This window comes from Triticum aestivum, chromosome 1A (assembly GCF_018294505.1).
Source record: "Triticum aestivum cultivar Chinese Spring chromosome 1A, IWGSC CS RefSeq v2.1, whole genome shotgun sequence".
Classification (NCBI taxonomy): domain Eukaryota; kingdom Viridiplantae; phylum Streptophyta; class Magnoliopsida; order Poales; family Poaceae; genus Triticum; species Triticum aestivum.
This window is the reverse complement of record NC_057794.1, coordinates 106,175,790-106,247,878: the sequence shown is the minus strand read 5'-3', so window position 1 is coordinate 106,247,878 and position 72,089 is coordinate 106,175,790. Positions and strand designations below refer to the sequence as shown.

General features: G+C 44.7%; 2 protein-coding genes across 2 annotated transcripts; one reads left to right on the top strand and one right to left on the bottom strand.

Annotated features, from left to right (window-relative positions):
* Positions 1-30,323: 30,323 nt before the first annotated feature.
* Positions 30,324-33,661, top strand: LOC123039039 (DNA-directed RNA polymerase V subunit 7). Its single transcript, XM_044462356.1, has 2 exons — positions 30,324-30,517; positions 32,872-33,661. Exon 2 carries the CDS (start codon positions 32,882-32,884, stop codon positions 33,407-33,409), a length of 528 nt encoding a protein of 175 aa, XP_044318291.1. The 5' UTR covers positions 30,324-30,517; positions 32,872-32,881; the 3' UTR covers positions 33,410-33,661.
* Positions 33,662-33,805: 144 nt separating this feature from the next.
* Positions 33,806-35,863, bottom strand: LOC778414 (universal stress protein PHOS34). Its single transcript, XM_044462354.1, has 4 exons — positions 35,543-35,863; positions 34,480-34,589; positions 34,272-34,390; positions 33,806-34,169 (listed from the first exon to the last, which is right to left on the bottom strand). The coding sequence occupies exons 1-4, from the start codon at positions 35,724-35,726 to the stop codon at positions 34,082-34,084; spliced, it is 501 nt and encodes a 166-aa protein (XP_044318289.1). The 5' UTR covers positions 35,727-35,863; the 3' UTR covers positions 33,806-34,081.
* Between the last annotated feature and the right edge of the window lie 36,226 nt (positions 35,864-72,089).

The window sequence follows — 72,089 nt, the reverse complement described above, 5'->3', positions numbered from 1 at the left end:
CGCTGTGGTGTTCCAGGTGGCGTGAGTTGCGAAACTATTCCGCATTGTTTCAAATGTACACCAAACTCGTAACTGAAATATTCTCCTCCACAATCAGATCATAGGAATTTTATTTTCTTGTTACAATGGTTTTCAACTTCACTCTGAAATTCTTTGAACTTTTCAAATGTTTCAGACTTATGTTTCATTAAGTAGATATACCCATATCTGCTTAAGTCATCTGTGAAGGTGAGAAAATAACGATATCCACCACGAGCCTCAATATTCATCGGACCACATACATCTATATGTATGATTTCCAACAAATCTGGTGCTCTCTCCATAGTACCGGAGAACGGTGTTTTGGTCATCTTGCCCATAAGGCACGGTTCACAAGTACCAAGTGACTCATAATCAAGTGGTTCCAAAAGTCCATCAGTATGGAGTTTCTTCATGCGCTTTATACCGATATGACCTAAACGGCAGTGCCACAAATAAGTTGCACTATCATTATTAACTCTGCATTTTTTGGTTTCAACATTATGAATATGTGTGTCACTACTATCGAGATTTAATAAGAATAGACCACTCATCAAGTGTGCATGACCATAAAAGATATTACTCATATAAATAGAACAACCATTATTCTCTGATTTAAATGAATAACCGTCTCGCATTAAACAAGATCCAGATATAATGTTCATGCTCAACGCTGGCACCAAATAACAATTATTTAGGTCTAATACTAATCCCAAAGGTAGATGTAGAGGTAGCGTGCCGACCGCGATCACATCGACTTTGGAACCATTTCCCACGCGCATCGTCACCTCGTCCTTAGCCAATCTTCGCTTAATCCGTAGTCCCTGTTTCGAGTTGCAAATATTAGCAACAGAACCAGTATCAAATACCCAGGTGCTACTGCGAGCATTAGTAAGGTACACATCAATAACATGTATATCACATATACCTTTGTTCACCTTGTCATCCTTCTTATCCGCCAAATACTTGGGGTAGTTCCGCTTCCAGTGACCAGTCTGCTTGCAGTAGAAGCACTCAGTTTCAGGCTTAGGTCCAGATTTGGGTTTCTTCTCCTGAGTAGCAACTTGCTTGCTATTCTTCTTGAAGTTCCCCTTCTTCTTCCCTTTGCCCTTTTTTCTTGAAACTAGTGGTCTTGTTGACCATCAACACTTGATGCTCCTTTTTGATTTCTACCTCCGCAGCTTTCAACATTGTGAAGAGCTTGAGAATTGTCTTATTCATCCCTTGCATATTATAGTTCATCACGAAGCTCTTGTAGCTAGGTGGAAGTGATTGGAGAATTCTGTCAATGACGCAATCATCTGGAATATTAACTCCCAATTGAATCAAGTGATTATTATACCCAGACATTTTGAGTATATGCTCACTGACAGAACTGTTCTCCTCCATCTTGCAGCTATAGAACTAATTGGAGACTTCATATCTCTCAATTCGGGCATTTGCTTGAAATATTAACTTCAACTCCTGGAACATCTCATATGCTCCATGACGTTCAAAACGTCGTTGAAGTCCCGATTCTAAGCCGTAAAGCATGGCACACTGAACTATCGAGTAGTCATCAGCTTTGCTCTGCCAGATGTTCATAACATCTGGTGTTGCTCCAGCAGCAGGCCTGGCACCCAGTGGTGCTTCCAGGATGTAATTCTTCTGTGCAGCAATGAGGATAATCCTCAAGTTACGGACCCAGTCCGTGTAATTGCTACCATCATCTTTCAACTTTGCTTTCTCAAGGAACGCATTAAAATTCAACGGAACAACAGCATGGGCCATCTATCTACAATCAAACATAAACAAGCAAGATACTATCAGGTACTAAGTTCATGATAAATTTAAGTTCAATTAATCATATTACTAAAGAACTCCCACTTAGATAGACATCCCTCTAATCCTCTAAGTGATCACGTGATCCAAATCAACTAAACCATGTCCGACCATCACGTGAGATGGAGTAGTTTCATTGGTGAACATCACTATGTTGATCATATCTACTATATGATTCACGCTCGACCTTTCGGTCTCCGTGTTCCGAGGCCATATCTGTATATGCTTGGCTCGTCAAGTATAACCTGAGTATTCCGCGTGTGCAACTGTTTTGCACCCGTTGTATTTGAACGTAGAGCCTATCACACCCGATCATCACGTGGTGTCTCAGCACGAAGAACTTTCGCAACGGTGCATACTCAAGGAGAACACTTCTTGATAATTTAGTGAGAGATCATCTTAAAATGCTACCGTCAATCAAAGCAAGATAAGATGCATAAAAGATAAACATTACATGAAATCAATATAAGTGATATGATATGGCCATCATCATCTTGTGCTTGCGATCTCCATCTTTGAAGCACCGTCATGATCACCATCGTCACCGACGCGACACTTTGATCACCATCGTAGCATCGTTGTCGTCTCGCCAATCTTATGCTTCCACGACTATCACTACCGCTTAGTGATAAAGTAAAGCATTACAACGCAATTGCATTGCATACAATAAAGAGACAACCATATGGCTCCTGCCAGTTGCCGATAACTCGGTTACAAAACATGATCATCTCATACAATAAAATTTAGTATCATGTCTTGACCCTATCACATCACAACATGCCCTGCAAAAACAAGTTAGGCGTCCTCTACTTTGTTTGTTGCAAGTTTTACGTGGCTGCTACGGGTTTAAGCAAGAACCAATCTTACCTACGCATCAAAACCACAACGATAGTTTGTCAAGTTGGTGCTGTTTTAACCTTCGCAAGGACCGGGCGTAGCCACACTCGGTTCAACTAAAGTTGGAGAAACTGACACCCGCTAGTCACCTGTGTGCAAAGCACGTCGGTAGAACCAGTCTCGCGTAAGCGTACGTATAATGTCGGTCCGGGCCGCTTCATCCAACAATACCGCCGAACCAAAGTATGACATGCTGGTAAGAAGTATGACTTATATCGCCCACAACTCACTTGTGTTCTACTCGTGCATATAACATCAACACATAAAACCTAGGCTCGGATGCCACTATTTGGGGAACGTAGCGATTTCAAAAAAATTCCTACGCACACACAAGATCATGGTGATGCACAGCAACGAGAGGGGAGAGTGTTGTCTATGTACCCTCGTAGACCGACAGCGGAAGCGTTATGACAACGCGGTTGATGTAGTCGTACGTCTTCACGGCCCGATCGATCAAGCACCAAAACTACGGCACCTCCGAGTTTTAGCACACGTTCAGCTCGATGATGATCCCCGGACTCCGATCCAGCAAAGTGTCGGGGAAGAGTTCCGTCAGCACGACGGCGTGGTGAAGATCTTGATGTTCTACCATCGCAGGGCTTCGCCTAAGCACCGCTACAATATTATCGAGGAGTATGGTGGAAGGGGGCACCGCACACGGCTAAGAAAACGATCACGCGGATCAAAGGGGGGGTGCGGCCGACCCTAAGAGGAGGCGCGCCGGAGGAGTCCTACTCCTACCAGGAGTAGGACTCCCCGCCTTTCCCTAGTTGGATTAGGACTTGGGGGGAAGGAGGAGAGGGAAGAAAGGAAACGGGGGGCGCCGCCCCCCTCCTTGTCCAATTCGGACTTGGGGGGGAGGGGCGCGCGGCAGCCCCTAGGCCTCCTCTCCTCCTCCTCCACTAGGCCCATTAAGGCCCATTAGGTTACCGAGGGGTTCCGGTAACCTCCCAGTACTCCGGTAAAATGCCGATTTCACCCGAAACACTTCCGATGTCCAAACATAGGCTTTCGATATATAAATCTTTATGTCTCAACCATTTCGAGACTCCTCGTCATGTCCGTGATCACAGCCGGGACTTCGAACAAACTTCGGTTCATCAAAATATATAAACTCATAATGAAACTGTCATCGTAACGTTAAGCGTGCGGACCCTACGGGTTCGAGAACAATGTAGACATGACCGAGACATGTCTCCGGTCAATAACCAATAGCGGAACCTGGATGCTCATATTGGTCCCACATATTCTACGAAGATCTCTATCGGTCAGACCGCATAACAACATACTTTGTTCCCTTTGTCAGCGGTATGTTACTTGCCCGAGATTCGATCGTCGGTATCTCAATACCTAGTTCAATCTCGTTACCGGCAAGTCTCTTTACTCGTTTCGTAATACATCATCTTGCAACTAACTCATTAGTTGCAATTCTTGCAAGGCTTATGTGATGTGTATTACCGAGAGGGCCCAGAGATACCTCTCCGACAATCGGAGTGACAAATCCTAATCTCGAAATACGCCAACCCAACATGTACCTTTGGAGACACCTGTAGAGCTCCTTTATAATCACCCAGTTACGTTGTGACGTTTGGTAGCACACAAAGTGTTCCTCCGGTAAACGGGAGTTGCATAATCTCATACTCATAGGAACATGTATAAGTTATGAAGAAAGCAATAGCAACATACTAAACGATCGGGTGCTAAGCTAATGGAATGGGTCATGTCAATCACATCATTCTCCTAATGATGTGATCCCGTTAATAAAATGACAACACATGTCTATGGTTAGGAAACATAACCATCTTTGATTAACGAGCTAGTCAAGTAGAGGCACACTAGTGACGTTTAGTTTGTCTATGTATTCACACAAGTATTATGTTTCCGGATAATACAATTCTAGCATGAATAATAAACATTTATCATGATATAAGGAAATAAAATAATAACTTTATTATTGCCTCTAGGGCATATTTCCTTCAGAAGATGTACCAGGACCTCAAGCAGGCTTATTGGTGGACTCGAATGAAGCGCGAGATTGCTCAGTTCGTGAATGAATGTGATGTCTGCAGAAGAGTGAAGGCAGAACACAAACGACCAGCTGGTCTCCTCCAACCTCTTGCCATTCCAGAATGGAAGTTTGACCACATTGAGATGGACTTCGTGACGGGGTTTCCAAAGTCCAAGTGTGGCAATGATGCTATATTCGTTGTCATCGACAAACTCACTAAAGTGGCTCACTTTCTGCCTATCAAAGAGTCTATCACTGCAGCTCAATTGGCGGAGCTTTATACCTCTCGGATTGTCTCTCTGCACAGCATTTCACAGTTGATCTCTTCAGACCATGGCAGCATCTTTACCTCCAAGTTTTGGGATTCTTTTCAGAAGGCCATGGGCACCAACATCCGTTTCAGCACAGCTTTTCATCCTCAAACTAGAGGTCAAGTCGAGCGTGTCAATCAGATTCTTGAAGATATGCTCAGGGCTTGCGTTATCTCCTTCGGTATGAAGTGGGAAGATTGTCTTCCATATGCCGAGTTCTCCTACAACAACAGCTTTCAAGCGACTTCGGGCAAGGCCCCATTTGAAATTCTCTATGGCAGGAAGTGCCGTACTCCTCTTAACTGGTCAAAGACCGGTGAATGTCAACTTCTCGGAAATGACTTGATCTCAGAGGCAGAGGAAATGTGCAAAGTCATTCGAGATAACCTCAAAGCAGCGCAATCGCGCTAGAAGAGCTACTATGATAGTAAGCATCATGATTTGGCTTTTGAGATCGGAGACCATGTGTACCTCCGCGTCTCTCCAATGAAAGGTACTCATCGCTTCGGTATCAAAGGGAAGCTTGCCCCTAGATACGTGGGTCCTTTCAAGATCGCCAGCAAGAGAGGCGATCTCGCCTATCAACTCGAGCTTCCTTCAAACTTTGCAAATGTGCACGACGTGTTCCATGTTTCTCAGCTCCACAAGTGCTTCAAGACCCCTGACTGCACCGTCAACTTCAAAGACATTGATCTCCAAGAAGACCTCTCTTATCGTGAGCACCCAGTTGCTATTCTTGAAGAGACTGAGCGCAAGACTCGCAATAAATCAATCAAATTCCTCAAAGTCAAGTGGTCACACCATTCCGACCGTGAAGCCACCTGGGAACGCGAGGATCACCTCCTTTCTGAGTACCCGGCGTTTTTCCAGTCCTAGATCTCGGGACGAGATCCTTTCGTAGTGGTTGAGTGCTATAACACCCCGGATGTAACTTACCTTATATGTATCCCAACTCTTGCCGTTTCCGGCGCTAAGTTATTTTATTTCCCCGGGTTTGGGTTTTTGTCTCCGTGTGTTGTTGCCTTTGTCATGCATCTCATATCATGTCATCATGTGCATTGCATTTGCATACGTGTTCGTCTCATGCATCCGAGCATTTTCCCCGTTGTCCGTTTTGCATTCCGGTGCTCCTATCTCCTCCGGTGCCCCTTTCTACCTCTTTTCATGTGTGGGAGTTAAACATTTCCGGATTGGACCGAGACTTGCCAAGCGGTCTTGGTTTACTACCGGTAGACCGCCTGTCAAGTTTCATGCCATTTGGACTTCGTTTGATACTCCAACGGTTAACCGAGGGACCGAGAAGGCCTCGTTTGTGTTGCAGCCCAACACCCTTCCAATTTGGCCCAAAACCCACCAAAGACCCTTCCATCATATAGAGCTTTCGATCACGATTGCGTGGCCGCAAACCACACTCCATTTGGAGCTTCCTAGCTCCCTCTATGCCTATATATAGATCCCCTCTCGAAAATTCCGGATCCCCTCTCTTCCTACCCTAACCTAGCTCCCCGCCTCTCTGCACGCCGGACAACGTCCGGGCCGTGCCGGACATTCCCGCCGCTGCCAACCACAGGCCGCCACGTGGCGTGCCGCCACCCGCAGCCACGCGGCCCTCTCGGCCCGCGGTGAGCCCCCGCGGCCCGCCTCCGCCGCCACTCGCCCCGGACGAGGCGCCCCTCACCGCGCCGCCCCGTCTCCTTTCCCGCGCCGGCGAGCCTCCACCCAGCGCCGCCGCCCGCCATCGACGTTTCAGGCCGCTCCGGCCGCCGCACCACCACCGCCTCTTCGCCGAACCACCGCCGCCTCTTCGCCGCACCACCACCGCGGCCGCGCCGCCCCTCGCCGCTCCGGCGACCCGCTCCGGCCATCCCCTCGCGCCGGCGAGCGTCTCCAAGTAGGACGACCTCGGACTCCAACTCCGGCGATCATCGTTTTTCCGCGCCGCTACAGTGCCCGATCCGGATCCAGATCTGGAACCCTAACCTCGATTGACTTTTTGCCCTAACCCTAGTTTTTATGCATATTTCATCGCATCATATCTCCGCAACTGTGGCTCCGATTTGCATGTGTAGCATATCAAAATGTGTGTCTCAGAGAGTACGTCATTTCATCTCATTGCTCATTTTATTTTGAGCTCATCTTGATGCCCGAAATGCTGTTGGAAGAGGGCTATGTGGTTAAATTGGCATATCTGTTTCATCAAATAGCTATTTGTCATTTTTGCCATGATTAATGTGTGCATGATATGCTCCTGAGTTCTACATGAGTTTTGTTATATGCCATGCCATATATACAGAGGTTCTTACCATGTATTTTTGTGATATGTGTGGTGACTAGCACAAGCTTGCAAAGTAGTGCAATCGGTAATGCTGATTTCAGGGACTTAGAATTTCTCTAAGTCCTTGTCCTGATTTTATCGGTATGCCATATGTTCATGTTGTTTCCTAGTGATCCGTGCCTCATTTGAGGATGATCAGTAAGGATGATTTGTTAAAATTGTGGTGCTCTATCCATCCATGTCTTTTTTTTCATTTATGGAGCACACTAGCTTGAGTCAATCGAGCTCTACTTTTGCTATTTCGTGTATCCTGGCAGATTGTTGACTTGTTAGCGATTTTGCCGAGGATGTTGCTATTGATCCGTGCATGATATGTTGTTGTTGTTGACATGTCTAGCTCCTATGCCATGTATTATTGATGGGTGTATGCTTAGTTTGTCATACCATGCTCTGTAGTGAGTGCACCGAGCTCGTAAACATGCCTACTCGTTAACAGATTTGCATGCTCCAGTTTTTCACTAAGTCTGTAATCTGATTATGTTTTTGCCTTGTTCACATGCTTGCAATTCTATTTTTTGATCCCTTTTGGCTCAAGGTCACTAAGGGACTTTTCTTAAGTGCTTTGAGTAGCTCCATGTCATGCCTTTCTTGGCCATGTTAAGTTCCTGTAGCATATAGTTTTCATGCTCTAAAGTGTGCTACCTGAGATTAAATTCCAGACTTCTGTTAATTTCACAAAGTCTGAAACCCGTTATCGTTTGCATTTTTGCCATGCTTGTTTGAACCTGTTAGTACATGAATTAGCCGTAGCTCAGTGTTCATCTTTTGTCAAGCATCATGAGTGGATCCCTGCCATGTATTTTTTTGTCATGTTTGAGTGTTGTAGCATAATTATCTTGATGCATTTAGATGGATACTTGCTGATTATCGCAGACCGGTGCCATATTTGTTTCCTTGCCTTTTCCAAACCGTGCATCCGATTCCGGTGATCTTTATATCGATTTCAACCGAAATCACCTCACCTTTCTAGTGGCACTCTTGGATTTCCAAGTTGAGGCCAGGTTCAATCATTTCTTGTCAAATCTTGCATATGCATCACATATCGCATCCCGCATAGCATACCATGTTTGCATCATGTTGTTCGAGCATTGCACATGGTTGATTGTCTTTCTTTTGCTTGTTTGTCTTGTTTGGGTAGAGCCGGGAGACGAGTTCGCTAATGAGGAGCCCGTTGAGTTTGCTTACGAGGATCAAGTCAACTCTGACAACTTTGCAGGCAAGATGATCATACCCTCGAAATCACTTCTATCTTTGCTTGCTAGATGCTCGCTCTTTTGCTATGCCTATGCTACGATACCTACCACTTGCTTATCATGCCTCCCAAATTGCCATGTCAAACCTCCAACCCACCATGTCCTAGCAAACCGTTGATTGGCTATGTTACCGCTTTGCTCAGCCCCTCTTATAGCGTTGCTAGTTGCAGGTGAAGATTGGAGATCGTTCCTTGGTGGAACATTGTTTATTGTTGGGATATCACCATATTATATTGTTATCTTAATGCAACTATATACTTTGTAAAGGGTGGAAGGCTCGGCTTTTTGCCTAGTGTTTTGTTCCACTCTTGCCGACCTAGTTTCCGTCATATCGGTGTTATGTTTCCGGATTTTTTGCGTTCCTTACGCGGTTGGGTGATAATGGGAACCCCTTGACAGTTCGCCTTGAATAAAACTCCTCCAGCAATGCCCAACCTTGGTTTTACCATTTGCCACCTAGCCTCTTTTTCCCTTGGGTTTCCGGAGCCCGAGGGTCATCTTATTTAACCCCCCCCCCCCCGGGCTAGTGTTTCTCTGAGTGTTGGTCCAAACTAGAGCCCCTTGCAGCGCCACCTCGAGGAAACTCGAGGGCTGGTTTTAGTTGTACGGATTGCTTATCCGAGTGTTCCCTGAGAACGAGATATGTGCAGCTCCTATCGGGATTTGTCGGCACATTCGGGCGGTGTTGCTGGACTTGTTTTACCATTGTCGAGGATGTCTTGTAAAACCGGGATGCCGAGTCTGATCGGAATGTCTCGGGAGAAGGAATATCCTTCGTTGACCGTGAGAGCTTGTGATGGGCTAAGTTGGGACTCCCCTGCAGGGATTTGAACTTTCGAAAGCCGTGCCCGCGGTTATGGGCAGATGGGAATTTGTTAATGTCCGGTTGTAGTAGACATGAAACTTAACTTAATTAAAATGAATCAACCGCGTGTGTAACCGTGATGGTCTCTTCTCGGCGGAGTCCGGGAAGTGAACACGGTGTTGGAGTAATGCTTGACGTAGGTTGTTCTAGGATCACTTCTTGATCATAGTTCTTCATTCGTGCTTTGCCTTCTCTTCTCGCTCTCTTTTGCGAGCAGGATAGCCACCATATATGCTAGTCGCTTGCTGCAGCTCCACATATTACCTTGCCTTACCTATAAGCTTAAATAGTCATGATCGCGAGGGTGCGAGATTGCTGAGTCCCCGTGACTCACAGATTACTTCCAAACCAGATGCAGGGACCGATGATACCGTTCCAGATGATGCGCTTGAGATCAAGTGGGAGTTCGACAAAGACTCTCGCTGTTACTATGTGTCTTTCCCAGATGATCAATAGTGGTGCCCAGTTGGGGCGATCGGGGACCGTGTCGCTTGTTGGGGTGATCTTTTATTTTGGTACCTTAGTCGGACCATGAGTGTATTGGATGTTTGTAATGTTATTCATGTATTTGTGTGACGTGGCGAGTGTAAGCCAACTATGTATCTTTTCCCCTTTTATATATTTACATGGGTTGTTGTGAAGATTACCTTACTTGCGACATTGCTTTCAATGCGGTTATGCCTCTAAGTCGTGCTTCGACATGTAGGAGATATAGCCGCATCGAGGGCGTTATAATCTTCCACCAAATAAACCAACTAGCATCAACTACAAGGAGTAATCAACACTACTAGCAACCTACTAGCACCAATCCCGGACTTTGAGACAAGAATTGGATACAAGAGATGAACTAGGGTTTGGAGATAAGATGGTGTTGGTGAAGATGTTGATGGAGATTGTCCTCTCCCGATGAGAGGAGCGTTGGTGATGACGATGGTGATGATTTCCCCCTCCCGGAGGGAAGTATCCCCGGCAGAACAGCTCTGCCGGAGTTCTAGATTGGTTCCGCCAAGGTTCCGCCTCGTGGCGGCGGAGTCTCGTCCCAAAAGGTTCCCTCTTATTTTTTTCTCATCGAAAGACCTCATATAGGAGAAGATGGGCGTTGGAGAGCCACCAGGGGGCCCACGAGGTAGGGGGCGCGCCCTAGGGGGGGCGCCCCACCCTCGTGAGAAGGGTGTGGGCCCCCTAGCCTTCATCTTTGGCGAGGATTTTTCTTTATTTATTTTAAGATGTTCCGTGGAGTTTCAGGACTTTTGGAGTTCCGCAGAATAGGTCTCTAATATTTGCTCCTTTTCCAGCCCAGAATTCCAGCTGCCGGCATTCTCCCTCCTTATGTAAACCTTGTAAAATAAGAGAGAATAGCCATAAGTATTGTGACATAAAGTGAAATAACAGTCCATAATGCAATAAATATCGATATAAAAGCATGATGCAAAATGGACGTATCAACTCCCCCAAGCTTAGACCTTGCTTGTCCTCAAGCGAAAAGCCGATAATAATAAATATGTCCTCATGTTTAGAGGTAGAGGCGTCGATAAAAATAAAATACGGACATGAAGGCATCATGATTATTCTCATAAGATCAATATATATAGATTTTGTCATATGATTACTTATGTTCAAGTGATGATCTATTCACAATGCAAAAGTATAAATCATAAACATTATTGGGCTCCAACAAACTATAATCTCAGTCATTGAAGCAATTGCAATTTATCATAACATCGGAAAGAGTCTATGTTAGAGCTAAAAAGCAAGTCCACATACTCAACTATCATTTAGTCCTTCATAATTGCTAACACTCACGCAATACTTGTGGTTATGAAGTTTTAATCAGACACAGAGAAAGATAGGGGCTTATAGTTTTGCCCCACAACCTTTTACCTCAAGGGTAATGTCAACAATAATGGTTCATGCTCCCCTACATCCAATTAGATATATATATCATGTTCTTTCCAACATGCTGAGCTTGCCAAAGGATAAAATGAAAAGGGAAAGGTGAAGATCATCGTGATTCTTGCATAAGGTAGAAGATAATAATAAAAGATAGTCCCTTCGCAGAGGGAAGTAGAGGTTGCCATGCACTTTTATGGTTGGATGCATAAAATCTCAATGCGAAAGAACGTCACTTTATATTGCCCCTTGGATATGAACCTTTATTATGCAGTCCGTCGCTTTTATTACTTCCACATCACAAGATCGTATAAAGCTTATTTCTCCCACACCAATCAATCATACATATTTAGAGCAATTTTTATTGCTTTGCACCGATGACAACTTACTTGAAGGATCTTACTCAATCCATATGTAGATATGGTGGACTCTCATGGCAAAACTGGCTTAAGGGTATTTGGAAGCACAAGTAGTATTTCTACTTGGTGCTGAGAATTTGGCTAGCATGAGGGGGAAAGGCAAGCTCAACAAGTTAGAGGATCCATGACAACATACTTTATCTCAGATATAAGAAAGACATAACTCATTACGTTGTCTTCCTTGTCCAATATCAACTCTTTAGCATGTCATATTTTAATGAGTGCTCCCAATCATAAAAGAGGTCAATGATAATATATCTATATGTGAAAACCTCTCTTTCCTTATTACTTACTATTAATTGCAACAATGACCAAAGCTATGTCTGCCAACTCCCAACAACTTTTAATCATCATACTCTTTCTATGTGAAGTCATTACTCTCAATAAGATCAGTATGAACTTTTTGTTTCTTTTCATTCTTTTTCTCTTTTCTTTTATTCACCCAAGATCATGGCAAAATAATCAAGCCCTTGACTCAACACTAATCTTTATTATATATAGCTCACGGACTCGATTACAAAGAGAGATCATAAAGCAAAACTCAAAACTAGATCTTGCCATAAACTTTATTCTACTAAATCAAGATACTACTAATAAGATCGAACTAAGAAAAAGGGTAAAGATAGGAGTTGTGATGGTGATACGATACCGGGGCACCTCCCCCAAGCTTGGCAGTTGCCAAGGGGAGTGCCCATACCCATGTGATTATGTCTCCTTTGTCGGTGAAGAAGAAGGTGGTGATGGATAATCGCACATCAAGCGTAAGAGGTCCTCCAGCTTGCGAATAATGCCCTTGAGTGCGACAATATGCTCCTTCAACAAAATATTTTCTTGTGTGAGATACTTGTTTTGTATACGAGCTAACTCAATCATCTTGAAAGCTTCGATCTCAGTTGGGGTAAGAAGGTTATGATCAAGTTGAAGGATGTCTTTTGCTGCCGGAGCTTGATCCTCCGTGGCCTTCTTGATCCTTTCATCCTTGTTGACCCTTGTGGGTTCTTCCCTCTTCAGATCTATCTTCATTAGCCAAGCATCGTTGTCACCATTATTGGAGGAGGGAGACGACATGATGCCTAGCCTGGAAAACTCTGACAGAAAACAACTCGAAACAAGAACAGAGGAGGTTTGCGTGATACGGGAGTCAAAACCTTCGGGAGAATATATAATGAATTTTTACCGACCAAAATACGTAACGTGCAAGAAAACGGAGTCCGGAAGGCACACGAGGTGCTCACGAGGTAGGGGGCGCGCCCAGAGGGGTAGGGTGCGCCCACCACCCTCGTGGGGCCCTCGTGTCCTTCCCGGACTGCTACTTATTTTTCTATTTTTCTAAATATTCCAAAACGGAGAAATATTGCCTTAAAAATTGTTTTGGAGTCGGTTTACTTACCGTACCACATACCTATTCCTTTTCAGAGTCTAAAACGTTCTGGAAAGTGTCCCTTATGTATTCCTCCGGGGTTACAGTTTCAATAATATTGGTTTCAACATTTATGGGATTACTTGAGATATAATGTTTGATTTTTTAACCGTTTACCACCTTTGGATTTGTGCCCTCGAAGTTGTTGATTTTTATGGCACCGGAACGATAGACCTCTTCGATAACATAGGGGCCTTCCCATTTAGAGAGAAGTTTTCCTGCAAAAAATCTTAAACGGGAGTTGCATAGCAATACATAATCACCCACATTAAACTCACGCTTTTGTATCCTTTCGTCATGCCATCTTTTAACTTTTTCTTTAAACAACTTGACATTTTCATAAGCTTGGGTTCTCCATTCATCAAGTGAGCTAATATCAAATAACCTCTTCTCACCGGCAAGTTTAAAATCATAGTTGAGCTCTTTAATAGCCCAATATGCCTTGTGTTCTAGTTCGAGAGGTAAGTGACATGCTTTTCCATAAACCATTTTATACGGAGACATGCCCATAGGATTTTTGTATGCAGTTCTATAAGCCCATAATGCATCATCAAGTTTCTTAGACCAATTCTTTCTAGACCTATTAACAGTCTTTTGCAAAATTAATTTGAGCTCTCTATTGTTCAACTCTACTTGACCACTAGACTGAGGGTGATAAGGAGATGCAATTCTATGATTAACATCATACTTAGCAAGCATTTTACGGAAAGCACCATGAATAAAGTGTGAACCACCATCAGTCATTAAATATCTAGGGACTCGAAACCTCGGGAAAATAACTTCCTTAAGCATTTTAATAGAAGTGTTATGATCAGCACTACTAGTTGGAATAGCTTATACCCACTTAGTAACGTAATCAACAGCAACTAAAATATCTGTGTATCCATTAGAGGCAGGAAAAGGTCCCATATAATCAAAGCCCCAAACATCAAATGGTTCAATAACAAGTGAATAATTCATAGGCATTTCTTGACGTCTACTAATATTACCAATTCTTTGACATTAATCACAAGACAAGACAAACTTACGGGCATCCTTGAAGAGAGTAGGCCAATAAAAACCAGATTGTAATACCTTATGTGCAGTTCTATCTCCAACGTGGTGTCCTCCATAAGACTCGGAATGACACTTGCGTAGGATATGTTCCTGTTCATGCTCAGGTACACAACGTCTAATAACACCATCTACTCCTTCTTTATAAAGATGTGGGTCATCCCAAAAGTAATGTCTCAAGTCATAGAAAAACTTTTTCTTTTGCTTGTATGTGAAACTAGGTGGTATAAACTTAGCAACAATATAATTAGCATAATCAGCATACCATGGAGAACTACGAGAAGTACTTATAACATTTAATTGTTCATCAGGAAAGTTATCATTAATAGGTAGTGGGTCATCAAGAACATTCTCTAACCTAGACAAGTTGTCTGCAACGGGGTTCTCAGCTCCCTTTCTATCAACAATATTCAAATCAAATTCTTGTAGCAAGAGAACCCATCTAATAAGTCTAGGTTTAGCATCTTTCTTTTCCATAAGATATTTAATAGCAACATGATCAGTGTGAATAGTTACTTTAGAATCAACAATATAAGATCTGAACTTATCACAAGCCAATACAACTGCTAAAAGCTCTTTTTCAGTAGTAGCGTCTAGAGTCTTACTAGCATAATGAATAACATTTAATTTCTTATCAACTCTTTGCCCTAGAACAGCACCTATAGCATAATCACTAGCATCACACATAATTTCAAAGGGTAAATTCCAATCAGGTGGCTGAACAACAGGTGCAGAGACTAATGTTTTCTGAAGTATTTCAAATGCTTCTACACAATCATCATCAAAGACAAATGGTATATCTTTTTGCAATAAATTAGTCAGAGGCCGAGAAATTTTTGAGAAGTCCTTAATGAACCTCCTGTAAAATCCGGCGTGACCAAGGAAACTTCTTATAACTTTGATGTCCTTGGGACATGGCATCTTTTCAATAGCATCAACATTGGCTTTATCAACGTCAATACCTCTTTCAGAAACTTTATTCCCCAAGACAATACCTTCATTAACCATAAAGTGGCACTTTTCCCAATTCAAGACGAGATTAGTTTCTTCACATCTCTGCAAAACTCGATCAAGATTGCTCAAGCAATCATCAAAAGAGGAACCATAGACGGAAAAGTCGTCCATGAAAACCTCACAAATCTTTTCACAAAAGTCAGAGAATATAGCCATCATGCATCTTTGAAAGGTAGCAGGTGCATTACATAAACCAAAAGGCATACGTCTATAAGAAAAAGTACCAAAAGGGCATGTAAAAGTAGTCTTTGATTGATCTCTAGCTGACACAGGTATTTGAGAGAAACCGGAATAATCATCTAGAAAGCAATAGTGTGTATGTTTGCATAATCTTTCTAGCATTTGATCAATAAAAGGTAAGGGGTAATTATCTTTCTTAGTAGCTTTATTTAATTTGCGGAAATCAATTACCATCCTATAACCTGTGATGATTCTTTGTAGAATCAATTCATCTTTATCATTAGGAACAACAGTAATACCTCCCTTCTTAGGGACACAATGGACAGGACTTACCCACTCACTATCAGCAACGGGATAAATTATACCTGCCTCCAGAAGCTTGAGTATTTCTTTTCTTACCACTTCTTTCATTTTAGGATTCAGACGTCATTGAGGATCACGAACTGGTTTGGCATCTGCTTCCAAATTTATTTTATGTTGACATAGAGTGGGACTAACGCCCTTAAGATCATCAAGAGTATATCCAATAGCAGCACGATGCTTCTTCAGAGTTTTCAATAATCTTTCTTCTTCATGCTCTGAAAGGTTAGCACTAATAATAACATGATATATCTTGTTTTCATCAAGATAAGCATATTTAAGATTATCAGGCAAAGGTTTAAGAGGATCCCCTAAAATTTCAACAGGCAAATTGTGTTGCAGAATAGGTTCCTGTTTAAAGAATACTTCATCTATTTCCCTTCTTTCATTCATGAAAATATCATTTTTATGGTCTAGCAAATAGTGTTCTAAAGGATCACTAGGAGGTACGGCAATAGAAGCAAGACCAATAATTTCATCCTTACTAGGTAATTCTTCCTCACGATGTTGTTTACTAAATTTAGAGAAATTAAACTCATGAACCATATCATCCAAGCCAATAGTAACAACATTCTTTTTGCAATCTATCCTAGCATTAACAGTGTTCAAGAAGGGTCTACCAAATATAATGGGACAAAAGCTATCTTGCGGAGAAGTAAGAACAAGAAAATCAGCAGGATATTTAGTTTTCCCACACAAGACTTCAACATCTCTAACAATTCCAATTGGTGAAATTGTATCTCTATTGGCAAGTTTAATTGTGACATCAATACCTTCTAACTCAGCAGGTGCAATTTCATTCTTAATTTCTTCGTATAAAGTATGCGGTATAACACTAGCACTCGCACCCATATCACATAAGCCATGATAACAATGATCTCCAATTTTAACAGAAATAATAGGCACGCCTACCACAGGTCTATGTTTATCTTTATCACAAGGTTTAGCAATTCTAGCAGTTTCACCTTCGAACTGAATAACATGCCCATCAATATTATCAGACAAGAGATCTTTAACAATAGCAATATTAGGTTCTACTTTAACTTGTTCAGGAGGTGTATAAGTTCTAATATTGCTTTTACGAACAACAGTTGAAGCTTTAGCATGATCCTTTATTCTAACAGGGAAAGGTGGTTTCTCAACATAAGAAGTAGGAACAATAGGATCATTATAAGTGACAGTCTTTTCTTCAACTTTAATAGGTGCAACTACTTTTACTTCTATGGGAGGATGATATTTAAACCACTTCTCCTTAGGGAGATCAACATAAGTAGCAAAAGATTCACAGAAAGAAGCTACTATCTCAGAGTCAAGTCCATATTTAGTGCTAAACTTACGGAAAATATCGGTGTCCATAAAAGATTTAACACAATCAAACTTAGGTGTCATACCTGACTCCTTACCTTCGTCGAGGTCCCAATCTTCAGAGTTGCGTTTAATTCTATCCAATAAATTCCATCTGAATTCAATAGTCTTCATCATAAAAGAGCCAACACAAGAAGTATCAAGCATGGTGCGATTGTTTTCAGAAAGCCGAGCATAAAAACTTTGCATAATTATTTCTCTCGGGAGCTCATGATTGGGGCATGAATATAACATTGATTTAAGCCTCCCCCAAGCTTGAGCGATGCTTTCTCCTTCGTGAGGCCAGAAATTATATATATAATTGCGATCACGATGAACAAGATGCATAGGGTAATATTTTTGATGAAATTCCAACTTAAATCTTTTATAGTCCCATGATCTCATATCATCACATAGCCTATACCATATCAATGTGTCTCCCTTCAAATAAAAAGGGAAGACCTTCTTCTTAGCAACATCATCGGGTATACCTGCAAGCTTAAATAATCCACAAACTTCATCCACATATATTAAGTGCTCATCAGGATGCTTCGTTCCATCTCCTGTAAAAGGGTTAGCTAGCAGTTTTTCCATCATACCCGAAGGAAATTCAAAAGGAGTTTCATTTTCAATAGGTTCAGTAGGTTGAGGAGCAACTCTTTGCTCTACTGGACGGGGTGAAGATACCCCGAACAAGCCCCTCAGAGAATTACTTTCCATAGTAACAAGTGACAGTAAATTTCAGCACACTATATAAAATTTTCCTTACCAAATTCGACCTACCAAAGGCGCTACACTCCCCGGCAACGGCGCCAGAAAAGAGTCTTGATGACCCACAAGTATAGAGGATCTATCGTAGTCCTTTCGATAAGTAAGAGTGTCGAACCCAACGAGGAGCAGAAGGAAATGATAAGCGGTTTTCAGCAAGGTATTCTCTGCAAGTACTGAAATAAGTGGTAGCAGATAGTTTTGTGATAAGGTAAATTGTAACGAGCAACAAGTAACAAAAGTAAATAAAGTGCATCAAGGTGGCCCAATCCTTTTTGTAGCAAAGGACAAGCCGGAACAAACTCTTATAGTAGGAAAAGCGCTCCCGAGGACACATGGGAATACCGTCAAGCTAGTTTTCATCATGTTCATAAGATTCGCGTTCGGTACTTTGATAATTTGGTATGTGGGTGGACCGGTGCTTGGGTGCTGTTCTTACTTGAACAAGCATCCCACTTATGATTAACCTCTATTGCAAGCATCCGCAACTACAACAAAAGTATTAAGGTAAACCTAACCATAGCATGAAACATGTGGATCCAAATCAGCCCCTTACGAAGCAACGCATAAACTAGGGTTTAAGCTTCTGTCACTCTAGCAACCCATCATCTACTTATTACTTCCCAATGCCTTCCTCTAGGCCCCAATAATGGTGAAGTGTTATGTAGTCTACGTTCACATAACACCACTAGAGGCTAGACAACATACATCTTATCAAAATGTCAAACGAATACCAAATTCACATGACTACTCATAGCAAGACTTCTCCCTTGTCCTCAGGAACAAACGTAATTACTCACAAAGCATATTCATGTTCATAACCAGAGGGGTAATAATATGCATATAGGATCTGAACATATGATCTTCCACCAAATAAACCAACTAGCATCAACTACAAGGAGTAATCAACACTACTAGCAACATACTAGCACCAATCCCGGACTTTGAGACAAGAATTAGATACAAAGATGAACTAGGGTTTGGAGATGAGATGGTGCTGGTGAAGATGTTGATGGAGATTGTCCTCTCCCAATGAGAGGAGCGTTGGTGATGATTTCCCCGTCCCGGAGGGAAGTATCCCTGGCAGAACAGCTCTGCCGGAGCTCTAGATTGGTTCCGCCAAGGTTCCGCCTTGTGGCGGCGGAGTCTCATCCCGAAAGGTGTTCCCTCTTATTTTTTTCTCATCGAAAGACCTCATATAGGAGAAGATGGGCGTCGGAGAGCCACCAGGGGGCCCACGAGGTAGGGGGCGCGCCCTAGGGGGCACCCCCCACCCTCGTGAGAAGGGTGTGGGCCCCCTGGCCTTCATCTTTGGCGAGGATTTTTCTTTATTTATTTTAAAATGTTCCGTGGAGTTTCAGGACTTTTGGAGTTGCGCAGAATAGGTCTCTAATATTTCCTTCTTTTCCAGCCCAGAATTCCAGCTGCCGGCATTCTCCCTCCTTATGTAAACCTTGTAAAATAAGAGAGAATAGCCATAAGTATTGTGACATAAAGTGAAATAACAGTTCATAATGCAATAAATATCGATATAAAAGCATCATGCAAAATGGACGTATCAGAGCTAATCAAAAATGAGAAAATCACATATTTCTATCACATGTACTATTCAATATAAACTCACATGATCTTTTTACAGGTCACATAAAAACGTATTTCATGATGAAACTACACACACACCTAGTATATATCTATAAGGACTTGTGTATTTATTTGTGGATTTTTTAAAACTTAAAAGGTTGATTTTTGAATGTTCGAAAACTTCGGGCTCCATTGATCCCAAGAGCAAACAAAATCCACTCTCATCTTCGAGGCTATATTAACTCTGCTCAACAAGCTTTCGCTGAAGGTAGAAGAATTAACGATAACATCATCATGCCTTTATGTTAAAAATCAATTTCGCTAAATCTTTTGATTGTTTAGAGTGGAATTTCATTATTTCAGCACTTGCACGTAAAGGGTTGCATGGTATTTTCATCAATCTTATTTATGCATGCATCTCTACACGTGTTTTTAGTGTTACCATTAATGGTCAATCTTTTAGCGTTTCAGAAGTAATAGAGGTATTAGGCAAGCTTGCCCACTTTCTCCTTATTTGTTTATTTGTTATAAATGAGCTTTTATTGCCTCAATGGTGCCATGGCTATGTAAAATCTTTACATAGAATTTCTCTTGGACCAAATTGCCCTCTAGTTTATTATCTCTTCTTTGTTGATGATATGTTGATCTGCAGTACAACTAATGTTCAGGAAGCTCACGTAATGGCTTGCATCATTAACCAATTTTGTGCATCTTCTGTCAAACCTCCCAGTTGAACGAAATATGTAATTCTTTTCAGTGCAAAGGTAAACAATCAAACCAGAGCATATATTAAAGCTACATTTCCTATTTCACATGAGCAACACTTTTACTCACCTTGGCCAGCCTGGCAGACTCTCATTTTACCGGGTAAGAACATAATTGAAGCTTACAACTTTGTGGTGATAGATTTGTAGCCAAACTTTCTTGTTATAAAGCCAATAAGCTATCCCATGTTGCCATACTTGACCTCATTAAATATGTCTTTTCCTTTAGCCCATGTATTACATGTCCAATATCTTGTTCTCTATTTATTGCGAAGTTCATAGCTAGTATTATATTTTTTTTGGTGGACAGGAATAAGAGAGGGGGATAGCTCAAAGAGTCTTTGTTTAAGAGCCTGGAACTGAAGAAGGTGAGTTAGGTATTATAAATATTCAAGGCATGAACTAAGGTCTAATTCTGGCTGCTGCTCGGAGGATTAATGAATCCAAAATATTTTAGGACATGACACGAACCAAGCTAAATATGTTTGGACAACAAGAACTAAAATCCCAAAATCTGGTTTTTGGACCTCTATTCTTAAAATGTTGCCTAAACTAGACTAGTTATGTTACCAAATAACTTAGGGAAACATTTCTTTCTAGAGGAGACCATCCTCAGAGAAGTGCATGGATGAACCCGGGTACATATGAACCCATTTTGAAAAACACATTTCTAAATTCTAAAAAAAATCTGAAAAACATTGTACGGGTACATCTTCATGTTCTATGTGCGTGCATAAATTTTCATGGAAAAATAACTTTTTTTGTGGCCTTTGCAAAAAAGACAAAAAACTATGTCATGGAACACTATTTAGAAGCACTGAAATTTGTCTTTTTTGCGTAGGCAAAACAAAAAGATATTTTTTTCATAAAACTTTGTGTCGCGTACACACATTTGCGAACATGTATGCGTGATATTTTCTTTTCAATTTTTTAACACTTTAAAACATGCTTAAAATACATTTTTTGAAAAGTGGGTGCATATGCCCCTGGGTTCCGATGCTGCCCTCTCACCACCCTCGTGTCTTGCTTGGACTGCAATTATTACGACCATATTATCATGCTTGACTCCAACTTCATCTATCTAGTGAAGGTAAATGGCCTTTGGATCCCTAACCAAAGATAGTGGAATCAGGCTCTTATCTACCGGCTCTTTTATAAACCTACTACTTATGTCATCATTACCACTCATGTCATCTAGGATGACATAAATGACATTATGTGCTGGGATCTCAATCCTAATGGGTGCAACTCTAAAAGTAAATACAAGCTTTGTTTGCAGGATATCCAGGCTAACCCTTGTTGGGGAACGTAGCATGCAATTTCAAAAAAATTCCTACGATCACGCAAGATCTATCTAGGAGATGCATAGCAACAAGATGGCAGAGTGTGTCCACGTACCCTCGTAGACCGAAAGCGAAAGCATTAGGTTAACGCGGTTGATGTAGTCGAACGTCTTCACAATCCAACCAATCCAAGTGCCAAACGTACGACACCTTCGTGTTCAACACACGTTCAACACGATGACGTCCCTCGAGCTCTTGATCCAGTAGAGGGTCGAGGGAGAGTATCGTCAGCACGACGGTGTGGTGACGGTGTTGATGGTGTGATCCACGCAGGGCTTCGCCTAAGCACTACGACAATATGACCGAGGTGGTAAACTGTGGAGGGGGGCACCGCATACGGCTAAGGAACAATTGATGTGCCTTTGGGGTGCCCCCGCCCCCGTATATAAAGGAGGAGAGGGAGGAGGCCGGCTGCCATGAGGGGGCGTGCCAAGGGGGAGTCCAACTTGGATTCCCAAACCTAGTTGGACTCCCTTTCCTATTCCAAGAGGGGGAAAGAGGGAAGGAGAGGGAGAGGAAAGAGGGGGCCGCGCTCCCTCCCCCTAGTCCAATTCGGACTCCCTTGGGGGGGGTGTGCGCCACCCTGCGGGCTGCCCTCTCCTACTCCCTTATGGCCCATTAAGGACCATAACTTCCCCGGGGGGTTCTGGTAACCCCTCGATTCCCCGATGAATATCCGAAACATCCTGAAACCTTTCCAGTGTCCGAATACCTTCGTCCAATATATCAATATTTACCTCTCGATCATTTCGAGACTCCTCGTCGTGTCCGTGATATCATCCAGGACTCCGAACAAACTTCAGTCACAAAAAACACATAACTCATAATACAAATCGTCATTGAACGTTAAGCGTGCGGACCCTGCGGGTTCGAGAACTATGTAGACATGACCGAGACACATCTCCGGTCAATAACCAATAGCGGAGCATGGATGCTCATATTGGCTCCTACATATTCTACGAAGATCTTTATCGGTCAAACGCATAACAACATACGTTATTCTCTTTGTCATCGGTATGTTACTTGTCTGAGATTCGATCGTCGGTATCATCATATACCTAGTTCAGTCTCGTTACCGGCAAGTCTCTTTACTCGTTCCGTAATGCATCATCTCGTAACTAACTCATTAGTCACATTGCTTGCAAGGCTTATAGTGATGTGCATTACCGAGAGGGCCCAGAGATACCTCTTCGATACTTGGAGTTACAAATCCTAATCTCGATCTATGCCAACTCAACAAACACCATTGGAGACACCTATAGAGCATTTTTATAATCACCAAGTTACATTGTGACATTTGATAGCACACAAAGTGTTCCTCCGGTATTCGGGAGTTGCATAATCTCATAGTCAGAGGAATATGTATAAGTCATGAAGAAAGCAATATCAATAAAACTAAACGATCATTATGCTAAGCTAACGGATGGGTCTTGTCAATCCCATCATTCTCTAATGATGTGATCCCGTTGATCAAACGACAACACTTGTGATGTGACCCCAAATGTCGTCGCTAAAAGTATTGTTAGTAAGGTGAACCAGAGAAACACTGGGAAGTATATAGTTCCTGCCAGACGCAATGAGAAAAAGAAACAAGCTACTGTTGTACATTGCAGCAATCAAGGAGTTGAACTGAGAGACAACTTTCTACACTGCGGGAAGACAACAGCACATATTTTCATTGGACATGTTCCTGTTCAGCTTGTTGCACCAGACGACGTGGGGCCTCGATTCAGAACGCCATGCATGCAAAATCATCTACGTGAGGACACAAAGGAGCAGTACTAGTTTGTTTTGTCTTTTGTGATCAGTGTGCCCTATTTTAAAATTAGTTAATTAGTAATGAAATAAGATAGATGAGAGAGGGTTGGATCAATAGTAGTACGTGGTTGTGGTCAGGTCGAGTCCAACTAGTATTCGGAAGGAGTCCAGGTCATTTGTACCTAGTGCCTGCGTGCACTATTAATGGGGCCAGCCGGCCGTGTATCGAGGGGGGTTAGTTTTTTTTGGTGTTAATTGCAAACAGAGGATAATCCGCCAGGTTCCGGCGGCACGCTTCAATCAAGAATCCCATCTAGGGCTTGTGTTTCTTGGCTAGGAGATTAGACGGCGCGCCCTCTAATTTACTGCCGATTCTAGTAGAATCGCCCATGTGCTTCTTCTACCTGAAGACGTACGTGTAGTTCTCACCGGTTTGCATCTACTTGATCGTAAGCCTGTGTTTCTTTCGTCTGTTATTTGGTGTAGACTGGATATTGGACTGGGAGTTGCTGAGTTTGTATTGTGAAAGATTGGGAAATTTATTCACGCCATCGATTTTCTGTCGACGTTCGCATCAAGTGATATTCAGAGCAAGGTTGATCACGGTACAATTTTTTTTTCTCTCGGCTATTTGATTCAATTGTTTGAAAGATGGTGAACTCGCAGCATGAGAAATCTAATCATGAGGAGGGCAATGAACTTCCGTAGGATCTGAATATAAGTGATGATTTACGTATCCATCTGATGTCGATCAAGGGAACGAACAAGAAGCTTGGGACAAGGGTTGAGGAGTTGTCTACAAATATTGTTGGCATCGAGGACAGGTTGAACGAGCGTTTGACTGCCAGCGACCGACAGCGCACTGATAGTCTACAGGTGGTGACTGCGAGTCTTAATCGGCTCACCGCAGCAGTTCAGCGCCTTCAGGCGGGAGATGTGGCTCCCCGACAGTCCCGCTCACCACGACGATGTCGTGACCGCGACAACGATGATGATGGTGATTTTTCTGAGGATTCTGATGCCCGTGGAGGCTTACCTCACCGACCACGACATGATGCTGGGGCTCACCGCCATGCTGGGCGGCGCCGTGACTATGGCGGCAATGGTGCCCACGAGGATGATGGTTTGGGTCAAATCAAGATAACAATACCTGAATTCTCGGGACGTTGTGCTGACCCGGAGAAATATTTGGAGTGGGAGATGCGCGTAAATCAGATTTTTGATGGTCACAACTACTCTGAAGAGAAGAAGGTTCGTGTTGCATCAATGGAATTTACAGAGTATGCTCTTGTATGGTGGGATAATAAAAACCGTACTCATGAGCGACCAGCGACATGGGCTGACATGAAGCGAATCATGAGGGAACGTTTTGTGCCTGCTTATTACACTCGCCAGCTTCATAGTAGATTGCGTCATCTAGTGCAAGGTACAAAATCAGTTGACGAGTACTACAAAGAGATGAAAGTTTTGATGATCCGTACAGCTGTGCGTGAGTCTGCGGAGGCGACCATGGTACGTTTCTTTGAGGGATTAGAAGAAAAGATTCGTGACCGTGTTGATTTAATGCAGTATAATAATATTCATGAGTTGCTTCATCAAGCGGAGCGTGCTGAACGTTGGGTATTGGAGAAGCAAGCTTCAGAGACTCGTCCAACTTACAATAGTGGGCGACGTGGTTCTTCTCCTATTAATGATGGGTTTAGTGCTAAACCGACTCCTTATAAGTCGGGAAGCATTAAACAGAACAAAGTGGCGGCTGCGCCAAAGGAGGTTTCTCAGGTTTCGTCTAATGCAACGTCATCGCATCACCGTAATATTATTTGCCACAAGTGTGGAGGACGTGGACACATGAAGCATGAATGTTCCAATCAACGAAGGGTTCTACTTGTTGATGCGGAATATATTTCAGAATCTGAAGATGAGTCACCTAAGTTAGAGGATGGAATCGAAAGAGGTCATGGTGATACCATATTGTGTTATCCTCAAGATGATCCTGATATGGAGAGTTTGCTAGCACACAAGGTCCAGCGAGATGACAAGGTCATTTTTGAACTAGAACAGCGACGGAGTATTTTTCAAACTGCATGTACCATCAAGGGAGAAGTGTGCAAACTGATAATTGATGGTGGCAGTGCTAGTAACATGATTAGTAAGGATGTGGTGGAGTCTCTTTCGTTGCCAACATGGGAGCATCCAAAACCATACTATATGAAGTGGATAAATGATGTAGGCAAAGTGAAAGTAACACACAGGGTGAAGGTGCCTTTTTCTATTGATGGCTATGTTGGCAAAGTGGAATGCGACATTATGCCACTACATGTCTGTCATCTTATTTTGGGGCGTCCGTGGCAGCACGATGTTAATGCTCTTCATTATGGACGAACAAACAAGTACACTTTTATGCATAAGGGAGAGTTCTATACCATTCTTCCCAAAGATGCAAAGAATATAACGTGTACTGTTGAGGTCTTCAAGAAAAAATCTGCAAGGTATAGGTTGAAACCGAGGACGGTTTCTTTTCAAGGGAGAGAGGATGATGTGACCCCAAATGTCGTCGCTAAAAGTATTGTTAGTAAGGTGAACCAGAGAAATACTGGGAAGTATATAGTTCCTGCCAGACGCAATGAGAAAAGGAAACAAGCTACTGTTGTACATTGCAGCAATCAAGGAGTTGAACTGAGAAACAACTTTCTACACTGCGGGAAGACAATAGCACATATTTTCATTGGACATGTTCCTGTTCAGCTTGTTGCACCAGACGACGTGGAGCCACGATTCAGAACGCCATGCATGCAAAATCATCTACGTGAGGACACAAAGGAGTAGTATTAGTTTGTTTTGTCTTTTGTGATCAGTGTGCCCTATTTTAAAATTAGTTAATTAGTGATGAAATAAGATAGGAGAGAGAGGGTTGGATCAGTAGTAGTACGTGGTTGTGGTCAGGTCGAGTCCAACTAGTATTCGGAAGGAGTCCAGATCGTTTGTCCCTAGTGCCTGCATGCACTATTAATAGGGCCAGCTGGCCGTGTATCGAGGGGGGTTAGTCTTTTTGGTGTTAATTCCAAACAGAGGATAATCCGCCAGGTTTCGGCGGCACGCTTCAATCAAGAATCCCATCTAGGGCTTTTGTTTCTTGGCTAGGAGATTAGACGGCGCGCCCTCTAATTTACTGCCGATTCTAGTAGAATCACCCATGTGCTTCTTCTACCTGAAGACGTACGTGTAGTTCTCACCGGTTTGCATCTACTTGATCGTAAGCCTGTGTTTCTTCCGTCTGTTATTTGGTGTAGACTGGATATTGGACTGGGAGTTGCTGAGTTTGTACTGTGAAAGATTGGGAAATTTATTCACGCCATCGATTTTCTGTCGATGTTCGCATCACATGTCTATGGTCAGGAAACTTAACCATCTTTGATTAACGAGCTAGTCAAGTAGAGGCATACTAGGGACACTCTGTTTGTCTATGTATTCACACATGTACTAAGTTTCCGGTTAATACAATTCTAGCATGAATAATAAACATTTATCATGATATAAAGAAATATATAAATAACAACTTTATTATTGCCTCTAGGGTATATTTCCTTCAACCCTGTCAACTCGCTGAGACATGTCTCCACACAAGTAAAGAATATTAGTAACCAATCCTTGAAGGAGAAACTCATGGCACCCAGAGTGCAAACATTTGCTTGTCGACTTTCTAGGAAGGCTCTCCATACTAGCATGAGAGCTGGTAGGTACTTCTTTGATATTAGCAAAAAATGTTGTCGACCTGAGGATGAAGTTCACCTTTTCTTGGATGCTGGGGCGATGACCTTGGTGGTAGTCGCGTTGCTTGTGGGCGGGGTGCACGGCACAGGTGTGGGCTGGTCGCTATGGCCGTTCGAGCGGCGTGGCGGCCGGTGCTTTGGCGAGTGGAGGTGTTTTGAAGGTGGAGGGTGCATGCCAGGAGAGATCCCATGCTTGGTTTCGGTTGGGCCAATGATGGCGGCATCCGCGGGCATCGTCTCCTTCCTGAAGGCGTCGTCGTGGCTACTCTCCTCCTTCGGTTGGTCCAGGTGGAAACCATGATCCTTTGGATTCGGCATGACGACGCTCCGGTGTTGTTTCTCCTTCTTGAAGGCGTGGACTTGGAGGCCTACTTTCACCGAGCTCAGCTTCGTGGATGTTCCTTTACCTGTTGTATCCGCCCTTGGGTGTGTTGTGTGGTGGTGTGGTGTGGTGAGTTGTTTGTGATGATTCTAATCGGTGATGGTTGCTTTATAATATAAAGCAGAGGAAACCCCTTTTCCGTAAGTTCACCTTTTCTTTCTGTATCCTTTTGCTAATGCGGTTTGGTTCAGACATCAATGGTACCTTATGGTGGACAATTTTGTAGCTCCTCCGGACACTTTGCAATGCATCATTATTAAAATTCTTTCTATGAATTATCATTATGCTTCTTTCCATAATATTTTCACTTTCTTATGGTGCCTTTGGAAAAATAGGAATGGTCGTATTTTTTAGAGGAAGATCTCTATACCTTATTAGGTGCACTTCATGGAGAAGTCTATATCTTCTTTCTGACAGTTGGTGGAGGACCTCAAGCATGTCCTTGCTAATTTGGATCAGAACATGAACAATACTACCTCTAATGTGATGCATATGTAGGGGCATAATTTAGCTTGTGATCTTCTTATTACAGCTACAAAGATCTTTTCGGGTGCTTCTTGAAAGAACACAAGTATTTCTGGCAAGGGCCAATCTCCGACAACAAGTCTTGGAGTTTCCTTCAGGTGGTGGACGAGATTCAAGCCTCTACGGATTAAGTCTTATCTACATTTTCTGCTGAAGCTGGAGCTCTTTGTCTTGATGTTGCCGCTGGAAGGCGTCTCGACCTATGGGGAGCAACTTTCTTGACAGATAACTTTACTTTAGCTAAAACAACAACTCTTAGGAGCATCAATTCTTCTCATTCTAGATGGGAGATCAGATAGCAACTTGCAACATTTATCTTAGTTATGGATCTACAATTGTGCTCACCCGGTTCTTACTAGTCAAGTAGAGCATGCCTTAGTGTAGGATCGAAAGTATGTCTAGAGAGGGGGTGATTAGACTACTTGACCAAATAAAAAACTAGCCTTTTCCCAATTTTAGTTCTAGGCAGATTTTAGCAACTTGGCACAAGTCAAGCAATCAACCTACACATGTAATTCTAAGAGTATAGCAGCAGAATGTAAAACAATTGCATATGAAGGTAAAGGGGGGAGTTTGGAGTGTGCAAACGCAATTGGAGACACGGAGATTTTTGGCGTGGTTCCGATAGGTGGTGCTATCGTACATCCACGTTGATGGAGACTTCAACCCACAAAGGGTAACGGTGGCGCGAGTCCACGGAGGGCTCCACCCACGAAGGGTCCACGAAGAAGCAACCTTGTCTATCCCAGCATGGCCATCACCCACGAAGGACTTGCCTCATTCGGATAGATCTTCACGAAGTAGGCAATCTCCTTGCCCTTACAAACTCCTTGGTTCAACTCCACAATCTTGACGGAGGCTCCCAAGTGACACCTAACCAATCTAGGATACACCACACTCCAAGAGGTAACGAATGGCGTGTTGATGATGAACTCCTTGCTCTTGTGCTTTAAATGATAGTCTCCCCAACACTCAACTCTCTCTTACAGGATTTGGATTTGGTGGAAAGATGATTGGAATGGAAAGCAACTTGGGGAAGGCTAGAGATCAAGATTTATGCGGTTGGAATGGAATATCTTGACCTCAACACAAGTGGAGGTGATTCTCTCTCAGAAAATGTATGTTGGAAGTGTAGGCATGTTCTAATGGCTCTCTCCATGAATGAAGAGTGGGTGGAGGGGTATAAATAGCCTCCACACAAAATCTAACCGTGTCACACAAATCACCAAATTCGGTGGGACCGAATCATGAAACTCGGTCAGACCGATTTAGTTCAAAATGTGAACGTTAGGATTTTCAGTGGGACCGACATGTCAACTCGGTGGGACCGATTTTGTTAGGGTTAGGGCATAACGTAATCTTGGTTAGACCGATTACACAAACTCGGCGAGACCGATTTTGGTAATGGACTAACAGAGAGTTGGTCAGGCAAACTTGGTGGGACCGATTCGCTCATCTCGATTGGATCGAAACGTTACGAAAGGGAAACCGAGTGTTTACATTGCAATCTCGGTAGGACCGATCGCTCATCTCGGTTTGACCGAAACGTTATGAAGGGAAACAGAGAGATTACAATCCCATCTCGGTGAGACCGAGATCCCTATCGGTGAGACCGAAAAGACTAGGGTTTCTGGCAGTGGCTATATCAACTGAACTCGGTGGCGCCGGATAGAAAGTTTCGGTGGGACCGAGTTTGACTTTTGGTTTGGGACATGTGTGAATGTGAGAAAGTAGTTGAGGGCTTTTGGAGCATATCACTAAGTACTTTGAGTAAGCAAGCCATTAGGCAACACCTCATCCCCTCTTGATAGTATTGGCTTTTCCTATGGACTCAATGTGATCTTGGATCACTTAAAATGAAAAAGATGTAGAGTTCTGAGCTTTGAGCTTGAGTCAATTCTTTGTCCTTAGCATTTTGAGGGGTCCACTTTTCTTATCCATGCCATGCCAATCATTGAGTTTTCCTGAAATGTTTATCTTGAAATAACATTAGCTCAATAAATTATATGTTGTTAGGAATTACCAAAACCATTCAGGAATAGTTGCACTTTCACTTAGTTGTCTTGAACTTGCTCATAGTCATCTCGCAAGAAAAAAAAAACTTGGTCATAGTCGCTCCAATATCCTTTTCTTGCTTGCTGAACTGTCTTGGAGTGATTATTCATGTTGTAACTTGTTCCTGAGCAAAGTTTGATGAAATTTGACGCCTTGGGCGCCTCTGATTTGTTAAAAAAAATGTGGTGGCAGCAGCCATAATTTCGGAGAGAAGATGAGGCATGGCATCTTTGCTGTAAATACCACTACCTGCTACCACTCTCTCGTCTCTCCCCCTTTCTTTCTCCGTGGACACAGCGGCGACCCGCAACAGCGCCCAACCACCTGCGGCGCGACCTAGCCGGCGACCGGCGGCACCACCTCCGGCGAGGGGCGGCGTTCAGGTAACAGCCTCTCCCCTGCCTACATGTCTCCGCTTCTCCCCTCGCCTATAGTTGCTCTTTAACCTAAAATCTGAGATCGTGGGGATTTCCTGTCCTTTTTCCCCTAACCAACGCGCGATTCTCGTTCTCTGCTGAATGCGAGCAACCAAACCCTAGTCTTCTTTTGCGAGGACCCATCTAGTCGCGCTCTAGGTTCGATTTTGTTCTTGAAAAAAACTCGCTTTCCACCAAATTTTGGGGGTTTACCTTAAGTCCTAGTAAACCCCACTCGATGCTTCTAGAGGAGGGAGGGAGGGAGACGACATCCATGCATTCCCTGGTTATTAACGGGGTTAAAGACGTAGTATTATTCATGCGAGATCTCTATTCATGCCGTGCCCAGGTCAGGAAACTTTTTCGCAGTGTCCAAAACTCCACCTTGAAATTGTATGGCGTTTCAGGTCTGAAATGTTGCAGGTTCAGGAAAGATGATCTGGGTGCCTCCTTCAGTAATGTCTCCTTTGTTAGTTATCCGACACCGGACCTAGTTCTTGCATATACTGCTGCTTTTGTTCTTTAATTTTGTTCGAAATGCTTTCATGCTCTCCTAACAAAGCCTTGCACCTCCTTGGTGGATGAGCGCCAAGGCGGCGGCCTCGGATTGCAATGCATTTGCATTCATGACTCTATGGGGCAGGGCTGTGCCTTTGCATTGTGTGGGTGGCGACCTGGTGCTGTGTAGGTAGCGAGTTCGTTGACCCGGTCGATGCGACCCGAGGGGTCGGTCTGGCTGGTACGTCTAGGCAGCGGCCTCGGATTTTCCCGCATCATTTGTGGTCTGCAGGCGGGCGTCTCGTGTAGCATGGGCTATGGCGTTAGTTTTGTGCAACGGTGCGGCTTGCCTACGAGTGGTGGAAGTCGGAGCGGCGGCTCCGGATCCGAGGGTGTGTGTTTTGGTGCGGTTGTAGCTGTCGTGTGGTCGACGAGGCTTTGTCGCTTGTGCGCATTTTGGCCTAGTTTCCCTTATGAACTGGGCTGCTATGTTTGGTTTTCGATCCGGTTTTCGTTATAAACTGGACACTCTTGGCATGTTGGCCACTTTGAGTAATATATTCATGGTCAGTATGTTGATTGCCATGGTAAATCCATGCCCGCCTTTTGGTCATTGTATTGGGCTATGTTCCCTGTTAAAGTTAGCATGAATCATGGCAGAAATCTAGTAGTACTAATAGTCGGTGCCTTTGAATGCTGATAAATTTCTGAGATCTTTCCACACTAAGGGACTGCCGAAAGAAAAGTCTTCTCTGATTTTGAGTTGCGAGTAGGCAAATGAACTAGCAGGAACAAACTTCTGTATACACGGTTAGTCGTTAAAGGCCCCAAAACCGGTATGTCTGCGCATGTCAAATGCACATAGAGTTGTTTGATTACTTTGGTGTGCTGCGCGGTGAAACCGGTAGATACATGACGGTCTTAATACAAAAGGTAGAAACGGCATTGCCCCAGTCGCTTGTAGAAAGACATTTATTTCCTCTTTAGGATTTTATCTGTTGCTCCTAATTTAATGTTATGTCCCCTGTTAAAGTTAGCATCAATTATGGTAGAAATCTAGTGGTACTAATAGTTGGAGCCTTTGAATGCTGATAAATTTCTGAAATCTTTGCACACTAACGGACTGCCGCAAGAAATGTCCTCTCTGATTTTGAGTTGCGAGTAGGGAAATGAACTAGCAGGAACAAACTTCTGTATACACGGTTAGTCGTTACAGGGCCCAAAACCAGTATGTCTGCGCATGTCAAATGCACATAGACTTGTTTGATTACTTTGTTGTGCCCCGCGGTGACATGGGTTGCTGCTCTCTGCAATGAGAAAAGAATGTCACGGTTACTTCCATCAACTGTAGTTTGTTTTGAGATTTGTGTGGGTTTTTTATAAGTATGCTGCACCACAACTCTTTTGATGCATTTATGTAAGTTGACCAAAAGCACACTTATTCTACAATTGCTGAGTACAATATATAGCAACTAGCTATAAATTCCTGAGAAGTATAACATAGAAGTGAAAAACCATAGTTTTAAGCCTTTAGTGTAGCATGCCTAATACGTTGTTGTAGTAGATACATAACGGTCTTAATACAATAGGTAGAAACGGCATTGCCCCAGTCGCTTGTAGAAAGACATTTATTTCCTCTTTATTTTATCTGTTGATCTTATGACAGTATATTTGCAATTGTATGTTCTCTATAACAGAAGAAATGCGTTTTAAATTTTTCCTGCCTATAATAGCTTAAACATGTTTCTCTATGGTATTCAGTGAAGGATTGTTGCACCACCTGAAGGCTGATATTATTCATGTATAAATTTGACTTTTGGCAGGTTGTCAACCATGGTTTTCCTTCAGGAGGAGATGTCTTGGAACGTGCTGATCTCACCGGACCAGCTGAGCCCCAAGGGCCTGCTGCTCCGCAAGTCCATCATCGTGCGTCTTCTGGAGGACGTCACCAACAGGAAGGCCTCCAAGGAGCATGGCTACTACATTGCTGTCAATGAGCTGAAGACAATATCTGAAGGGAAGGTTCGTGAGCTGACCGGAGATGTTCTTTTCCCGGTCACATTCACCTGCATCACTCAGAGGCCTATGAAGGGGGAGATCTTGGTCGGCTCCGTGGAGAAGATCCTCAAGCACGGCGTCTTCCTCAAATCTGGGCCAATCGAAAGCATCTTCCTGTCGGAGAAGTCGATGAGCGACTACAAGTACATGGGCGGCGAGAACCCCTTGTTCATGAACGACCACTCGAAGCTGGAGAGGGACACCGCCGTGCGCTTCAAGGTCATGGGGTTCCGCTGGATGGAGGCAGACCGCCAGTTCCAGCTCCTTGCGTCGCTGGCTGGTGATTTCCTCGGGCCGCTGTGAGCTGCTTCGGAGATGCTAAACCTGGTCCCTGCTGTACATTTTGGTATCCTGGTGGTGGTGGATGAACTTTGCTGTTGTGATGGGCGATGGCATATGTTTGCCGTGACTTTTCGCAGTTGATGCAAGCTGTAGGGTGTTATGACAATGGGATTTAGCTCCATGTCTTGAACTCATCAGTGTAGTGTGAATTATGACGAGCCTGCGTTTGAAGATATCACTTTTAACCTGGATGCATGTGTTTGTGGCCTTCTACTTGCTTGCATGCTTCCCATTTGATCTTTGCTTAAAGCAAATACAAACGCTGGTAGGATTATCATCATGATCCACTGTGGCATCAGATGCAACCGTAATGTGACTGTTCTTTTAATGCTGAAAGAAAATTACTAGCATCTGCAATGGACAGCAGAATCCATTTTATTCAGACTCTACAAACTGTATGCAACAAACAGCAGCACGGACTGACTCATGGAGCAAAAGCTAGGCTGAAGATAAGCACACAAATGTACAGGATGTACAGGACACATGCACAGATTACACACACCTGGGAATCATCCACAGGCTAATTGTCAATTATTATTACAAATAACACTGGATGGTTCAATAAGTTGCGGCCAACTGGATATATAGGACTCTGGCAAACTAAAACACATGTGGACATTTGCGATGATGAGATCAGGCATGGTTACTCGCTGGCTTGACAACGGTGACAGGGCAGGCGGCATTGTTCACGACGTAATCGCTGACGCTGCCCAAGAGCACCCTGCAGTTCAGAGATACAAAAGATCAGCACTCTATTATGATGAAACAAACACACAATGTGGCTTAAGAACAGCTTGGAGGTCGTTTGGCCGGTGGTCGCAACCTCTTGAGCTTGCCAAGGCCCCTGCTCCCAATGACCAGGGAGCTGATGGGCATGTCATGGATGGCTTGGCACAGCTTCTCGCGGGGATCTCCAAACAGGACTTTTGAAACCACGGAGACCTGTCGACAAATGAAAACGCGGAATTTTATTACAGGAAATGTGTCGAGGAGATCATGTATGATGATACATTATGGTCTGGAGTGGTCACCTCCTTCTGCTTAGCTATAGTGTTGAGCATGTCCAGCGTTTCAGCATCAGGCTTCACCCCATATTTCTTTGCAGTTGAAGGGTGAGAGAACTCCGAGAGGGGGATCAAAGCTGAAATGGAAGAAAGAAATGAGTACAGTGAGCACTGAGCAGTAGGCCACAGTTGTAAAACACGTTGATACAAGGTGTGAGCACACTAGGATCTTTCACATGTAAACTGCATGAACAAGGAATATCACACAAGCCATTCATGGTTAAATTCGCTATATGAACAGGAATAACTAGTTTACTCATTGATGCGTCCATATTTATCGCTGCCGTACATTAAAAAATGTAACATAATCTAAGCCGCAATGATGGATAGAGTATCTTGATTCTTTGGAACATAACTGTTGTGCATTAAGAAAAAAAAGAAACCTATTGGCGGACAGAACGGTTCTCTGAAGCTTAAATTGGAAGTGTAGCAAATCCTATGATCCCTGTGTAGTCATTACAATTTGCAAGCGCCAACAAATTACTATTGTTCATCCAGGTTAATGTTTAGCAAAACAAACAGGTTAGACCCGGAGCTTAATAAGAAATGGTTAGATCCAGAGTTTAGATCGAGTGGTCAGTTCGGCAAACCGAAATCGGCGCCGCTGCTCCAGAGTTAAAGCGACACCTAGGATCGGTTGCCAACCGCGCCCCGGACAAGCCATGCTCTGTCTTCGCTAGCCCCCCTTCTAAATCCAGTCAAAACAAATTCTACAACCAGAGCAGGATATTGCTGGTGTTATGCTCCGGTACAGCGAAAGGCAGACCAATTAATTCCAAGACAAGAAGCAAGTAGGCAACAGACATGACCACGAACATACGCGTGCGGGTCATGGCAACCGCTACCCCTTGCGCCGACGCGGCTCGTACAGATCGGAATCTTAGCACGGATCGGGGGGATTGGTGGGCGCGACAAGGAACTAAGATCAGGAGCAGCAAGCAGGCTGACAGGTACACAACTGGTTGCGGTACAGTAGCAAGAACAGGAGGACTAGGGAGGAAGAGGAGGAAGGAGTTTGGTTGGTACGCACGCGAGCCGGAGGCCTCCCAGAGGAGGGTCTCGCCCTGCTCGTAGTCGGGGTCCTTGAGGACGTGCAGGAGGAGCAGGTTGTCGCCGGAGCGGAGCAGGTTGTCCGCCGCCCACTGCAGCGCCGCGCGGCTCCCCTCCGAGAAGTCCACCGCCAGGCCCACCCACCTCTCGCCGTCCGCAGCCATGGCCGATCTCTTCTCTTCTCCTCGCTCGGCTCTTGGGTGGTGGTGGAGGTCACCGCTGTTTGGAAGGAAAAGTTGGGAGACGCAGGAACAATTAAGGACGACGACGACGGTGGTGGCCTTCTCTTGTCGGCCAGAGGATATTTGTTTGACGCGGTGCGGTGCTACATGGCATGTGTGCGTGATTGAGGGCGCCCACATGCGCACCCGCTGGGACACCTTTGGAAATTTCCCTCTCTGCCTCCTGCAAAGATTCTTCTTTCTCCTAATGTTTGTTCGCAATCTGGAAATATTTCAGAAACTTGGGGCAATTATTATTACAGATTTCGGCGTGTAATCTAGTATAGTACAAGATGATTTCTGCATGGACAGATTTCGTGACTCCTTGGGGGAATTATGGATTTAACCCGCAAAAGAAAAGGAATTATTGAATTTTGAAACTTGGAAAATATCCATACTCGACACTTGAATTACTGTATTTTTGTTGCCAGTTCTAGAGCAACTAAAAGTTCCCCTCTGACGAAAAGTCCGGCTGAAGGTTCTACAAGAGACAAGTTTCTTTCTGCCAATTCATCAAAGCCAAGTTTGAAACGGTGGTGTGGACTCCACGCGCTCTCTCTCTCTCCATCAAATTAAAATCATTAAGCTACCCATGAAGGGCGGCCAACCAGCTATCCCATGTGGCGCAAGCTGGTTGGCCGCGGTGAGAAATCTTTTGTTATTTTTTTAGATGAAAGTGTGGATTATTTTTCAAATGTATTTTTTTAGATGGAGATGAGGATCTCTGGTATTTTTTAAATGAAGGGTTATGCAAAGTGGCACTCGCTGATAGGCTGTTGTGGATTTTTTTTCTTTTTTACTTTTTTTTAGATGAAGGTGAGGATTTTTTTTAAATATTTTTCAGACAGAGGCGAAGATCCAAGGACTTTATGTATTATTTTATTAAAAGAAAATATGCATACAACTTTCTCTCAAACGGCGTAACCGGGTGGCGCCCCATATGCCAACAGGCGTACTACCATGCCAAGTGCTGCACGACTATGGCACGCCACGGCGCGGTATGCTTCTGGAGTGATCACCAGCGCTGATGGGGACAGCTGAAGGTGCCGATGGATATTTGGAGGTCCACGTCACAATCTCGTGTGTGCATTTTCCTCTTTTCGGTTGTTTCTTCCCCCGTTCGCACCGAAAAGTTTGGTCTGGTTACTTTTTTTTACGAGGAAGCGTTTAAGAGCAACTTCGATGGGCCGACCCAAACGGATGATGTTTTTATTCGTTTTTTGTCCGCTTGGATCGGCAACACAAACGTCCGACGTTGTGTTTGGGTCGGCGTGAGCGCCCAACGCTGGCCCGACCCATTTCGTCGACGCGCCAAAAAAAATATTGCGAGCAGTTTGAAAATAAATATATGCATTTAATTAAACATAAAAGCCGGTCACGAAGGCCGGCGAAAGTCCACATTACATTAATAAAAACACTAAAAACAAGATGACGTGCTGCCCTAGGCGTTCTCGTCGGCGGCGGCGTCTGCGTCGGGACCGGTGAGGTCGATCAACGTCGACGCAGGGCCGTCCCAGGGGAACGCCGTGTTCCAGACGGCGGCGATGTCGGGCTTTGCCGTCGCTGCCTTGGCCTGACGCGCCTCCTCGTCGGCCTCGCGCTCGAGCATCTGCAGACGCTCGCCCTCCCGGCGCTCCTCGGCCAGCCGAACGCGGTGTCAATGGTCGAGGTAGGCCGCCTCCTGCTTCTCCGTCGCCCCGAGCCAGATCGGCGGAGCGCTGACCCACTCGCGCACTACTACGGTCCAGGAGTAGCGCTCGCGGTAGGCCGGCTCCTCCGGCTCGGCTTTGGGCGGGGACGGCGGGGCCACCGGCGGCACGACGCAGTCGCCCACCGCGGAGAGGGCCATGGCCTCCGCCATGGCAGCCTCGAAAGCCGCCTCGTCCGCCTCCCTCCATCGCTCCTCCTCCTCGCTCTCCTTGATGGCCGCCTGGTAGGCGGCCTCGGCCTCCTGGTCCTCGTCGCGGACGACGAGCGTGGGCGGCGGCAGGCTATGGTCGACGCCGCGTCGCCTCGCCTCCTCGTGCTCGAAGGCGAACCATCGAGCCCAGTTGGGCGAGTCGGCGGCGAAGTGTGGGTCGGCGCGCTGCTCCGACGTCAGCAACGCCCGCCGGTGATAATCCACAAGTATAGGGGATCACAATAGTTTTCGATAAGTAAGAGTGTCGAACCCAACAAGGAGCTAAAGGTAGAACAAATATTCCCTCAAGTTCTATCGACCACCGATACAACTCTACGCACGCTTGACGTTCGCTTTACCTAGAACAAGTATGAAACTGGAAGTACTTTTGTAGGTGTTTTTGGATAGGTTTGCAAGATAATAAAGAGCAAATAAATAAAAGCTAAGGGATGTTGTAAGTAAAGAAGCAATAAAGTAAATATAGCGAGTGTGGAAAAGTGATGGTAGGAGTTGCGAAATTGTCCCTAAGCAATTGACTACTTTACTAGACCGATAACAAGTATTATGTGGGAGAGGCCACTGCTAGCATGTCATCCATAACTTGGAATTCTATGCACTTATGATTGGAACTATTAGCAAGCATCCACAACTACTGACGTTCATTAAGGTAAAACCCAACCATAGCGTTAAGATATATTGGTCCCCCTTCAATCCCGTATGCATCAATTTCTATGCTAGGCTGAAGCTTCTGTCACTGTTGCCCTCCAATACATAGTCCTATCAACATACAACTAACCCTATGGTGTGATCCACGCGCGTAGTCATATGATGGGCACCAAAGGACAGCAACATAACCACAAGCAAATTAAATCAATCATAGCAATTCATCAACCACCGATAGGACAACGAAAATCTACTCAGACATCATAGGATGGCAACACATCATTGGATAATAATATGAAGCATAAAGCACCATGTTCAAGTAGAGGGTACAGTGGGTTGCGGGAGAGTGTACCGCTGTAGATAGAGGGGGGAAGGTGATGGAGATGTTGGTGAAGATGGCGGAGGTGTTGGTGTAGATCACGGTGATGATGATGATGGCCACGACAGCGTTCCGGCGCCACCGGAAGAGAAGTGGGGAGGGGGCCCCTTCGTCTTCTTCTTCCTTGACCTTCTCCCTAGATGGGAGAAGGGTTTCCCCTCTGGTCCTTGGCCTCCATGGCATGGGAGGGGCGAGAGCCCCTCCGAGATTGGATCTGTCTCTCTTTCTCTCTCTGTTTCTGCGTTATGTTCTGTTGCCCTTTCACCGTTTCGGGTATATATGGAGATTCGTAACTCCGATTGTATCGAAACCTTCGCCGTGATTTTTTCTCGAAAATTAGCTTTCTTGCGGCCGAAGAAGGGCATCAACCGCCTTACGGCTGGCCCACGAGGGTCAGGGGTGCGCCCAGGGGGGCAGGCGCGCCCCCCTGCCTCGTGGCCACCTCGGGCACCGTCTCGCGTGGATTTTTCTTCCGTAATTTTCCAAATATTCCAAAATAAGCTCCGTCCATTTTTATCCCGTCTGGATTCCGTTTGATATGGATATTCTGCGAAACATAAAATATGCAACAGACAGGAACTGGCACTGGGCACTGGATCAATATGTTAGTCCCAAAAATAGTATAAAAAGTTGCCAAAAGTATATGAAAGTTGTAGAATATTGGCATGGTTCAATCAAAAATTATAGATACGATGGAGCCGTATCAGCATCCCCAAGCTTAATTCCTGCTCGTCTTCGAGTAGGTAAATGATAATAAAGATAATTTTTGATGTGGAATGCTACCTAGCATAATCTTGATCATGTAATCTAATCATGGCATGAATATTAAGATACGAGTGATTCAAAGCAATAGTCTGTCATTTGACATAAAAACAATAACACTTCAAGCCTACTAATAAAGCAATCATGTCTTTTCAAAATAACATGGCCAAAGAAAGTTATCCCTACAAAATCATATAGTCTGGCTATGCTCCATCTTCACCACACAAAATACTCACATCATGCACAACCCCGATGACAAGCCGAGCAATTGGTTCATACTTTTTAACGCACTTCAGCATTTTCAACCCTCACGTAACACATGAGCGTGAGCCATGGATATAACACTATAGGTGGAATAGAATGGTGGTTTGCGGAGAAGACAAAAAGGAGAAGATAGTCTCACATCAACTAGGCATATCAACGGGCTACGGAGATGCCCATCAATAGATATCAATGTGAGTGAGTAGGGATTGCCATGCAATGGATGCACTAGAGCTATAAGTATATGAAAGCTCAAACTGAAACTAAGTGCACTACAAAAAAATACACTTCCGTGATGATACGTGTTTGTCATAGTAGGTCGCGTTTTTTGTCATGCATGTACATCCATGACAAATTTATGAGAGAATCAAGATAGTCATACCTGTGTTGTCGTATAAGTGTTCCATGGCATTACCAAAATTATCATCACGAAAGTGTCCACTTCCATGATGATAAATCGTGCGTCACAAAAGTGTTTTCATCAAGGGTGACCGACACGTGGCATCCACCGTAACGGAACGCCGTTAAGCTATCGGGTCGGGTTTTGGATCCGATAACCCGTTAACAGCCTCGACCAATGGGGATTTTCCATGTGTAAAATCATCATTGGCTAGAGGAAACATGTGTCGGCTCATCGTTGGGACAGATGTCATCCACTCATTGGACAGGAGGCGCCTATGATAGGTCGACACGTGGCACGGTCCAACAGTGGCCCATTCCGGTGAAAAAGGCCGGCCCAGTAAAAATTAGCAGGCCGGCCCATATAAGGCCTACTTGTGTCAGGTCCATTTAAGCCCACGGCCCATACGAGATGTGCCAATTCGGCCCGTTAAAGATTTGACACCATTGCAGCCCATCGTTAGTTTGAGCGCGTTAACAGCCCGCTATATATTTGGGCTCAATATCGGCCCGATGAGATTTCGGCCTGTTAACGGCTCATTTAATGGATGGGCCAATTTTACATCTTTCGGCCTTTTAGCGACACATTTAAATGTTGGGCTAATTTCCGGCCCGATGTGTCTTTCAGCTTGTTGACGACCCATAAATCTGATGGGCCATTTGTAGTCGGACCTGTGTTTCGGCCTTTTAGCGGCCCATTTAAGTGTTGGGCCAATTTCTGGCCTGGTGTCACTTTCAGCCTGTTGACGGCCCATAAATTAGTTGGGCCAATTGTAGTCGGACCTGATTTTTGGCCTTTTAGCGACCATTTAAGTGTTGGGCCAATTCCCGGCCCTGTGTGCCTTTCGGCCTGTTAACAGACCATAAATGAGTTGGGCCATTTGTAGTCGGACCTTAGTTTTGGCCTCTTAACGGCCCATGCCCTTCATGGTCCAATACCAGCCTGGTTTCTCTTTCGGCCTGCTAAAGGCCCACAACACAGTTGGGCCGTTTACAATACGACCTGACTTTCGGCCTCTTAGCGGCCCATGCTCTTCATGGTCCAATACAAGCCCGCTGTCTCTTTCGGCCTGCTAAAGGCCTATAGTATAGTTGGGCCATATGTAGCCCAAACTTAGTAACGGCCTGTTAACGGCCCGTGAAATAAATTGGGGCCACCTGTTGCCCGCTTCGATGTCGGCCTGTTAACGACCCGGGAGGTAAGAGGGCCGACCATTAACTTTCGGCCTAGTAACAGCCCATTAACTTAATGGGCCCACTAAAGTTCGTTCATGTCTTTAGGCCAAATTAGATAATTTGAGCCCATTACGATGAGCAAAGGTACGACATACAGGGAATAACGTTGCATATCCAGAATATATTACAGGAAATTACATCCACTGGGCAATCAAAGATTGATACCAGTGCAAATAAATGAGCAGAACCTAACCATCTACAACGTCACAATCTGCAACCTCAGCACAGATGACACCCATAAGCATGTGGGCAAGTTCTTGCTGCTTTGCCACACTGTCTCTGAAAACATTGATCAGTTGTTGTGTCGCACGACTCTGCACCTCTGATTCATCCACCATTTCCATCATTGCTTCAGCCATTGATTGGTTCACAAACATACATTTATTCCGTCGCATTCTAGACAGAGGATACTGAATAGATTCAGATGGAGATTTTGGCAGGCTTGTATTATTGATAGTGGAGAGTGTCTTGACCACTGCATCATAACATAAATTCGGACGGGAACCAAAGAAATTAATCATGAGTTATTGCCATATTACCTGTGTTGGAAATATGCCCTAGAGGCAATAATAAAAGGATTATTATTATATTTCCTTGTTCATGATAATTGTCTTTATTCATGCTATAATTGTGTTATCCGGAAATCGTAATACATGTGTGAATAATAGACACCAACATGTCCCTAGTAAGCCTCTAGTTGACTAGCTCGTTGATCAACAGATAGTCATGGTTTCCTGACTATGGACATTGGATGTCATTGATAACGAGATCACATCATTAGGAGAATGATGTGATGGACAAGACCCAATCCTAAACATAGCATAAGATCGTATAGTTCGTTTGCTAGAGTTTCCCAATGTCAAGTATCCTTTCCTTAGACCATGAGATTGTGTAACTCCCGGATACCGTAGGAGTGCTTTGGGTGTACCAAACGTCACAACGTAACTGGGTGACTATAAAGGTATACTACGGGTATCTCCAAAAGTGTCTGTTGGGTTGACACGGATCAAGACTGGGATTTGTCACTCCGTATGACGAAGAGGTATCACTGGGCCCACTCGGTAATGCATCATCATAATGAGCTCAAAGTGACCAAGTGTCTGATCACGGGATCATGCATTATGGTACGAGTAAAGTGACTTGCCGGTACCGAGATTGAATGAGGTATTGGGATACCGACGATCGAATCTCGGGCAAGTAACATACCGATTGACAAAGGGAATTGTATACGGGGTTGCTTGAATCCTCGACATCATGGTTCATCCGATGAGATCATCGAGGAGCATGTGGGAGCCAACATGGGTATCCAGATCCTGCTGTTGGTTATTGACTGGAGAGCAATCTCGGTCATGTCTACATGTCTCCCGAACCCGTAGGGTCTACACACTTAAGGTTCGGTGACGCTAGGGTTGTAGGGATATGTATATGCAGTAACCCGAATGTTGTTCGGAGTCCCGGATGAGATCCCGGACGTCATGAGGAGTTCCGGAATGGTCCGGAGGTAAAGAATTATATATAGGAAGTGCTATTTCGGCCATCGGGACAAGTTTCGGGGTCACCGGTATTGTACCGGGACCACCGGAAGGGTCCCGGGGGTCCACCGGGTGGGGCCACCTGCCCCCGGGGGCCACATGGGCTGTAGGGGGTGCGCCTTGGCCTATATGGGCCAAGGGCACCAGCCCCAAGAGGCCCATGCTCCTAGGGTTCAAGAAGGGAAGAGTCCCAAAGGGGGAAGGCACCTCCTAGGTGCCTTGGGGAGGAGGGATTCCTCCCTTGGCCGCCGCCCCCCTAGGAGATTGGATCTCCTAGGGCCGGCGCCCCCCTAGGCCCCCTATATATAGTGGGGAGATGGAGGACTTCTAACCCCATGCCTTTGGTGCCTCCCTCTCCCTCTCCAACACATCCTCCTCCTCCATAGAGCTTAGCGAAGCCCTGCCGGAGTACTGCAGCTCCATCACCACCACACCGTCGTGCTGCTGCTGGAGCCATCTTCCTCAACCTCTCCTCCCCCCCTTGCTGGATCAAGAAGGAGGAGACGTTACGCTGACCGTATGTGTGTTGAACGCGGAGGTGCCGTCCGTTCGGCACTAGGATCTCCGGTGATTTGGATCACGTCGAGTACGCTTTCCTCATCCCCGTTCTTTGAACGCTTCCGCGCGTGATCTACAAAGGTATGTGGATGCAATCCAATCACTCGTTGCTAGATGAACTCATAGATGGATCTTGGTGAAACCGTAGGAAAAATTTTGTTTTCTGCAACGTTCCCCAACAGTGGCATCATGAGCTAGGTCTATGCGTAGTTCTCTTGCACGAGTAGAACACAAATTTGTTGTGGGCGTATATGTTGTCAACTTTCTTGCCGCTACTAGTCTTTTCTTGCTTCAGCGGTATTGTGGGATGAAGTGGCCCGGACCAACCTTACACGTACGCTTACGTGAGACCGGTTCCACCGACTAACATGCACTAGTTGCATAAGGTGGCTGGCGGGTGTCTGTCTCTCCCACTTTAGTTGGAGCGGATTCGATGAAAAGGGTCCTTATGAAGGGTAAATAGAAGTTGACAAATCATGTTGTGGCTTTCACGTAGGTAAGAAAACTTTCTTGCTAGAACCCTATTTCAGCCATGTAAAACTTGCAACAACAATTAGAGGACGCCTAACTTGTTTTTGCAGCAAGTGCTTTGTGATATGATATGGCCAAAGTTGTGATGAATGATGAATGATATATATGTGATGTATGAGATGTTCATGCTATTGTAATAGGAATCATGACTTGCATGTCGATGAGTATGACAACCGTCAGGAGCCATAGGAGTTGTCTTTATTTTTGTATGACCTGCGTGTCATTGAGAAACGCCATGTAAATTACTTTACTTTATTGCTAAATGCGTTAGCCGTAGTAGTAGAAGTAATAGTTGGCGAGCAACTTCATGGAGACACGATGATGGAGATCATGATGATGGAGATCATGGTGTCATGCCGGTGACAAGATGACCATGGAGCCCCAAGATGGAGATCAAAGGAGCTATGTGATATTGGCCATATCATGTCACTATTATTATTATTTGATTGCATGTGATGTTTATCATGTTTTGCATCTTGTTTACTTAGAACGACGGTAGTAAATAAGATGACCCCTCATAATAATTTCAAGAAAGTGTTCCCCCTAACTGTGCACCGTTGCGACAGTACGTTGTTTCGAAGCACCACATGATGATCGGGTGTTAGATTCTAACGTTCACATACAACGGGTGTAAGACAGATTTACACATGCAAACACTTAGGTTGACTTGACGAGCCTAGCATGTACAGACATGGCCTCGGAACACAGAAGACTGAAAGGTCGAGCATGGGTCGTATAGAAGATACGATCAACATGAAGATGTTCACCGATGTTGACTAGTCCGTCTCACGTGATGATCGGACACGGCCTAGTTAACTCGGATCATGTTATACTTAGATGACTGGAGGGATGTCTATCTAAGTGGGAGTTCATTGATTAATTTGATTAGATGAACTTAATTATCATGAACTTAGTCTAAAAATCTTTACAATATGTCTTGTAGATCAAATGGCCAACGTAATCCTCAACTTCAATGCGTTCCTAGAGAAAACCAAGCTAAAAGACGATGGCAGCAACTATACGGACTGGGTCCAGAACCTGAGGATCATCCTCATAGCTGCCAAGAAAGATTATGTCCTACAAGCACCGCTAGGTGACCCTCCCATCCCACAGAACCAAGACGTTATGAACGCTTGGCAGACACGTGCTGATGATTACTCCCTCGTTCAGTGCGGCATGCTTTACAGCTTAGAACCGGGGCTCCAAAAACGTTTTGAGAGACACAGAGCATACGAGATGTTCGAAGAGCTGAAAATGGTTTTTCAAGCTCATGCCCGGGTCGAGAGATATGAAGTCTCCGACAAGTTCTTCAGCTGTAAGATGGAGGAAAATAGTTCTGTCAGTGAGCACATACTCACAATGTCTGGGTTACATAACCGCTTGACTCAGCTGGGAGTTAATCTCCCGGATGACGCGGTCATTGACAGAATCCTCCAGTCGCTTCCACCAAGCTACAAGAGCTTTGTGATGAACTTCAATATGCAGGGGATGGAAAAGACCATTCCTGAGGTATTTGCAATGCTGAAATCAGCAGAGGTAGAAGTCAAAAAGGAACATCAAGTGTTGATGGTGAATAAAACCACTAAGTTCAAGAAGGGCAAGGGTAAGAAAGCCTTCAAGAAGGACGGCAAGGGAGTTGCCGCACCCGGCAAGCAAGCTGCTAGGAAGAAGCCAAAGAATGGACCCAAGCCCGAGACTGAGTGCTTTTATTGCAAGGGAAGTGGTCACTGGAAGCGGAACTGCCCCAAATACTTAGCGGACAAGAAGGCCGGCAAAACGAAAGGTATATGTGATATACATGTAATTGATGTGTACCTTACCAGTATTCGTAGTAGCTCCTGGGTATTTGATACCGGTGCGGTTGCTCACATTTGTAACTCAAAGCAGGAGCTGTGGAATAAGCGGAGACTGGCAAAGGATGAGGTGACGATGCGCGTCGAGAATGGTTCCAAGGTCAATGTGATCGCCGTCGGCACGCTACCTCTACATTTGCCTTCGGGATTAGTTTTAAACCTTAATAATTGTTATTTAGTGCCAGCTTTGAGCATGAACATTGTATCAGGATCTCGTTTAATTCGAGATGGCTACTCATTTAAATCTGAGAATAATGGTTGTTCTATTTATATGAGAGATATGTTTTATGGTCATGCTCCGATGGTGAATGGTTTATTCTTAATGAATCTCGAGCCTAATGCTACACATGTTCATAGTGTGAGTACCAAAAGATGTAAGATTGATAATGATAGCTCCACATACTTGTGGCACTGCCGCCTTGGTCACATAGGTGTCAAACGCATGAAGAAGCTCCATGCTGATGGACTTTTAGAGTCTCTTGATTACGAATCATTTGACACGTGCGAACCATGCCTCATGGGTAAAATGACCAAGACTCCGTTCTTAGGAACAATGGAGCGAGCAACCAACTTATTGGAAATCATACATACTGATGTGTGTGGTCCAATGAGTGTTGAGGCTCGCGGTGGCTATCGTTATGTTCTCACCCTCACTGATGACTTGAGTAGATATGGGTATGTCTACTTAATGAAACACAAGTCTGAGACCTTTGAAAAGTTCAAGGAATTTCAGAGTGAGGTTGAGAATCAACGTGACAGGAAAATCAAGTTCCTGCGATCAGATCGTGGAGGAGAATACTTGAGTCATGAGTTTGGCACACACTTAAGAAAATGTGGAATAGTTTCACAGCTCACGCCGCCTGGAACACCTCAGCGTAATGGTGTGTCCGAACGTTGTAATCGCACTCTATTAGATATGGTGCGATCTATGATGTCTCTTACCGATTTACCGCTATCTTTTTGGGGCTATGCTTTAGAGACTGCCGCATTCACTTTAAATAGGGCTCCGTCGAAATCCGTTGAGATGACACCGTATGAATTATGGTTTGGGAAGAAACCTAAGCTGTCATTTCTGAAAGTTTGGGGATGCGATGCTTATGTCAAGAAACTTCAACTTGAAAAGCTCGAACCCAAGTTGGAAAAATGCGTCTTCATAGGATACCCTAAAGAAACTATTGGGTATACCTTCTACCTCAGATCCGAAGGAAGGATCTTTGTTACCAAGAATGGATCCTTTCTGGAGAAAGAGTTTCTCTCGAAAGAAGTAAGTGGGAGGAAAGTAGAACTTGATGAAGTATTACCTCTTGAACCGGAAAATGGCGCAATTCAAGAAAATGTTCCTGAGGTGCCTGCACCGACTAGAGAGGAAGTTAATGATGATGATCATGAAACTTCAGATCAAGTTGCTACTGAAATTCGAAGGTCCACAAGGACACGTTCCACACCAGATTGGTACGGCAACCCTGTCTTGGAAATCTTGTTGTTAGACAACGGTGAACCTTCGAACTATGAAGAAGTGATGGCGGGCCCGGATTCCGACAAATGGCTAGAATCCATGAAATCCGAGATAGGATCCATGTATGAAAACGAAGTATGGACTTTGACTGACTTGCCCGTTGAGCGGCGAGCCATAGAAAATAAATGGATCTTTAAGAAGAAGACAGACGCGGATGGTAATGTGACCATCTATAAAGCTCGGCTTGTCGCTAAGGGTTATCGACAAGTTCAAGGGGTTGACTACGATGAGACTTTCTCACCGGTAGCGAAGCTGAAGTCCGTCCGAATCATGTTAGCGATAGCCGCATTCTATGATTATGAAATATGGCAAATGGACGTCAAAACGACATTCCTTAATGGTTTCCTTAAGGAAGAATTGTATATGATGCAGCCGGAAGGTTTTGTCGATCCTAAGAATGCTGACAAGGTGTGCAAGCTCCAACGCTCGATTTATGGGCTGGTGCAAGCATCTCGGAGTTGGAACATTCGCTTTGATGAGATGATCAAAGCGTTTGGGTTTACACAGACTTATGGGGAAGCCTGCGTTTACAAGAAAGTGAGTGGGAGCTCTGTAGCATTTCTCATATTATATGTAGATGACATACTTTTGATGGAAAATGATATAGAACTATTGGACAGCATTAAGGCCTACTTGAATAAGAGTTTTTCAATGAAGGACCTTGGAGAAGCTGCATATATATTAGGCATCAAGATCTATAGAGATAGATCAAGACGCCTCATAGGTCTTTCACAAAGCACATACCTTGATAAGATATTGAAGAAGTTCAATATGGATCAGTCTAAGAAGGGGTTCTTGCCTGTGTTACAAGGTGTGAAATTGAGCTCAGCTCAATGTCCGACCATGGCAGAAGATATAGAAGAGATGAGTGTCATCCCCTATGCCTCAGCCATAGGTTCTATTATGTATGCCATGCTATGTACCAGACCTGATGTAAACCTTGCCGTAAGTTTGGTAGGAAGGTACCAAAGTAATCCCGGCAAGGAACACTGGACAGCGGTCAAGAATATCCTAAAGTACCTGAAAAGGACTAAGGAAATGTTTCTCGTTTATGGAGGTGACGAAGAGCTCGTCGTAAAGGGTTACGTCGACGCTAGCTTCGACACAGATCTGGATGACTCAAAGTCACAAACCGGATACATGTATATTTTGAATGATGGGGCAGTAAGCTGGTGCAGTTACAAGCAGAGCGTCGTGGCGGGATCTACATGTGAAGCGGAGTACATGGCAGCCTCGGAGGCAGCACATGAAGCAATTTGGGTGAAGGAGTTCATCACCGACCTAGGAGTCATACCCAATGCGTCGGGGCCAATCAAACTCTTCTGTGACAACACTGGAGCTATTGCTCTTGCCAAGGAGCCCAGGTTTCACAAGAAGACCAGGCACATCAAGCGTCGCTTCAACTCCATTCGTGAAAATGTTCAAGATGGAGACATAGATATTTGTAAAGTACATACGGACCTGAATGTAGCAGATCCGTTGACTAAACCTCTCCCTAGAGCAAAACATGATCAACACCAGAATTCCATGGGTGTTCGATTCATCACAATGTAACTAGATTATTGACTCTAGTGCAAGTGGGAGACTGTTGGAAATATGCCCTAGAGGCAATAATAAAAGGATTATTATTATATTTCCTTGTTCATGATAATTGTCTTTATTCATGCTATAATTGTGTTATCCGGAAATCATAATACATGTGTGAATAATAGACACCAACATGTCCCTAGTAAGCCTCTAGTTGACTAGCTCGTTGATCAACAGATAGTCATGGTTTCCTGACTATGGACATTGGATGTCATTGATAACGAGATCACATCATTAGGAGAATGATGTGATGGACAAGACCCAATCCTAAACATAGCATAAGATCGTATAGTTCATTTGCTAGAGTTTTCCAATGTCGAGTATCCTTTCCTTAGACCATGAGATCGTGTAACTCCCGGATACCATAGGAGTGCTTTGGGTGTACCAAACGTCACAACGTAACTGGGTGACTATAAAGGTATACTACGGGTATCTCCGGAAGTGTCTGTTGGGTTGACACGGATCAAGACTGGGATTTGTCACTCCGTATGACGGAGAGGTATCACTGGGCCCACTCGGTAATGCATCATCATAATGAGATCAAAGTGACCAAGTGTCTGATCACGGGATCATGCATTATGGTACGAGTAAAGTGACTTGCCGGTAACGAGATTGAACGAGGTATTGGGATACCGACGATCGAATCTCGGGCAAGTAACATACCGATTGACAAAGGGAATTGTATACGGGGTTGCTTGAATCCTCGACATCGTGGTTCATCTGATGAGATCATCGAGGAGCATGTGGGAGCCAACATGGGTATCCAGATCCCGATGTTGGTTATTGACCGGAGAGCGATCTCGGTCATGTCTACATGTCTCCCGAACCCGTAGGGTCTACACACTTAAGGTTCGGTGACGCTAGGGTTGTAGGGATATGTATATGCAGTAACCCGAATGTTGTTCGGAGTCCCGGATGAGATCCCGGACGTCACGAGGAGTTCCGGAATGGTCCGGAGGTAAAGAATTATATATAGGAAGTGCTATTTCGGCCATCGGGACAAGTTTCAGGGTCACCGGTATTGTACCGGGACCACCGGAAGGGTCCCGGGGGTCCACCGGGTGGGGCCACCTGCCCCCGGGGGCCACATGGGCTGTAGGGGGTGCGCCTTGGCCTGTATGGGCCAAGGGCACCAGCCCCAAGAGGCCCATGCGCCTAGGGTTCAAGAAGGGAAGAGTCCCAAAGGGGGAAGGCACCTCCTAGGTGCCTTGGGGAGGAGGGATTCCTCCCTTGGCCGCCCCCCCCTAGGAGATTGGATCTCCTAGGGCCGGTGCCCCCCTAGGCCCCCTATATATAGTGGGGAGATGGAGGACTTCTAACCCCATGCCTTTGGTGCCTTCCTCTCCCTCTCCAACACATCCTCCTCCTCCATAGAGCTTAGCGAAGCCCTGCCGGAGTACTGCAGCTCCATCACCACCACGCCGTCGTGCTGCTGCTGGAGCCATCTTCCTCAACCTCTCCTCCCCCCCTGCTGGATCAAGAAGGAGGAGACGTTACGCTGACCGTACGTGTGTTGAACGCGGAGGTGCCGTCCGTTCGGCGCTAGGATCTCCGGTGATTTGGATCACGTCGAGTACGCTTTCCTCATCCCCATTCTTTGAACGCTTCCGCGCGTGATCTACAAAGGTATGTAGATGCAATCCAATCACTCGTTGCTAGATGAACTCATAGATGGATCTTGGTGAAACCGTAGGAAATTTTTTGTTTTCTGCAACGTTCCCCAACAACCTGGCCTAGATTTACTAGAAAGAAACAATGGGGTTGCCTTACTGTTTTCGGAGTTTGTCTTCTTATCTTCAGCAGCCTGCACAAAATTAACACACTAGCATTGCTATCATTGGCCAAGTCAGATAATAGGAAAGCAACATTGACACAACGAACATTTGGGCAACTAGCCTACACCAAATTAACACAATATGGCACAACTATCATCAGCCAGGTAAGGTAATACGAAAGCAACATTGACACAATGAATGAATGGGCAACCAGAGAAGCACTACAATTCAGTAATGTGCGTGATATGAGATAGCACATTCATGCAGCCCAGTACGCAAAACTACTAGGCAGTTTTCCTTACAAAAATCAACATTGGCGCCTTTAACATTTTGCTACAACTAATTTTAGATCAGATAAATGTTAGATTCAGGCCGATTAACAAAATACATGCTGATGTAAAAATATAGTGATATACAACAAGTACTTACATCAGCACTGGAGCACAGAGAATTCCTGCAAGATATTTTCCTCGAATACGATCCCAATGGAGGAAGTCTTGTATCGTTTAACCTTATTTTCTAAAAGAGAGACGGGTAAGAAACATGTAGAAAATATGATCAGAATGCTATAAAATTTCATGATGCGAGGATACGCACACGCTTCTTAGAATGGAGTTGACATTCTTTTGCTGGACTGGAGTAGACTAGTTCTTTGGCCACTGGAATTGCTTATTATCAGTGGGAGTTGGGTTTCTTTGTGCTAGAGCAGTATCTATGAAAAATGGAGTTGGTTTATTATCTCCTGGCGTTTGGATCTTTTGCAAAGACCTGTTTTGTAACCCTTCAGATTCACATGGCCGTCTTCCCCTTGCATGCCTTATATAGAAGAATGGTGATTCAGTTATAAAACATGCTACAGCAGAGATGGAATATGTACTGAAGAATAAAAAGGCATGACATATTGACATGTATTCACTCCATCCGGAAATAAATGGATGAGTCTAGGCATATTTCAGTTCTAGATACATCCAGTTTTATCCATTTCTTTGACATTTAATCCGGACGGAGGGAGTATGATGTAAGAGCTAGGGATACGACAGGACAACACAGTAAAAAAACACTGAAAAACCCACTGCAGAACCAAAGTATTCAAACCCACTGATATGAGATAGTACACTCATGCAGCTCAGGATGCAAAACTACCAGGCAGTTTTCCTTGCAAAAATCAACATTGTGGCCTTTAATCATACATTTTGCTACAACTAAATTTAGATTAGATAAAGGTTGGATTCACGCCGATTAACAAAATACATGCTGATGTAAAAATATAGTGATATACGACAGGTACTTACATCTACATTGGAGCACAGAGAATTCCTGCAAGAATCTTTCCTCATAAACGATACCATTGCAGAAAATCTTCTATCTGTTAAGCTTATTTTCTAAAAGAGAGATGGGTAAGAAACATGTAGAAAATATGATCAGCATGCTATAAAATTTCATGATGCAAGGATACACACACGCTTCTTAGAATTGAGTTGAGATATTTTTGCTGGACTGGAGCGGACTAGTTCTTTGGCCACTGGAATCTGCTTATTATCAGTAGGAGTTGGGTTTCTCTGTGCTGGAGCAGTATCTATAAAAACTGGAGTTGGTTTATTATCTCCTAGCGTTTGGATCTTTTGCAAAGACCTTGTTTGTAACCCTTCAGATTCTAACATAGTCGTCTTCCCCTTGCATGCCTTGTATAGAAGAATGGTGCTTTAATTATAAAACATGCGGCAGCAGAGAGATGGAATAGGTACTGAAGAATAGGAAGGCATGACATATTGACATGTATTCCCTCCATCCGGAAAAAATGGATGGATCTAGGCGTATTTCAGTTCTAGATACATCATTTTTTATCCATTTTGGCAACATGTAATCCGGACGGAGGGAGTATGGTGTAAGAGCTAGGGATATGACAGGACAACACAGCAAAAAAAAAACACTAGTTGAATGTAAAACTGTATGCTAGCGGAATATGTACTGAAATAACTAAGGCAACATACACGTGTATGATTGGGAAAATAAGATGGCATTGCAACAGAGCACTATAACAAGACTTCAATGTAAAAAAAATATGGTATGGTAGACAGATGAAGTACATACTGATGAATAACAATGCATAAGATATTCAGAAGCATGATGTCCAAATTAAGCATATGGCATTGCGATAGAGTAGAATGACAGTACTTGAATTTGAAAACATGTTATCATGAATGGAATAGGTACTGAAAAACAGGAAGGCATGACATATTTACGTGCATGATCAGCATGCTAAGCACATGGCATTGCAACAGAGTAGATACACTCCAGGACATTATATGCATGTTGTACCCATATCATAGGCCAAGTTAGAGCAAAGACCTTGTGGGGTGAAGAGGATTCATCATCTTTCTGCAAGTCTTCTGAAGAACTGCCTTTACATGTTCCATCATATTGGGTATCATTGACATCAAGTTTATTGGCCTTTACATTGCTCCGTGAGGTTCTTGTGGATATATCAGTGTGTGCAATTATATCTGACATGCATGGAAGACAACTAGTAGTTAGATTTATGTAATGAGTGCCTGTAGGAGACGACATAAATAGTAGGACTGGGGTTAACTAGCAGCAACAGGTCTCATAAACTAAAGGGAGAACACAGATGAAAGCTACAGAATATGTATCGTTTGTACTCGAGATTAACTAGATGCCAAACAAAAGTATTAAAGAACAACATAGGAAATACTAGAAGTGGTATAATACTATAATCACCAGCCTGTGGGATAGCATTGGATGATGGATGATAACTATGGAACAGTGTTACTGTCGGGGATATACCCCGCGGCGTAAACCGGATGGAAGTATAACCTGGCCAGACTAGGCGTTTCATTGGTAAACCGGTAGAGGATTGGCGGTTTACGTGTCTGGCGGTTCACTGGTATGACGATTCACGAGCCTGAAGATTCATTGGTGACCCGGCGCATATTCTAGATGCATGACAAGGCCCAAGGACCAGCAGGCCGGTTTAGGTTAATGGTGGGCCGGTTTAAGAGGAAAGGCATGAGGAACATTTATCTTACAAGGAGCTAAGACCTGGACTTGTATCCGGTTTGTATTAGAGATAGATGAAAGTGCGTTATATCGACTAGAGGGGGGGGTGAATAGGCGATTTTTATGAAAGTCTTCAAAACGTGGAAGTTTCGAAGACAGACGATAGAAATAAACCTATTACCATGCAGCGGAAGGTAGACTACACTAGGCAAACCATAGTCAAGTATTCAATGGAGTGAGAGCACAATGACTAATAGCAGCAATGTAGTAAGGATCAGGTAGGAAGATATTATGAAGCCAAACAGAACACGCAGTCACTCAGTGAAGACAAAAGATAGTGCAAACATACAATGACTTCACAAGGAGTAACAGTAAGTAAAGGGAAGGGAAGGATGAAACCAGTGACTCGTTGAAGACAATGATTTGTTGGACCAGTTTCAGTTGCTGTGACAACTGTACGTCTGGTTAGGGCGGATAGGTATTTAAACCTGAGGACACACAGTCCCGGACACCCAGTCCTGAACACGCAGCTCAGGACACCCAGTCCTCACCGTATTCCCCTTGAGCTAAGGTCACACAGACCTCGCCCAATCACTCTGGTAAGTCTTCAAGGTAGACTCCCAAACCTTCACAGACTTCGTTCACCGGCGATCCACAATGTCTCTTGGATGCTCAGAACGCGACGCCTAATCGGCTGGAGGATTCACAGTCCTCAAGTGTAATAAGTCTTCAGATCACACAGACAAGAAGACTTAAGTGATGCCTAATTCTCTTTGGCTCTGGGTGGTTAGGGCTTTATCCTCGCATGGAATTCTCTCTCAAAGGCTTCGAGGTGGGTTGCTCTCAAACGACAAAAGCCGTACTCTAACTCTGAGCAGCCAACTGTTTATGGTTGTAGGGGGTGGGCTATTTATAGCCACTAGGCAACCCGACCTGATTTGTCCGAAATGACCCTGGGTCACTAAGGAACTGACACATGTTCCAACGGTCACATTTCAAACTCACGCGACAGCTTTACTTGGGCTACAAGCAAAGCTAACTTGTCCGACTCTGGACAAGTTTCGCTCTCATAGTCTTCAGTCGAAGACATAGGTTTTGGTTAAGCATCACTTCAGTCATTCTGACTGGTTCTCTTGGACCCCACTTAACAGTACGGTGGTTCCTATGACTCAATCAGAGAAGAAAAAAGAACTACGAAAGATCTAAGTCTTCGAGCTCCATAGGCTTCATGCGACGTCTTCTCTTGTCATAGTCTTCAATGTGAATATCTTCATATACCACCTTTGACATCAATGTCTTCATACATTTTTAGGGGCCATCTCTGGTAGGAAAACCGAATCAATGAGGGACTTCTACCTGTGTTATCCTGCAATTCTCACAAACACATTAGTCCCTCAACTAGGTTTGTCGTCAATACTCCAAAACCAACTAGGGGTGGCACTAGATGCACTTACAATCTCCCCCTTTTTGGTGATTGATGACAAACTAGTTGAAGTTTTCAACGGGGAATATAATATGTGAAATTGTAAAGGATAAGGAATTGTCTTCATAAGTTGCAAGGTCTCCCCCTGAAGATGTGCATATAAGTAATTTGCTTTTGGAATGCAAATGCACATGGCAGGTTGTACTTGTGGAGATCCTCTTCAACTTATGATGACAATTTTATTATGCATGTGAAGGTATGTGAAGATAATGACATGCATAATGGAAAATGGACGTCTGCAAAATGATCTAAGTGCGGAATTTATCGTCGCACATGCAGAATTTATCATCGCATCACAACGTGGCAAATAAGTAGCAACTCAAAGAACCAAATGTATCAAAGCAAACGAGAGTTGTAAACACGAAGCAAAAAGTATAAAGCACCCGCGCATATGGACCCGCTTGAAGACTATCAAACTCATATGCTTCTCCCCCTTTTGTCAGTAAGGACCAAAAAGGTTTGAAGACATAGAGCATCTACTCGTTCCCATGAAGAGCAGGTGAAGCAGCAGGGTCATCGGTGGTGTTCGGCGGTGCAGAAGAACTTGGAGCAGTGTCGAAGCGTGCTGAAGGAGGTGGCGGTGAAGTAGCATCGTCTTCATCCTCGATCACTCTGGCATTCACAGTTGCAGCAGAGGAAGAGAACTCAGAGTCTTCAAGAGATGGAGTTCGTCGCAGCACTGCCCTTCGAGGAGGTGTGGAGTCAAACTTGAAGCGTTCAGAGAAGCCATCCTCTTGAAGATCATCTTCAGAGCACATCAGCGTCAGCCCCTTCCATGTGCGTCGAGAGGTTTCATGGGCAACAAAAGCATTCTTGGTGGCAAGATTGCGAATGCGGTTGACATCCACCAAGAGGCTTTGCATTTGACGCTTCAGCCAGTCATGATGCCTATCATGTTTCTGATGAAGAGCCACAAGAAGCTCTCGGTCGTTGAGAACACGAGTGCGCTTCTTGGGTCGTTGGGCAATTGTGCTATCAGTGGCTTCAGTAAGAGCTGGATGCGGTGCACGTGTAGTGCCAGCCAAATGATACACACGAGTGACTGCTTCAACTCCTTCAATGTTCTAAGAAAAACTTTGATGCTCTGCATTCTGAAGACTTAGAGGTTGCTTGGCAGGCTCAGGATAGATGGCTTCAATAGACATATCCACATCAGGCAGAAAGATCCGATGATTGCGAGCAGATGGCTGATATGAGATAGCGGAGTGAAGTTTGATCAGCCGCATTGCCCATGGGGCGTAGAACTTCAAGCCAAAAAGATCAGAGCCTGAGGCAGCAAGTTGGCGAATGAAGAAGTCCTGTGCATTGAAGCATTTGCCATGAAGAATATAGAAGACCAAAGTCTTCATTGTACCTTCCAGCTTGGCATGTGGAGAATGTCCTTTGATGGGCCAGAGAGTTCGCCTTATGATGTGATAAATAGTCCTTGGCAGATACTCAAGGTCTTCAACAAAGAACTCCTTGGGATATGCAGCATCTTGGGGCAATGGCTTCATCATACTGAGCATCTGACTCACGTTAGGTTCAGGCTTCTGAAAGATGCTCTTCACAGCTTCACTGTGAAGTTGACAGCCAGATTCATAGAGATCGCCAGGAGTGGGTAGACCAGTGAGCTCAATGATGTCAAAGGCTTTGGCTTCGTGATGAACGTTTCCTATCATCCACTCCAGGACCCAAGTCTTAGGATCTCTGTTATACCCGCGGATGTGAAGTGTGGCATAGAATTGGAGCAACAACTCTTCATTCCAATGCTCTTGATTGGTGACGAACGACAGCAATCCAACCTCTTTGAAGCAATCCAGAGCTTCTTCCAGACAGGGCAGACCAGCTATTGCTTCAATGTCAAGACGCTTGTGTGGGAAGATGCGACCTTGATTGTAAAGAATGCAGGAGTAATAGCTTCGCTGTGGATAGCTCTAGAATCGATCAGATGATATTCTTTCCCTTGAGTAGGGGTTCCTGGAGCTATTGAAGAAAGTGTTATCTGCTTTGAAGCCATTGATATTGAAGGATCCAGGTGCTGATGCAGGACCTGGGAACCTGGGCAATCTTGGGATTGGCTTCTGTACCTGAGGCATGTGCTCAACATGATAGTCGAACTGAGGACCGGCAGCAGGCGCAGGAACAGAAGCAGTGGGATTAGTGGCTTCGCTGACTTCTGGTGCTTGGGTTGGTGAGGGCTCCACATTAGCTTCAGCCATGACAACGTCAGTGGCTTCGTTGGTGTTGGTGGTGGCAGCCTCAAGATTTTCAACCTCCACTTGACGAGCTGGAGGGTCGGTCACAGTCACATTCTCCTCGAGAACCGCTTCTTGGTGGGACAGGGGAGTAGCAGCTTGTGGGGCTTCTTCTTCATCGGCTGATGCAGCCGGAATGTCTTCAGCAGCTGTAGCTTCAGACGCAGAGACTGGAGGCCTTGGTCCTTTGCGAAGCCTGCGCAACGCTGGCGACACCTATGGAGTTGGTGTTGGCTGGGCCTCAAAGTCTTCTTCCTCTTGTGGGCGATCAGCCCATGAAGCATCCTGAGCAATTGGCGTCAGAGGACGACCAATGCTGATGAGTTCACTGTGTGTTAGCACAGGCGATGATACCTGTTGGTGCTCGAGCTAAGGAAGAACTGCATCATCTTCAACATGGTCATGGTGACCAATGTCTTCAGCAGCGATGGGATCAGCTGCTGGAAAGTCTTTAGCTTCATGAGCCTCTGTGAAAGCAGGCTCATGGACAGTCAGTTGACATTCTTGCGGTTCAGCGTCAGGGTGAACCATGGAGATGGGTTCAACAATCAAGGGCTCTGTGTGAGCAGCTCGTTCCTTCTTGGTCTTCCTCTTCTTCTTGGAGGGGGCAGTAGGAGAGGCTTCAGGATGTTTCCTCTTCCTGACTTCAGCCTCAGCAGTCCTCGTCTTCTTCAGCTCTGAAGCGATTGACCGGGCCTTTGGCTTCGAGCCAGTCATGCTAGTTGGGAAGACAATGGGATCTGCTTCCTGCCTTGGTGCAAGAGGTTCGGCCACAATGGGCTTCTTCTTCTGCTTAGCAGCCATCCTGGGATCAATGCCCGAACGCCCAAGCGCCTTGCGCTTCTCAGTCTCATTGTAGGCTTGCACACACTTGTCTGCCAGGCTCTTCATGCGCTCCCGAGACCCCTGAGCTTCTGCGCGTTTCATGAGAAAGGCTTCTTTGAGCTCGTGCAGCATAATCTTGAAGTTTTTCACCTCTTGCACGCTGAGCATGGCCATATGCTTCTTGAACTGAGCCTTTTCATAGTCAATCTTTTGCTTCAGTTTGATGATGCGCTGAGCGAGAGCTAGCTCTGAAGCAATGGCGCCATGGAAGGTGACACTGAGGCCAATGGGTAGTTGCAGATCTTTGAAGCTGATGTTTGGCGTGTCAAACCACTCATCGATGAAGTTGTGGATGATAGTCATGTCAAAGAGAGGCAGATCATTGAAGATTTCTGCTTCTTCTTTGCTCTTGATGAGTTGCTCAAGAGTGTCATCTACAAGATCTTCATCACTGGACAGATCAATGGCATCGTTGCGCAGAATGGCAGCAGCTGTCAGCTCTTGGCCGGTGTGTGGCAGAGGCATCTTGACCTTCTGGGGCTTGGAGATGCGTGACAAATCTTCAGACTGCACACTGTCTTCATGAGGTGAAGTTGCCAATGGCTTTGCTCGTGAGATTTTTGGTGCAGAGGCAGGCTTGGAAGCTTTTGGCTGCTTCAGTTTCTTTGGCTTCGACGCTGCAGGCGCTTCATCTGAGTCAGCGTCATCTGCAGGCTCATTTACGACAATCCCTTGAACCACTATATGGGTGATGAGACCTTCAAGGTTGTAGAAGGGCCCAAGAAGATTGGGTTCAGCTTCGCGAGTTCCATCGGCACGGGGAGCAGAGGGACCAGGGTTGAAATCTAATCCCAAAGACTTCTTGTTCTGCTTCGCTGAGTTCTGGGCAAACTGGAAGTTGCGCTTAAACAGATTGTCGTCACGATACCATAGCAGTGACGATGGGTCAGCATCCGTAGGCTGTGGTCCACGGACCATGCAGGGATAGAAGCCTTGTTTAATGGCTTCATCTCTGGTCCTGGGCTGAAGATTTTTGTAGAGGATGTCTCCCCATGGTCGCTTGATGGCATTCTTTTCAGCATATTCCTTTGTCACAAATCTGTACTTGAACCATTGTTCTGCCCAATAGCGTCGAATCCATTGGATTCGTGTCTTGCGCTGATTGTAATCCTCTTCAGGATCTGTCTTGTACAGCTCTGAGAGGTCATCGGGCAGATCTCTTGATGTTTCTCCTCGATGCTTTCTGCCACCCTTCCTTGCTAATTTCTCTGAAGCCATGAACTTTAAACTGAAAGGCTTCAATACGTTCAAAGGCTTCAAAGGTTTTCGCTTGCTGGACAAACAGGAACTGGCTTTGGGAGAATTTATGTGATGCTATAAGTATTCTGCAAATGAATGCAGACTATGAGAATCAAGAGATTCTCCCACAGACATGTACCTGTGACAGCATTAAGGTGCGAGGGAAGGGGAAGAGTTCATATGCATTCTCAGAAGATTTTGAAGATAAATCAGTTTAGAAGACATTGACCTCATCGTGCGAAGACATTCACTCATAGATAAGGAGTTGGTTCCAGATTTGTACGAATCCACGGATCAGTACAAGTGAGGAATCTAACTACTTGTGAAGCATAAGTGAATATACTAGGCATGTTATGAGATGCAGTATGAAAGAGATCCAACTTGTGTGAATAGAAACTGCTTGTGGTAGAAAGTGATAAACCTATAGGATCAAAGGGGCCGTAAAAAGGAAGTTTTATTTACCACACGAAGAACTTCTAGATGGAGTGGAAGAGGAGGCCGAGCAGTTCGATCTTCCGTGCCCTAACTTGGCGACGGAGGACACCTACGGCGACGGCGGAGAAGACGATGTCCGCGGTCGGCGTGAAGACGGCGTCGGAGAGGTTGCGGCAGCGAAGTGCTTCGTCGCCGGCGTCGTCGAGGGCTAGCGGTGGCGCTAGGGTTCGTGCGAGAGTGGAAGAAGAGATAATGATTGCTTTGAGGCGTGTATTTATAGGTACAGGGGTGGCACTGCATTATTACATAGGTGCCCCTGGCGATTCACATCTGAGGGACACGTGGCTGTCATGCAGCATATCGGGGGTTGATCCACGTCCCACGCACGCCTGGATTGTCGGGTGGTCGTTCCCACTTCTCCGGGTTTCAGGTGAAGGAATGAGCATTGAAAACGGACTTAATGTTTGTCTCTGTATCTTCTACTGACAAGGACGCAAAGAAGACATTCGACAGTTTCAATAGAATGCATATGATTTGGAGAGATAGAGTTTGAGATAGAAAGCATAGAGAGGTTAGGGTCCGATCACATTCACTTAGTTCAAAAGATTCATCAAGAAGACATAGCTATAAGTGAATGCTGTAGAGGACAGAACACTAGTATATATATATATATATATATATATATATATATATATATATATATATAATCAACAAAGTGAAGATAATCATGAAGACATGTTGAGATTGAAGCCAAACCAAATGTGAAGACATAGCAAATGTAACGCCATGAGTGAAAACACTTCAAACAGAACATTTGGTGGTGGCGTTACCCACCGTATAGGAAGTATTAGACCCAGACACGGCGCACAATTATCGTGGCGCTCTGAAGTCAAATTCCACATTAATGTATTCACACTTAGAATGTATGTCTTCATTGATTGAAGATATACTTTACTTCGTGTGTTGCACATCTAAGTCATCAATATGCATAAGTGTTAGGATGTGCGCCTGATCATAGGACATTTGAGGATTCCAAGATATTTAGCTTACACCGTAACTTGCAAAATCTCTTCTCATCCAAGGGCTTGGTGAATATATCTGCCAGTTGCTCTTCAGTGTTGACGTGTATGATATCAATATCTTCCTTCACAACATGATCTCTGAGAAAGTGATGACGAATTTCAATGTGCTTTGTCTTCGAGTGCTGAACTGGGTTGTTGGCAATCTTGATGGCGCTTTCATTGTCGCAGTAGAGTGGCACTTGCTTCAGATGAATGCCATAGTCCTTGAGTGTTTGCTTCATCCACAGAAGCTGAGCGCAGCAAGATCCAGCAGCAATGTATTCAAATTCAGCAGTGGAGAGAGATACACAGTTCTGCTTCTTTGAAGACCAACATACAAGTGATCGTCCCAGAAAATGACATGTGCCTGATGTAGACTTGCGATCCACTTTGTCACCAGCATAATCAGCATCCGAGAATCCAACCAGATCAAACTCTGAGCCCTTTGGATACCATAATCCTAGAGTTGGGGTGTGAGACAAATATCGAAGAATTCGCTTCACAGCTAAGTGATGCGACTCCTTTGGTGCCGCTTGAAATCGAGCACACATGCAAACACTAAGCATAATATCTGGCCTAGATGCACATAGATAAAGCAAAGAACCAATCATGGAGCGGTATACCTTTTGATCGAACTCTTTACCATTGTCGTCAGGACCTAGATGATGCTTGGCTGGCATTGGCGTCATGAAGCCTTTGCAGTCTTGCATGCCAAACTTCTTCAGGCAATCTTTGAGATACTTCTCTTGAGATATGAAGATGTCGTTGCGTTGCTGTCGTATTTGAAGACCGAGGAAGAACTTCAGCTCTCCCATCATGGACATCTGATATTGCTCTTGCATCATATATCCAAACTCTTCACTGTACTTCTGATTGGTGCAGCCGAAGATAATGTCATCCACATATATTTGGCACACAAACAGTTCACCATCATATGTCTTCGTGAAGAGAGTGGGGTCGAGGGAACCAGGTATGAAGCCTTTGCTCTTCAGGAAGTATTTGAGTGTGTCATACCAGGCCCGAGGGGCTTGTTTGAGGCCATACAGTGCCTTGTTGAGCTTGTATACCATGTCAGGATGTTTTGGATCTTCAAAGCCAGGGGGTTGTGCAACATACACTTCTTCTTCAATCTTGCCATTGAGAAAGGCGCTCTTCACATCCATTTGATACAGAAGTATGTTATGATGATTTGCGTAGGCCAGCAGTATGCGTATGGCTTCAAGTCTAGCCACAGGAGAAAATGTTTCATCAAAGTCAATGCCTTCCACTTGAGTATATCCTTGAGCAACGAGACGAGCTTTGTTTCTGAAAACTTGACCATGCTCATCTTGCTTGTTGCGGTATATCCATTTGGTGCCTATTATGTTGTGCTTCCGAGGATCAGGACGCTTAACCAGTTCCCATACATTATTCAGCTCAAACTGTTGAAGCTCTTCTTGCATAGCTTGAATCCATTCAGGTTCCATGAAGGCTTCTTCAACTTTCTTGGGTTCTGTTATTGAGACGAATGCGAAGTGCCCACAGAAATTTGCTAGCTGAGTTGCCCTTGAACGAGTGAGCGGACCGGGTGCATTGATGCTATCAATTATTCTCTCAATCTGCACTTCATTGGCAACACGAGGATGTACAGGGCGAAGATTTTGCTCTTGCTGATCATTGTCATTGTTAGAGGGATTGTCTTCAGGCTGAGCATTGTCTTCAGGTTGATCAGGTGCGGAGATGATAAGTTCCTCTTCAGGTTGAGCTTCAGAGGGTATGATTTCTCCAGTTCCTATTAGCTTGATCGATTTAGTGGATGGAACTTCATCTAGCACATTTGGCAGGTGTTCTCTTTGTGAACCGTTAGTCTCATCAAATCGCACATCCACTGTTTCAACCACTTTATAATGAAAGAGATTGAAGACTCTGTAGGAGTGCGATCCTTTCCATATCCAAGCATAAAACCCTCATGTGCTTTTGGTGCAAATTTTGAAGTGTGATGTGGATCCTTGATCCAGCACCTGGCGCCAAATACTTTGAAGTAACTGACATTTGGCTTCTTACCAGTAAGGAGCTCATAAGATGTCTTGTTCAGAAGCTTGTGAAGATAAACACGATTGATTGTATGGCATGCAGTATCAATGGCTTCAGGCCAGAATTTTCTTGGAGTCTTGTATTCATCTAGCATCGTTCTGGCCATCTCAATGAGTGTTCTGTTATTGCGTTCAACGACGCCATTCTGCTGTGGTGTGTACGGAGCTGAGAATTCATGTGTGATGCCCAAAGTATCAAGATATGTATCAAGGCCAGTGTTCTTGAATTCAATGCCATTGTCACTTCTGATGTGCTTTATCTTGGCGCCATAGTTGTTCATTGCTCGATTGGCGAAGCGTCTGAAGACATCCTGCACTTCAGTCTTGTAGAGGATTATGTGCACCCAAGTATATCTAGAATAATCATCAACAATGACACATCCATGGAGACAAGCAGTAGTAGTAAGAGTTGAGTAATGAGTGGGACCGAAAAGATCCATGTGGAGCAGTTCGAAGGGTTGAGTAGTTGTCATGATTGTCTTCGAGGGATGTTTGGCCCTCGTCATCTTTCCTGCTTCACAGGCACCACATAAGTGATCTTTCTTGAACTTGACTCCCTCGATGCCTATGACATGCTTCTTCTTTGCAAGGATGTGGAGGTTCCTCATGCCAGCATGCCCTAGCCTCCGATGCCAGAGCCAGCATTCTGAAGCTTTTGCTAGAAGACATACGGCAAGCTGTAGTCCTGCTAAGAAATCTACGACGTACAAATCATCTTTCCGATACCCTTCAAACACTAGAGACTTGTCAGATTCCATTAGAACAAGGCAGCGATATTTTCCAAATATTACGATCATGTTCAAATCGCAAAGCATTGAGACAGACATTAAGTTGAAGCCAAGGGATTCAACAAGCATGACTTTATCCATGTGTTGATCCTTTGAGATTGCAACTCTACCTAGACCCAGTACCTTACTTTTACCAGTGTCAGCAAATGTGATGTGACTCTTGTCGGATGGACGTAAGGTTGAGTCCATAAGAAGGCTTCTTTTGCCAGTCATGTGATTTGTACACCCACTATCAATAATCCATTCTGAAGACGCTGGTGTCGTACCCTACAGTGCAGTTAGGGGGATAGGCTTCACGAAGAGAATTGTGAAGCAAAAACATTTGACGAACCAGTGGGTTATGAAAGCTTAGATCCAGATTAGGACTAATAGGGAGAGTAGCAAGCGATTTAGGAACGAAGTACATAGTAAGACCATTCGGGCATTTGATCTTGCGCCCTACAAGATGTTTAAGGTCCCCAGCAATAGCGTCAGACGATTTTGGTTTTCTGCTGGAGACCTTTCCCTACAAAAGAGAGTTAAGCTTTCTTAGCCACCCACATCTTCAAGGGTGGCTTAGAAGCAATAATTCTAAGTGCAGCGTCTGAGAACTGTGGCTTTGGAGCCCTAGCAAAAAGTCTTGCAGGCGGACAATAGTACTCATAAGAATAAGCAGAATAGTTCTTGGTCTTATGAACATGGCGGTTCGATGAACCGCGCTCATATTCATAGGCCTGAGTATGGTTTCCCTGCAAAACATTTGCGTTAGTGCGACTCAGGTGAGTCCTCTGTCTGTACGAAGCCTTTGGGCTGTATGAAGCCTGTGGTCTAGGTTTGTCTTCTTCATCTGTGGTGTCATGATGACATTCACAGGAAGATTTTCCAAACACTTTTTCGGCATCCAGATCTTCTTCATAGGCGGTCCATTCCTGCAGTTAGTACCAATGTACCTGGCAAACACTTCACCATTCTGATTCTTAAACAATTTATAGTTTGCATCAAAGGATTCATCAATGACAATGGGGTTAGTACAAGTGAAGCCACATAGATTGGATGGATCTGCTGAAGGTTCCTTTGCAGCAACCCATGTGGTTTTGGGGTACTGCTCAGGTTTCCAGTAAGAGCCATCAGCATTCATTTTCCTTACAAACCCAACACCCTCTTTCCTAGGGTTTCGGTTCAGGATCTGTCTTTTGAGGACATCACATAGTGTCTGATGCCCTTCGAGACTTTTGTACATCCCTGTTTCAAGCAATGTCTTCAACCTAGCATTCTCATCAGCAATAGCAGTGGTATCCTCAGCAGAGGGGTTAGTTCCCACATCAACAGTTGAAGATATTGCAACAGTAGCAGCAGTAGAACATTCAGCAACAGAAGTAGCATTATCACGCTCAATGCATTTAAGACATGGTGGTTCAAATCCTTCCTGAGCGGAACTGATCTATTTGGCGCGAAGTGACTCATTTTCTTTTTGAAGATCTTCATGAGCTGCTCTCAATTTCTCAAGATCTTGCTTCCTTTGAAGACAATCATAGGAAAGCTTTTCATGAGTTGTTGAGAGCGTTTCATGACGACTTTCAAGTTCCTCATACTTAACGTGAAGATTTTTTATGTCTTCAATTAGGGACTCAGATCGAGTCATTTCAGCGCCTAACAGATCATCGCTTTTGTCTAACAGTTTTTGAATATGTTCCATGACTTTCTGTTGTTCAGTTACAATTTTAGCAAGTGTTTTGTAGCTGGGTCTTGAACCACAATCAGAGTCATCGTCACTAGATGTTTGATAGTGAGTAGTGTGTGTGTTTACCTTGGCACCGCGTGCCATGAAGCAGTAGGTAGGAGCGGAGTAGTCCTTGTCATTTGCATCGGTGTCGGTGGTGAAGTCATTGTCTTCAGTGTTGAAGATGGACTTGGTAACGTATGCTGTAGCCAGACTTGCAACGCCAGAATCGGACTCCTCCTCAGACTCCACCTCCGCCTCCTCGGAAGCGGACTCCTCCTCTGAATCCATTTCCTTGCCAACAAATGCACGTGCCTTGCCAGATGAGCTCTTCTTGTGTGATGAAGACTTTGAGGAAGACTTGGAAGAAGACTTTGAGTATTTCTTCTTCTTCTTGTCGTCAGAGTCATATTCCTTGCTCTTCTTCTTTCTGTTCTCATTGTCCCACTGCGGACACTCAGAGATGAAGTGGCCAGTTTTCTTGTACTTGTGACATGTTTTCTTCTTGTAGTCATGAGCAGAAGCTTCATCATTCCTTGAGCTTGATCATGAAGACTTTTTGAAGCCTTTCTTCTTGGTGAATTTTTGGAACTTCTTCACAAGCATAGCAGGTTCCTTTCCAATGTCTTCAGGATCATCAGAACTGCTGTCAGATTCTTCTTCAGATGAGGAGACAGCTTTTGCCTTCAAGGCACGAGTTCGCCCATAGTTTGGACCATAGATATCTCTTTTCTCAGAAAGCTGAAACTCATGTGTGTTGAGCCTCTCAAGTATGTCGGACGGATCGAGTGTCTTGAAATCAGGTCGTTCTTGAATCATCAGGGCTAGGGTGTCAAACGAACTATCAAGTGATCTCAGTAGTGTCTTGACGACTTCATGCTTGGTGCTCTCAGTAGCGCCGAGGGCTTAAAGCTCATTTATGATGTCAGTGAGTCGATCAAACGTGAGCTGGACATTCTCATTGTCATTTCGCTTGAAGCGGTTGAAGAGGTTGCGAAGGACACTGATTCTCTGATCTCTCTGGGTTGAGACGCCTTCATTGACCTTGGAGAGCCAGTCCCAGACCAGCTTAGATGTTTCCAAAGCACTCACACGGCCATACTATCCTTTGGTCAGATGACCACAGATGATATTCTTGGCAGTAGAGTCCAGTTGAACGAACTTCTTGACATCAGCAGCAGTGACACCTTCTCCAGCCTTGGGAACACCGTTCTTGACGACATACCGTAGGTCGACATTAATGGCTTCAAGATGCATGCGCATCTTATTCTTCCAGTAGGGATATTCAGTTCCATCGAAGCCGGGGCATGCAGCGGAGACTTTAATTATCCCTGCAGTCGACATAGCTAAAACTCCAGGTGGTTAAACCGAATCACACAGAACAAGGGAGTACCTTGCTCTGATACCAATTGAAAGTGCGTTATATCGACTAAAGGGGGGGTGAATAGGCGATTTTTATGAAAGTCTTCAAAACGTGGAAGTTTCGAAGACAAACGATAGAAATAAACCTATTACCATGCAACGGAAGGTAGACTACACTAGGCAAATCATAGTCAAGTATTCAATGGAGTGAGAGCACAATGACTAATAGCAGCTATGTAGTAAGGATCAGGTAGGAAGATATTATGAAGCCAAACAGAACACGCAGTCACTCAGTGAAGACAAAAGATAGTGCAAACATACAATGACTTCACAAGGAGTAACAGTAAGTAAAGGGAAGGGAAGGATGAAACCAGTGACTCGTTGAAGACAATGATTTGTTGGACCAGTTTCAGTTGCTATGACAACTGTACGTCTGGTTAGGGCGGCTAGGTATTTAAACCTGAGGACACACAGTCCCGGACACCCAGTCCTGAACATGTAGCTCAGGACACCCAGTCCTCACCGTATTCCCCTTGAGCTAAGGTCACACAGACCTCGCCCAATCACTCTGGTGAGTCTTCAAGGTAGACTCCCAAACCTTCACATACTTCGTTCACTGGCGATCCACAATGTCTCTTGGATGCTCAGAACGCGACGCCTAACCGGCTGGAGGATTCACAGTCCTCAAGTGTAATAAGTCTTCAGATCACACAGACAAGAAGACTTAAGTGATGCCTAATTCTCTTTGGCTCTGGGTGGTTAGGGCTTTATCCTCGCAAGGAATTCTCTCTCAAAGGCTTCGAAGTGGGTTGCTCTCAAACGACAAAAGCCGTACTCTAACTCTGAGCAGCCAACCGTTTATGGTTGTAGGGGGTGGGCTATTTATAGCCACTAGGCAACCCGACCTGATTTGTCCGAAATGACCCTGGGTCACTAAGGAACTGACACATGTTCCAACGGTCAGATTTCAAACTCACGCGGCAGCTTTACTTGGGCTACAAGCAAAGCTGACTTGTCCGACTCTAGACAAGTTTCACTCTCATAGTCTTCACTCGAAGACATAGGTTTTGGTTAAGCATCACTTCAGTCATTCTGACTGGTTCTCTTGGACCCCACTTAACAGTACGGTGGTTCCTATGACTCAATCAAAGAAGAAAAAAGAACTACGAAAGATCTAAGTCTTCGAGCTCAATAGGCTTCATGCGATGTCTTCTCTTGTCATAGTCTTCAATGTGAATATCTTCATATACCACCTTTGACATCAATGTCTTCATACATTTTTAGGGGTCATCTCTGGTAGGAAAACTGAATCAATGAGGGACTTCTACCTGTGTTATCTTGCAATTCTCCCAAACACATTAGTCCCTCAACTAGGTTTGTCGTCAATACTCTAAAACCAACTAGGGGTGGCACTAGATGCACTTACAATAGACTAGTCTTAATCCTAATAGGACTCTACATGTAACCCGCCCCTCCAACATATATAAGGAGGGGCAGGGCTCCCCAAAAGGGGACAAGATTTACAAGTTCCACAAGTTTGACAAGTTAGGTTTAGACAATAGCTCTCGAGATAGAGCACTCTTGTAACAGTGATCATCATCATCAATATCAATGAAGCAGGATTGAGGCTTTTACCTCCACCGTGAGGGGGCGAACCTGGGTAAAACATCGCGTCTCTCGTCCCGCTCAACCCCTCTCAAGCTACCACATAGATGCGTTGGCCTCGCGACTAAGTCCTGACACTAAGGACATCTACCGTGACAATTCCAGGACAGTTGGCGCCCACCGTGGGGCTCGCGCACGGTGGTGATGAGTTTTTGAAGGGATCTTTTCTTAAGGATCGAGAAGTTCATGATTTTCCGGATGAAGAAAGTCGGTTTCAGAAGGATATACGTTGTCGACCAGCAGTCGGAACAGCACATACGAAATTAAAATTCGGAAGATTTTAGGGTTGCGGGCTAAGCGGACGCTATGAGCGCCATGGAGATCCGCTGAGTCCGAGACAAAATTTCTGGTTGTGGAAGCTTTTGGCGATCCGTCAAGTTGTAAGTTGATGGAAAAAGAAATCTCAACGATGGCGATGGCAAATTGCTTCCATACGTGAAGGCAGTCAACGAAAACTCAAACCACTGCTTCCATCGGGCGATCTGAAGACAGATCGATCAAATCACGGAGACCGACAGGAGTACGGCGGGCTGGGTGCCTCGCGGACCATCCGATCATAACTCGCCAAGCCGCAGATATACTATGAGGGTGCAGCTGTTGTTCCCAGTGTCCCAAGGCAACAAGCTACTGCTGCTACTACTTTTTCCTGATGTGGAGATCAGTTAAATCCAAGAAACACAGTAGTACAGATGAAAGCAATCCCGGTTGAGAGTATGCTGCCAACGAGACTTTCAAGAAAGTTCTCACGTGGTCATAAAGGACAAGCCATCAAGCGGTCAATATGCAAAGGCAAAAAGTGGTACATCCATTGATCCATCAGCACGAGGAGATAGTGCTAAAAACAATGATCCGTCAGCATGAGAGAAAAAATCAAATCAACTACAAATCGGAGGAGGGTTTGGTCATGGGTGCATATCGACTCCGAGTCGTTTCCAAACCTCGCTCTGGCCGTACATGCTCCGCTCCGCCTCCGCTTCACACCGGCCGTACTTGCTCTGCCAAAAAGATTCCACTGCAATACGCCTCCACAAGCCGCCCCTGCATCGTTGACCCACCGTGATTTGCCGTTGCCTTGCTTGGGTTGTGCCTTCCGCGCGATGAGCCGCCGGGGCCGCATTGAACCGCCTTTGCCATGTTGGAACGTCAGGGCTATATTGAGTCACCGGTCTGCCTGAGCCGTTTCTGTTGTTTTGAACGGATCATTTGTCATCCGAACAAATCAGGTGCTATTTTTCTAAACTTTTAATGATATAATTAAGTATCATCCAAAGCTTTTTTCATGGTATGTTATGCTGTACACAAGTCAATTGACTCATGACCAAGGTATGATCCGGTCCTCGTGCGCCGGCATCGGAGGCGACGTATACATCTGCACCGCCCATACCGGATGCTTAAAGACCTGGAGAATAACCCAGAGGGTTTTTGCTTGAACCACCGGGATCATATTGAGTCGCCAACCAGCCTAAACCGCCTCTGTCGTGATGAAAGGATCATCTGTTGTCCGACCAAAAAAACATCAGGTGATATCCGTCTGGTTTGTTTTCATAGCACATATTAATTTTTGTGTGAACAATTACTTTGGCATGTGATGTTTTTTGACACAAGACAATTGTTCATTACAAAGAGGCGTTATATTACGGGCACGGAGCACGCGCTAGCAACGTTCTGCACTGGCGTTTCGTCCGTGTCATACCGCCCGGTGAATGAACGTGAGCAAGTCGGGACCGCTTACATCAGCTTGTCGGGACCGCACCCGCGATTAACTCGCCCTTCCATGCCGGTTTACGACACCGGTGCCGATTTTCCGCGTCCGCACTGGCTTACAATGTCGCGGTCTATTCATTTATCTGTGCCGCTTCTGATGTTGCGGTCGTCCTTGTCGTCCGTCTCTCACGGCCTTGTCTACATCAGCATACCGGGTTGCACCTGTCTGCATGAGTTGTTTATTGGATATGAGCAAGTCACAACTTGGGTAGCCCGGTTTTCTTTCAAATTGGAGGCAAATTACCATAAACCACCGTTTGCACCGGATGGCTCAATGGGCAGGCGCACAAGTCGCTGCCACTACAGTTTTGGTTAAACTTCAAATCGCCAGTCGGAAGGAACCATTGGCCGAGTTGCTGACACGGCTCGTATGGGATCATTTATAACCCGCCGCAGTCACCTCAACTTTCTATGGAATCACATCGTGCTATCAACACCAATGATATACAAGTTATGCCGGTTTATATCACGGTCAAATATGGAGAATCTCAAGCCAACTCCTCGAGTCACCTTGAGACTTGGGGGCTACAATGATATGACTTAGCAAACGTTGCCGATTTTTAGTGAAGTCAAGAACCCCAATACGTTGGAGGGAAAGATAACCCGGTCCCGTATTCACATCGTGCTATCAGAAGATTTTCGGATTAGAAAGTATATGACAGTTACAAAATCCCGGCTCAATGAAGAAGTTTCAGGTCATTAGAAAAGGATTCCGGTTTACAATCCAGTACAAGGGAAATTTGTTCTTCGACAAAGCTCTGAAGCTCTCAAATCCGGTTTAAGAATTTCCGGTTCAAAAAGGAATTAACTTCTCGCAAGTTCGAGTTTAAAGGCCATCAGAAAATTTCTGGCTAAAAATGAAGATTCCGGTTTAAAATTTGGTTCAAGGGAAAGATGTCTCCCACAAAGCTTTGAAGCTCTTAATATCCGGTTCAAGATCCCGGTTCAAAGAAGAATTTATCTCTTGCAAAAAGTTAAAAATTGCCGAAGAGGACCTACTGCCACGATGTGCGGTTCAAACATGGGTATCCCGCCTTACTGGCCTGACATATTATTGATCACATGGGGGCGTCTGCTTCATAAAGCGGGGTCTCTGTTCTTTTACATCATGTGTGGTTACACGGAGTTGTTTGTAATGCCCCGAGACCGATGTGCCAGGTGTCGTCCAGTTATTCGCTGTTGCGCCTTGTCATTGCTTGCATGTCATGCATTGCATATCATGTCATCATGCGCATTTCATTTGCATACGTGTTCATCTCATGCATCTGAGCATTTTCCCCGTTGTCTGTTTTGCATTCCAGCGCTCCGTTCTCCTCCGGTGGTCCTTTCTACCTTTCTTTCATGTGTGGGGATTAAACATTTCCGGATTGGACTGAGACTTGCCAAGCGGCCTTGGGTTACTACCGGTAGACCGCCTGTCAAATTTCGTGCCATTTGGACTTCATTTGATACTCCAACGGTTAACCGAGGGACCGAAAAGGCCTCGTGTGTGTTGCAGCCCAACACCCTTCCATTTTGGCCAAAAACCCACCTAAACCTGCTCCATCATCTCGGTCATTCGATCACGATCGCGTGGCCAAAAGCCGCACCTCATTTGGACTCTCCTAGCTCCCTCTACCTATAAATATGTGCTCCCCTCCCGAAAT

Excerpts from the sequence above, each read along its gene's own strand:
- LOC123039039 (XM_044462356.1), top strand. The coding sequence starts at position 32,882 with ATGGTTTTCCTTCAGGAGGAGATGTCTTGGAACGTGCTGATCTCACCG.
- LOC778414 (XM_044462354.1), bottom strand. The coding sequence starts at position 35,726 with ATGGCTGCGGACGGCGAGAGGTGGGTGGGCCTGGCGGTGGACTTCTCG. Across the intron at positions 34,590-35,542 it reads CTGGGAGGCCTCCGGCTCGC|CTTTGATCCCCCTCTCGGAG; the intron begins GTGCGTACCAAC and ends CTTCCATTTCAG. Across the intron at positions 34,391-34,479 it reads CTATAGCTAAGCAGAAGGAG|GTCTCCGTGGTTTCAAAAGT; the intron begins GTGACCACTCCA and ends ATTTGTCGACAG.